Source organism: Ursus maritimus, unplaced genomic scaffold (assembly GCF_017311325.1).
Source record: "Ursus maritimus isolate PB19 unplaced genomic scaffold, ASM1731132v1 scaffold_29, whole genome shotgun sequence".
Taxonomy (NCBI): domain Eukaryota; kingdom Metazoa; phylum Chordata; class Mammalia; order Carnivora; family Ursidae; genus Ursus; species Ursus maritimus.
The window spans coordinates 34,753,154-34,825,242 of record NW_024425452.1 but is presented as its reverse complement, the minus strand read 5'-3'; positions in this window follow the sequence as shown (position 1 = coordinate 34,825,242).

Here is a 72,089-nt window from a genome sequence, read left to right as displayed (position 1 = left end):
GCGAGTAGCTTTTAATGGGAAGGGGTGGGGTTGTATCACAAACTCTCTGTATAAGATGCAGAGAGGAGACGTGGATTTGCTGGGACAAATATAATATGTTGTCACTTTGTCAACTGCTAGGTTCACTGTGCTACTTAAAAATGGCAGACATGGAAAGACCTCTATAGATCTTTTTCCAGAGGTCTCTCTTGGACTATGATTTACATTAGGCCCACAAATAGGTTTTATATTTGACTGCCTTGGTCCTAGTCTTTCTTTCCATTCACCTCTCTTACTGCTTCCCTCAGGGTAGTTGGCTCCAGGCAAAGTAGTCAGCTCCTACCTCACTAAGCCCATGTTGTCCCTTTCACTGCCTGGAGTTCTTCCCTACCCCCTGCTTCCGAGATCAAATCTTCCAACTTTTCCCCTGCTATCCTCCCTTCTGCAGTTTAAAGAGAAAGAGAAAAGCTTCCTCCTCCTTCAAGCTTTTCTTACCTAAGCTACTTTTTGTTTCTCTATATTGCCTATCCTGTTGGTCTTTGTGTACTTGTCCTAAATCCTTACGAGACCGAGTGCTCCCAGCAGTGGGTACCTTGGTACTGTCATCTTCATATGCCCTACATCACCTAACAAGTGCCAGGACATACTAATGTGCAGAGAAGATGTTTTAAAATGAAAGATGAATAAATAGTGGAAGTTAGTGTTTGCCCTCGAGAAACTTATCTTCTAGCTGAGGAGAAAATGCTAAACCACAAGGCAGTATGGACTTAAATCTCTGCTTCATCACCATTACTGTTGTCCTGTGTGATAAAAACTAAGTGTTAATGTCTATGCTTGGGATTTAGAAAGAAGATCTATGAAGGTGGCCTTGATGAGAAAGGCTTCATGGAGGAGTCAGGACACGAACTTGACCTTGCAGGATAGAACATAGCATGTAATAAAAATACTAGCAGCTAACATTTATTGAAAACCTATTTTGTGCCAGGCACTGCATCAAGTTCTGTCTAATTTCATTTAATTCTCATAATATTCCTCTATGGCAACTATTTTTATCCTCTTTTAATTGCTGAGGAAACAGGTTTTAGCCATAGAGTCATTGACTGTCCAAGGTTGGGGCAGAGATGGAATTTGAACCACTATTCCATTTTCAGGAGTAAGGGATGATAAAGAGAAGGACAGCAACAGTTTGCTGAGTGAATAAGTAATCAAACAATAGCTAAAGGGAAGTTGAGGCAGGGGTAGGGCATTCCAGTCAAAAGCGACTTGAGGTTATGAGAAGACCGCCTTTCAAGTTGCAGAAGGTTTACAATGGGAAGATTAGAGAAAGAAGCTTTCTTTCCAAAACTAAAAGAAATAAAATGTGGATTCTTACTCAACCCCACACACTGGGGACTCTCAGCCACTCCTCCTACCCCAAGGCTCAGTTGGCTCTTCCCATGGGTTCGGGAATTTTAGGTGTTCATTTCACTATAGTTAAATTCCCCAAATGGAGAGCCTTATAAGTTCTGAGCCTCACAACTCCTACTACTAATTGCTGACCACTATCATGACCTCACTTTGACAGAGAACTTTCATAAGCATTTCTAATTCAACAAATATTAACAATGAGAATAATGACTACTGAGTTTCAAAAAGTGTATTATGTCATTTTCAAGAGAAAAATTTTTTTTTCATTTTGATTATTGTTCAATTTTATATTTGTCCTTGTGTGTTATGATTTCCCTAGGCTGGGTTCCTGGTCACCCTCCTCATTGCCCAACAGTATGTGTTAATATAAAGTTACGTGTTGGAAAAATAATTTTCACCACAAACCCACCAGGCAATACCATAAGCAAGAAAACATTACTGTTCACATGGCAACGAAGAACCATTCTTCTTTCAAATATATATTTTTGGACTTACCAAATAATCGTTTTTCCTCTTTTATAAATGCCCTAAAAAATAACTAGAATAATGCTCAGGTCTTTCGTGAACACTGAGAATATCCATGCTTCCTAGGACTTTTCCAGTGCCTTTTGGGAAGTAATGGCTGTACACAAGTGCAAGTAAAACCTCAGGTCACAAGCGGTATTTTATTACACGAGGAGAGAAAAGTGTTGTTATTTAATTTTTCCAAGTTTGCCCGATGGCGTCTTGTTACAGGGCCTCTGGTTATTTCTGTCATTGCATTCCACATTTCTGATGGATGACTTACCACATGTCTACTTTGAATGTTTCGGACTTGGAAAAGTAAACTCTACAGTGAGTTACCCACCACCTCCTCATCCATCACTGGGGTAGGCAGTTGTGTTTCACAGTATCATCTCCTTCAGAGTACTGCCAGACTCTGGAATATGGTGTGGAACAAGAGCGGGGGGGAACAGATAACAACGGTTTTGTATAAGGTGTCAGTTGACAATTCACCTTAAATAATCTTGTTACTTTAATATGTCAAACTCTTTAAAAATGTACAAATTTAGAGGAGGAATGTGATGTGATGTGAAGAAGAAAAAGAAGAAGGAGAGGAGGAGGAAGAAGAGGAGGAGAAGGAGAAGAAGAAGGAGGTGAGGAGGAGGAAGAAGAAGAAGATGAGAAGGAAGAAGAAAAAAGAAATACTGGCTTTGACTTGGGTTTAAAAATTGCGATGCTGTACATGATTTGTTTTGGTGTGGACTGATATAGGTTCTTAATTTGGGATCAAGATTAAATAGGGAAAACTCATGAGAGTCAAATATATTCATCCAGGATGTGAAGGAAAGTGGTGAACTAGGGGATGATGATTAAAGAGTAGGAAGAGAAAACAACTTTGGGGACATAGGAAAATATTAGAAAGGAATAACAGATATGCCTTGAATTCTTTATCAGTATTCATGATAAGTAGCATTTTTTGAGAGTCAGGTTTAAATGCTTTGCAGGTAATATTTTATTTAATCCTCACAACTCTTGAATTATTATCTCTCTTTTAAAAATAAGAAGCCCCGGGGAGCTTGGATGACTCCTCTCGACTACCACAGTTAGCAAGTGCCGGGGATAGGCAGTGCCCTTGCACGGTGGAGCGATGGCAGCTCCACCCTCAACTACTGCATGACCCCACCTTCTTCATGCTCCTTGGAAGAGAGTCGACTTTCTTAAAAGAAATGCTCTCCTTAGCTGCTTGGGTAGGATCACTTACACCGCACATGGGTAAACCCCAAAGTCGCTCTTCTGGAGCTGGACCTACTGTCTCAGGTCAGGACAAAGAATGGCTTCTCCATAGTCGGCCGGTCTCCTCTGCTCTTGAAAGTCCCAACGACAGGATGTGATGGTGGTTGCTTGCAATCTCCAGAGCTTTCAAAAGAAATGTATGTGTCACCTTCAAAGGACAGAGGCCACTTGGCATGGGGAAAAGACATAAGAGCTCATGTGATGCAAATTCTTTTCTGTAAAAAACAGTACTTTAGTGATCTTGAAGTCTTAGATTTAAAACTTTTTATATAAAAAAAGGGACAAATTGAGTGTTATTCTCTTTCTGTAGCAGTGCCTCCCCCCTTCCCCTGCTTGAATCATAACAGAGCTGTGTATTTTCCATAGAGTGGGTCAAAAACTATTAAAGACTATTTCCTCTCGAAAGCCTTTTCCTGAGGGGTTTTCGCAGTTCGTGAGTGTGGAAACCATATACATACACTCGCAAACCCGCATTTGACCTTTCTCTGTATTTAATAAAAGTCTCGCTCAGGACAATCTTGTCAAGAAAATTAACATATTAAACTCCCACCCCTCATCTTTCACTTCTCCTCTTATCCATTTCCATTCATATTTTAAAGGTAAGGAAGTGAAGCAATAAGATAAACTCCCAAGAATTTCCCATTGACTTTGAAGTGGGGCAGACCTAAGTTTAAATCTTAGCTCTGCCCCCCCTGGCTCTGAGATCATGGGAAACTTTCTGAACATTAGTTTTCTTACTTGGTACGTGCGTGGGGCTGTTGTGAAGGGTATTTAAGCAAATGCATGGAAAGCCTGCTTGCACGTGCATATGCCCTGCATAGAGAAGGTGCTTAATGAATGATGGTCCGTTCTGAGAGGGAAGTTAGGGGCCAAACTGCATTTAGACCTCAACACCTCCACACATGCAGGCTTGTTTTCCCAAACAAAGTGAAATCTTGGGGGAAATGGGCTAATGACAAGTCTTCAACAGTGCTGCAGCGTGAACATTTCTTTCGTCCTACATCTTTTTCCATCTTGTCCTTGACAAGCACCACCTCCCAAGTGATGAGGAGGTAACACATGATCCACGAAAGAGCAGACTCTCCATTTCTCTCACCACTACATTTCTCTGGAGGAGTTGAGAAAAAGTTGGTGTTTTCAGAAAGGATAATTAATATTGAGACACAGCCACTGCTTCAATCACCTGCATATCAATCAACTTCTGCGAGGCCAGAGTTCAATTAATTGATGACACCCTGGAGACGCCCAAAGCGGTTAACAAGTCTCTAGAACTCCGTGAATAAACAAGCTGCAAGTTCCTATCTCCCATAAATTCTCATTGCGAGGTTCCATCTCCTACTTTATCCTTCTATGCCAAATACCCCTCTGCTAATAATTACTTTGCAAGAAGATAGCACAGAAGCTAAGTTTTGAAAGGTCACAGCATATCAAAGTGAAACATGAGGACATAGTACTTTTTATCTATGACCATTGGCAGATAACATTTTGTTTTAAATCCCATAACACAATCCATTTTTAAGAGAAAGCCTTTCTTGTTGGGGAAGTTGCCGAAAGTAGCACCCTTCTCACCGGCATGCATTTTAGCACGTCAGCAAGTTAGTGTTTATGTCCTCCAATGTGATTTGCTGGAAAGTTGTGCCACAATGAGCCATGGCTCTGTGTGACGGCCTCAGGTGGAGAGAAGTTGTCCAGAGGACAAGAGTGATGCTGGGTAATTAAACAGGGAGGCCATTAGACTACCGTGACTCTGATACCTTGGTAGCCTATGAAAGCAAACTGAAACCTGAGCCAAAGTCAGTGCGCAGAATCCGAGAAAATGAAACTTAAAAACAACCAGTCACAAAGAGCCAACTGGGCTTTCCCAAATAGGACGACCGCTCAAACTATACTGAATCAAATGTGTATGCTTTCCTTCTGGAATCTTCTCTATAAAAATCTTGCCCCAAGCTCCTACAGGAGGAGCACTCCTCACCACTCCTGGTTTAGCGCTGCCCGATTTGAATGGATTGTTTGTTCAAACTCCTCAAAATTGTAACGTATCTCAGTTTATCTTTCAGCAGTTCATTTATGCCACTTGGTAAGGGGATGAAAACTGGGTAAACAAATACTGTTTCTCTGGCCCTTGACTCAGAAGCTGAATCTAAAGCACCTTGGCTGGGACTGCCTTTTCAGCAAACTCTCTGGGAACCTCCAAGGGGTCTAGAGGTTATGCTCTTTTTAGGACAGAAAGGACAAAAATGATAGTCATACCTGATAGAGAAATTGAAGGTGGAAATTATGGAGGAAGACGACGTGTTATCCAGCGCCAAGTTCCGATTTGCTTCTTTCTTTTCCATCGTACAGTTGATCTTTGAACAACACAGAGGTTAGGGGTGCGGACCCTCGTGCAGTCAAAAAATCCACGTGTAAGTTCTAACTCCCGAAAAACATAACTGCTAATAGCCGACTACTGACCGGAAGCCTTACTGATAATGCCAACAGTTGATTAACACTTACTTTGTATGTTATATGCATTATACACTGTATTCTTACAGTAAAGTAAGCTAGAGAAAAGAAAAAGCCATTAAGAAAATCATAAGGAAGAGAAAATTCATTTACAGCACTGTCCTGTATTTTTCAAAAGAAACCTGCCTGGATGTGGCGTCACATGGTTCAAACCCGTTGTTCAAGGGTCAGCTGTACTGACAGGCATCTCTAGGTAGCAGCTTCCATGAGACCTCCCACAGTCACCACATACACTTGACAGGATCATCTCCATTTCTGTCTCTGGGGGAAAACTGGGGAGCTTTCTTGTTCATCCCTCTCCTTTTTCAACCTGCAGCATAGCTTTCAACCTGCTGCTTTTCCAGTCACATAAATATTTTGTTGACTGGCCCATGTGATGTTTGCCTGTCTGACCCTTACCTGTGATGTAAGTCCCTTGAGGTTAGGGTTAAGATCTTTTCTATTCTGGATTCAACCAAGCGCTCAGAGCCATAAATAGGGGCTTACTATCCGTTTGTCTTGCAGCTCTTTTAGGGTTTCTTTCTAGGTAACGTATGTTACTCTCCAACTTGTATTTTAATTCTGTGCCTAGTTTTAGGAGCGAATACTCTCCATAGAGTGATTTGGTCTGTCATCAGTTTTTGGAGGCACACTGTCATATAAACAAAATCAATTTTTCTAATCCCCAATAAAGTAAACTCAAGTACAAAGAAGTTCAATGTACTTCAGCTTACACTGAAAGATATAAATGCTTCTGCGTCCCGTAAGAAACAACACCAGGCGTATTGTAAGCCATTTGGATTTGGCGTCAATCATTTTAGTGTTCGTGTTTCCTTTAGAGGCAGATTCCTGAAAAATAGAACCACAACAAGACACTCTTTATAAATCAAAACCATGAAGTCACAAAACCATGGAGTTGTGAGATCCAGGAAGAGGTCAATGGGGAGCCATATGCTGACTTTAATAACATAACGAGGGCATCTCAGGGTTCCAGCCCACGTTCCTCTCCTGGATGCTCCCTGAAAAGTGCTTTAGTACCAAGGTGAGACCCATTAATTTCATTTGTCATCTTTAGAATATGCATTTTGTGAGTTTAACCAAAAAATTTTTTTCTTCCATTTTTGTTTTATTAGAAATCGTGAAAATGTTTAATATAACCAGACTCATCTCACATAACTACCAGTTAACCTTTTACTAAAACAAGTTTTGAAAGGTCATGCCACTTTTTATTTTTCAGTCAATTTTTTTTTCTCAATAGAACAACTCTTTCACTCCAAAGCCCACTAAACATTGTTAGAAGAAATCATGTATTGACATTGTGATTTCGGGCAAAGACTCATTCACGGATTTGCTTGACAACAGCAGTTTCTAATAAGAGGATATATCATATGGAACACATTTGAATTGTGTGCCCTGAGTGAATGAACCCAAAATATTTTGCTTTGTGAACATACATCAAATGAGAGGGACAAAAAGGTAGTATCTTCCATGATTCTCCCGTCTAGGATGCATGTGAGCTGTTTCCATGTTTTTCAGAGCCTTCTTGTGCTAAGTATTTGTTTTGTTCTAAAGATGTGTTTCTCTTCTATAACCTCTTTTCAGTGCAGTGTGGTAGTTTGTTGCAAAAATGGCATCCAACTCGTTTGAACTTCCTTTTTAAAAAAAATATTTTATTTATTAGACAGAGAGAGAGGGAGAAAAGCAGGGGAGCAGCAGAGTCAGAGGGAGAAGCAGACTCCCCGCTGAGCAGAGAGCCCGATGTGGGGCTCAATCCCATGACCTGAGCCGAAGGCAGACGCTTAACCAACTGAGCCCCCCAGGTGCCCATTTGAACTTCCTTTTGCCTGTACCTTTAGATAGTCTCCTTCACTTGCAAAGCATCTGTGCATTGGGCCTTTTCTGCGGCTCTCTGGGACACTGAGACCATCCTGTAAAGAAAGAAGCTCAGGCTAGCTTCCTGGAGAATGCGAGACCCATGGAGCAGAGATGAGCCATCCCAGTTGAGAAGGTCTAGACCAATGGTCCCCCAGATGTGGTCCCCAGACTACCAGCAAAGGCATCACATGAGAACCTGTTATAAATGCAAGTTCTGTAGCTTTATTCCAGTGCTGTTGAGTTGGAAACGGAATGCGGGTCTCAGTAATCTATGCTTTAATGTGCTGTCTAGTTTATCCTAATACATGCTCAAGTTTGAGAACCATCCTCTAGACCAACGAGCCTGCCAACTGCCAGACACATGAGTGAGGCTATACTAGACCAGGAGTAAGTAAGGAACACAGCCTCACCCATTTGATCACATGTCGTACATGGCTGCTTTTACACTACAACTGTGGACTGAGTAGTCGTGGCAGGGAAAACATGGCTTGCAAAGCCTACAAATTCACATCTAGCCCTTTGTAGAAAAAGTGCCCACCACTGTTCTAGACTGACAAGGTCCAGCTGAGTCACTAGCTAACAACAGGAATCGGCCAAGCTAGTCCGGACCAAGAACACAGCCCAGTTAACCCCCAGAATCGTGAGAAATAATAAGTGTTATTTTAAGCCATGGAAGTTTGGAGTGTTTTTTTTATGCATTAAAATGTGTAAGATACGAGTGAGTACAAAACACATTGCCTATGTGAAAGTCTAGAGCTGACTCTCACCACCTTCCAGAAGATGACTGTCTTGCACTTAGCCTCTAGCCTCCCCACTTAAAATCAAGCTTTCTTTTTCCTTTGACAAGTACAATAAATCTTCATTACATTACATTTATGATCAAACAGTATTTATTTGCTTGTATATTATTGTTATTTATAGCAACATTTCATCATTAATTTGGTATATTTTACTATCTGCAAATATCCTTTGGTATCTTGCACTGGGATGAAATGTATCATTTTTCCCATTAAAATTAATGGAAATATTTTTGTAATTTAATGACTTTTCACTTAGCGGCAGGGTTTGCAGAAATGAATAAAGTCCTTAAAAATATAAACTCTAGAAAGAAATAAAAGATGTTAGTGGTTATGTTTGTGCAATGGGATCATGTACCCTTTTATTTTGTGTATGTTTGTACTTTTCTTTATTTTCCCATTTAAAAAATAATGAATACATATCATTTTAAACCTGGGACCACCCCCTGTCCTAAACAACAGATATTACTCATTTGTATGGCCTTTTTTTCTTAGACTAAGTTGTGTCATGTGTTCCAAAATATTACATATACAATTCTACACGATTAATGCCTCTGGGTTTTACCTTTCCTACTTTATTAGTTATTGAGCATGGGATAAAGCCTAATTTGAGACATAAAATAGACAGTCCCAAGTTAATTTCACCAGAAAGGACTCCCTCTTTGATTTGGCAACTATATATGGAAGTGAATGAGACGCCATCCTAGGGAGAAATTGGAAAAGAAAATGTATTCTTTGGTTGGTAGTGTTCTTCAGCTTCTGTGAAAATGGAAAAGGAAGAAATGGGTTTTAATGAGGATAGGAGAGTCATAGCAAAGTACATTTTGTGGGGGAGGGAGGGACTGGTTCAAGAGCATTGCTGAAGTAGGGGTGAAAACTTGCCTTTTCTGTTATCCTTTCAAACATAGATTAGATCACCGTCCACCTGGTACTGTTTAGATGAAGGGCCCGCCAGAGGCAGAAGAATGGGCAAAATAACCTATTGAAACTTCCGACCTTGCAATTTTGTGAAAGTAAACCAGGAGTATGAGCTTTCACAAGTAAATTTTCTCCATTTGTTCCAACTTAAATGTACTGACTTCTGATTATTCAGGGAAGTGTGTGAGAATCTGGGTCTGGATGGATTCCTCCTCATGGGCGGATTCCTGCGGAGTATTTATTAACAAGACAGCTTCTATGTGCATGCATTACTGGCTAGCCTGCTGATTGCATCAGCCAGCCCGACTCAAATGGAGTCGTGAATCTAATCAGATGGCACCAGCTTATTTCAGAAGTCCGAGGTGGGCCTTGTAAATTCACACAGCAGTGATGTGGTGTATGATGTTTATTTCTGGAAATTACATGAAAACACATTCCCCAAACACTTCCGAAAGGTGTGGAAGTGAAAAAGAAACCTTCAATTTTCAAATAAATTAGGAAAAATAGAAGTAATTTGTTCAGAGACCTTTAAGATAAGGCCAGCCTTCTGCTTTGGTAAGGTTATAAGATTTTTATGAGGCAGAAGATCTCATCAGTTTGCTAGTACTCCAGATGGGGATGCTTGGGCCTGATTCAGAGAGAAATGCCTGGAATGGGTCCAAATTCCAAGCTGGGGAAATAGCGGGAATTGCTTTCTCCTGACTATGTTCAGTGTTTTCAGTATAAATCACTTATCAGCCAGAGGTCCTTGTAACTTATGTACTAAGGTATTTTTGTGTGTGTGGAAAAAAAGGTATCAGGGATCAGGGGAAACAAACTAGTATTTTTCATAAAGCTGTGGTATTCAAAGCTCTTTTGGACACAATTACCAATGATTTTCACCACCCAAGATGAGGTGAACAAGCAAGTCTATTAGAGCTAATGGTCTTGCCCTCAGAGCTGACATGACAGCTGTCACTCACATACAAAATCTCATATTGCTACAATATCCCTTGCGTTATCACTGTGCATGAAAACAAATTCCAAGCTGGAAAGGTTTGGCTTGATTAACAATAATATTTTGGGGCTTCATATTAGTGTGAAATTATCTGGAACAATTCCCCAAACACCCTAGATACCGTCCTTCTCTTTTTGGAACTGATTTTTCTCAAGATTTCTTTTTAGCAACCACTTAGGCTAAGATTACCCAGGGCTCTTTGGGCCAGCAGGGAAAGCCAATCTCTTGGTTTTTCTGATCTACAGACAATGCTGCTTCTCTCTGAAACTATTTCTACTCTTCCTAAGAATTTAGGCCCATTAGTAGAGTGTCTGGCGATGAACTTTACAAATCTCATCAAACATGCTAGAAGGGTGAGTAAATCAGTGCTAGCAGGTATGTGGGAGACTCAGCCAGATGCCTTTTGGAAGCCAGTTGCTGTGGTTATCTGTCTCTAACCGAAGGCAGAATCAGATGTGCTGATTGGCTAAGAAAGAAGGCAGGAAGCGGATGGGCATCTGATCTCAGGCGTGGTGTCTGCGAAGTGCCTCCATGGTGGTGCTGCACTGCTCTGAGGGTCTCAGCTGATCAGTCCTGGCAGGTGTTAATCCACTCAGGCAAAACAAACCCCAATGCCAAACCCCAGAGAGCTGTCCCTTTTGCATTGCATGCTGAAAAGTTTACTGTAGTAGACTTGTAGGAGCACTCTGTTCTGTGAGCTATAAAGAATATTAGGCATTATCTCAGAAGAAAGGAAAAACAGAGGCTCTAAGAAAGTGGAAGTTTATACAAATAATAGGGCTAGTTCTATAAGCAGCTCCAATTCTAGTGCTTTTTGTCTAATATGCATACAGCCTTCATTGTGGGTGCAAAGTAGAAATATGGCCCAGGTAGACATGAGGTCCTTAGCATCGTAGAAATTATTTATTATGTGACTACTGTGTGCAAGGCACTTTATTAACAGCAAGTTGCAAGAAGCAGTCTGAAGTCTCAGGGGAGGGACTAAAGCTTGATGGTTAATAGCAATGGAAGTTTGAAGGGAAGGTGGGATTGGACAAGGCAGGAGAGTCAGTGACCTCGTATATGTGAGGACATGTTACTTTCAAGTAGAGACAGGGTGCTTTGAGCTTGAGTTTTAAAGACACCCACAAAAGCCTTATGGTTTTTGGTCTATGTTTTAGTCTTGACTTTAATTTTAAGAAAAATCCCCTCCGGGGGCGCCTGCGTGGCACAGCGGTTAAGCGTCTGCCTTCGGCTCAGGGCGTGATCCCAGCGTTATGGGATCGAGCCCCACATCAGGCTCCTCTGCTATGAGCCTGCTTCTTCCTCTCCCACTCCCCCTGCTTGTGTTCCCTCTCTCGCTGGCTGTCTCTATCCTGTCGAATAAATAAATAAAATCTTTAAAAAAAAAAAAAAAGAAAGAAAAATCCCCTCCATAGACTATGATGACTGAGAGAGTGACTATTGATCCATTTACTTTGTAATTCTTTGGGTATGCCAATTCACATTCAGGTGGCTTTAGAATAGGAAAATAGAACAAAGGAGCCATATAGGAGTCAAATCACATAAAATCTGTCATTAGAATATTCAAGTTTATTGGCTTGTGCAGTTAATTTCCTCTGCCTTTAATAACTTAATGATTCTTTAGATGCAGTGTGTTTTCTATTTTTATTCCCAGTGACGTACTATAATATACTGAACTATAAATCTCATCTAGACTCAGTCAAGGGTGGTTCTAGATGAATGAAAATGGCTGTTTTATATAAAGAGGAACCATTTACAATACTCCTCTCTGCCAGGGCTGCCATCTACAGCTGAGCAGTCTGCACACTGGACAACTGCACAGGCATCTCTGGAGAGGCACAATACTGCAACCCCATATGCCATTCATAAGTTTGAAGTGGCTCTATTGACTCCTAATTAGCAAACACATCATGATAAACTATAGACTGGTCTTCCCAGACTATCCCCTGATTCTTCTCTGCTTTAACCTATATGTGTTATACAGAATGACTGGGACAGGACAAAGTGATATCCTGTACAGATGTCTGAGTTAGGGTTTGACCAGGGAAGTAAGACAACTCCAAACGATATGGAATAGCGGATTTATTACAAAGATTAGATCTCACACAATGACGACAGCTGGTGAAGAACTCTGTGGAAGATAATGCTGCTGTATCTCGTGTGGGCCTGAAGTCACTGCAGACCAGCAGGACCAGCTGTTGGAATAAAAAGCTAGATATGAAATGAAGGAGAGGGAAGACAAACTGGAACCTATGGGGACAAACTAGAAGCTCCCTAGGCATACTGGAGCCTGCATCTGTCTCTCACTATGTCCAACCTCTGTGCCTGGGAGGCTTGAGGAAGCAGCCAGTGCTTCTGCCATGAGCTGCATTTTTGGCAGGCCAAGGACTTGGGGAAACTGGAGGAGGGGATCCAGCAGGAAGAGCTGCGTGCCTGGCTGCTGCTTCATGATGACAACGTGAGCCAGCCCACAGGTGACTGGGTGGCAACAGGTGTGTGCTATCATACCTGCTGCTCTCTACCCACCTTCAGGCTGTAACACCTGCTTCACTGTTGTCTTCTGAATCTCATGCAAAATTTCTCTTATGGCTCTTCTTAACCAGGAGCCATATAGGAGAGGAATTTTGAGAAACACATTTCCAGCTCAGCTAAGTTGACCCATTACAAAACCACAACAGATCTGGAAATTCTTGTAAAGAGACAGTGAGTCACTTTATATTTTTTGGTAGAGAAGTTAAGACTAGGTGATACATATATAAATGTATAAACTTGCTGTTCTCACTAAATGAGTCAGTCACAATGAAAGAAAAACTGATTTGAGTAGACACGGTTAATGGTATATATTCTTTTTTTAAAAAGTGCCATTCCATTCACCTCCAAATGGAGCTAGAGCTTCTATTCCTTCCATTCATAATTCTGTCTTAAAATCAAATCATGAAAGAGAGCTAAGCAATTCATCTTGACTACTCCTTTGTCACCTGCACTGGTGACAATCCATTCATTTATTGAGCAAACGCGTATTGCTCTACCATTGTTCCACATTCCAAGACGATCAAAATACAGTCCCATTGCCCCTGGCGTGTGAGTTAGTCAGTACAATACTTTCTGAGATCTGCTCAGGCTAAAATGCAGCACCAACTGTAACAGAAGTGTCTGGGAGAGCTGCTCTGGACAGATGCATCTGAACTTAAATCAAGCATTGATCAAGAAACAGTATGTTTATTTTGAGAGGACCCTGAAAGGCAAGTCGGTGAGGCTATAATGTGTGTGAACTTGAAATTCCCACTAATTTCAACCTCCTCTAACTGACTTCAGAATTACACCCGAAAAGAGAGAAACATTCATCAACTCCACTGGAAAAAGCAAAGAAAATAAAGAACATTTGTGCTTTCCTTATAGGCACTAACCAGTACAAAGGAAGGGAGGTTGATATTTACCCTTTAGGAAGTCAGAATTGATGTTTTGCGTCAGACCATTCCTATAAGTGATAATCAGAAAAATTGCATAATGGTTGTAATAAAAATATAATACAGGTCAGGCCAGCTAACTCTCTTAAGCCAAGCCTCACATGGTATTATTACCTAATTCGGGGGCCATCTCAGATCTAGAATCTGGCCCCTGGCTTGCAATTTAAAGGTCTAGATTTTGTTATTTCTGTGGTAGTGATCAGGCTCCAAGGAATTGATTTCGGTTCCAAAGACATAGAAGACTGATTCATAAACCAATTATTAAGTTATAAATCTAAAGGTTTCTTAATGATCTTCAAATGAGAGTAAATGGAGTTGGGTTTCTTTAGAAATATTTGTGTCAAGATGGATGAATTACACTTCTTTACTGTAAAAGTATTTGTTTTTATCTAAAAAGTTTGACGGGCCATTTGGAAACAGAGTCCCCCCTCCTCCCATCTCCCAATCTCCCTCCTCAATTGGGAATCACAGAGGAGATATGTGTTGCGTGTGGGCCTGTTGATTCTGTCCAAGGATGGTAGTAGGGTTCTATTCTGCTTACAGACTCAAGTACATGACAATAAATTGTATATGAAGGCATTTTTATTGGATGGTTCAGAAGGTGGAGAAAGTAGTGGGAGTTTGAAGACAGTGGACAAATTTTTAAATAGGCATTATGAAGGAGAGTGAGCTGACCAGGAATAGTGATGGGAGGATGGCTGAGATGGGCCAGTGGTCATGAACCTGTCCATCTTCCTTAAGAACTACTTCATCTGCCCATAGTTGTCCTGAGAAGGCAGGTGGTTGGACTCATCCAGGGTTGGGCTCTGCCAGGCAAACAGATAGAAGGGGAGGAAGGCTGGGTGAGTGCCCTGCTCCCCATCCCACCAGATAAACTTTATCTGCCCAGTTCTGAAGAGTTAATTATCATCATCTCAACAAACACTGAATGTCAAAATGAGGCATCTTTTTTTCCTTTAACCTCTGGACAAATTTTAAGTGCCTTTTCCTAAAGTACAAATGAATGGAAACTAAGAGCAAAGATTTCTTGCTGAACTTTAAGATTATTTGTTTCCAAGACACTGGATTTTGGAGAAAAATGTTTATATGCAATGCTGTGTAGTAGTTCTAGCCATTTTGTGACTAATGCTTTTTAAAAATGAAGATTTTATATCCATGTAAAAATTTACAAAAATTTACAAATCATTTCAGTGATGAAGTCCAGATTAAGAACTCATTAGACACTTTAATGATATCAATTAGTATTTTTGCCCTCTAATATTATTGCCCTTTGAATAGCATGCTTATTTTATTTTGGGGAATAGCTCCTCTCCCCTTTTGGGTCCTCTTGGTGGAGAAGTAAAACAAGGTACTTTGTCCTCTAACCAAGATGAAGTCACATGGTCCAAGCTAAACCAATCAGATTTTTTCTCTCTGGATGCTCAATTATTAACCAATTTACAAAGATGACAAAGGAAGAGGTTGGTAGATGAAATGGCTGGAAAGCATTCATTTCTGACAATCAGTAAAGTACCCCTATGAGATGGTTACGTAGTTCCCTTTGACTCAATGCCACACCATCTGTATTAGCTCTAGTTCCTATCCTATTTCTGAGTCTTATCGTCTGGCCTTTCAAAACTCTTTTGTGGGGCGCCTGGGTGGTTCAGTCAGTTCAACATCTGCCTGCGGCTCAGGTCCTGATCTCAAGATCCCCACCCCTGTGGTCAGGCTCCCCGCTCAGCAGGGAGTCTTTCTCCCTCTCTCAGCCCCTTGCCCCATTCCTCCACCCCCCTCATGCTCACTCTCCCTCCCTTTCTCGCTCTCTCAAAAAAATAAATAAAATCTTAAAAAAAAAAAACCTTTTGTGAACTGCCCACTGTCTCTCCAGCAAACTCTACTTTTTATGTTAGTCAAATTTGTTTATTATTGCTTACCAATTAAAAAAACAATAAGAGAATCCAGCTTAGTTCAAAATTCTGTCCCTCAGCAATGTAACTTTGACGGGGGACAGGACTATGATGATCAATTTTCACTAGAGGAATGATTTCTGATTTAGTTGGTACATGTAACAAGAGACTCTTAATCATAGGAAGCAAACTGAGGGTTGATTCTACAGATACTAAAGGGTCATTAGAAGTTTGAAATGAAGTATGACTGTTTCATGAATGAGCAACATGTCCTGGGTTACCAGAATAGCAAGACTCTTGGGAAGACAAAAAGAGACTAGAAAAGTAAGTAAACAAGATCCTAAGCACATTCATATTTATAAAATATTATTATCATATTCATTCAATCTTAGTAATTAACCTGTCAGGTATAGGTCCTACAGGACAGACTCAAAGTTAGTCTACCTTACATTAAAAAATATAATCTTTTTTAGATTATCTTTATCTTTCCCAAATTACAAAATCAAACATTTGGTGGGTTACCCACTAAGCTCTATGCCCAGTTTCCTATAAATAAACCACAGACCTGATTCTCCCAATCTGTATCACTATGAAGAACAAGTAGCCATTTGATCTTTTAAGTTTCAGGAATGATCCAGTTAAATATGTGTCTTTTATCAGAAACCCCCTTGATCTTTTTCCTTTTATAAGCATATGGGACATAAATAATAAAAAGTAGTTCAAAAGGCCCTACTTTTCGGCTCTTCTGTTTCTAGATTTGGTTAAAAATCATCTTACATGTGCACTTCCTCTTTGCAATTTCCAAGTCTGTTCATTACCTTGCAAAGATTTTTGTGTTGGTTACTTTTTGAGGATGTGGAGGATAGTAGCTTAATCTCATCAGGAAATTTCATCTCACCAAAAGATGGGTAACTTCTGAGAAATCCAGTCTATGATGTTATTTTCTTATATGTTTTTAGCATGGAAAGTAGCATCTTCTAATCTGTCCCTAATATGTAATGAATGTTTCAATGATGCTTTTGTTGAGGATGAGAGAGAAGAGAAAGTTTGAAATAAATGCCTATTATATAATTCCTGAAATAAGAGAATTAGCTTTAATTAGTAAGAATTGCAAATCAGAAGCAATCCTCCCTGTCTTTATTTGACAAACAATGATTGAATGCCTGCCCTGTACCAAGCTGTCCCTTTAGCAGAGGAACTCAACAAGAAGTATATAGACAATTAAAATGCAATATGGGAAGTTGTACTAGGGGCAGACGGATGCTGTGGGCTCTCAGAGAAGGGACAGGACTCGGGTGCCCGTAGTAGGACATGAAAGATTCAATCAAGTAGTGGCCTTCTGAGTCCAACTAAGGGAAAACGAAGGGAGCACATATTAGATAGGAAGCTACAAGGATGAGGCTTATGGAGAACTCCCACAGACGGAGCAGAGGATGGGCACTGAAGGCAGAGAAGCAGTGAAAGCAGATACATGGCAGTTCTCCAGCTGTACTATGCAGGAGAATCTGGGAAATTTCATCAGAAAGGCAGCTTTTTTGGTCCCCCGTCCAAATATTCTGATACAATACATCTGGATCAATGTCAGAAAAGCTGCATTTTCTTAATTTAATAATTTTTTTAAAAAAAGATTTATTTATTTCAGAGAGAGAGTGGGGAAGAAGCAGAGGGAGAGGGAGAGAGAATCTCAAGCAGACTCCCCACTGAGCGCACAGCCCAACGTGGGGCCTATCTTGAGACCCTGAGATCATGACCTGAGCCAAAATGAAGAGTCTGATGGTCAGCCAACGGAGCCACCCGGGCGCCCCCAGAAAAGCTGCATTTTTAAGAAATATCCCAAATGATTCTCATTCAGGTGATGGCTGCTGGCTTCACTTCGTGTTGTCGGAAGTTCTCTGTCACAGCACAGTCTCCTCGCACTCACCACCCTGCTCTCCCCCGCGACCCTATTGAAGCATCTTCCCTAGCGTGGAAATGAACTGGCATTTCATACATTTCTTCTAAAATGATGCTGTCATTAAAAAAGAAGTCTTCCGACCTCGGGAAGACGTGACGTGTTGCTGGCTGAGGCCGCTCTGCCTGTCTGGAGAGCAGGCTGCACCCACCGGTCTCCGCGGAGCCCCGATGGGCGCAGCCCCCCAGGCAACGTGGTGCCGTCAGCAGGACAGCAAGCGTGACCTTCGTTCCGCACAGTCCCTTTCTTGGCTCGCACGTCCTCTTCCTCAAGTGCCTTCTGCGGCCCCTCCGGAGCATGTGAGAATCTCCCTGTAAGCAGAGTAGGCTGGGGTCCTGGCTTGGATCGCAAACGGGACTAATGGAAGGCGCTGTGTGAAGCACTAGCTCCCCACAGCAGGGCTAGACCCTAAAGTATGATTTATAGTAATGTCACTCCCTTCGGTAGTTGACAGACCTCTTCCCCGAACAGCGAGTTAAACAAGTCTTGTTAACGCGGGCAATTTTAGCACTTCCTTCCTCGCGTGCTCATAGTCACTTCTCTCAGGCTTCTTGGTAAGGCATAAGCAGAAGATCCTGACGGACTGCAGTCTTGCTGCAGGCTTTCCCAGGACTGCCCCCAGTTACTCTGGTTGAGTAGACTTGGTGAAGCCTAAGATTCAAACACATTTTAAAACATACTGCTTTTAAAATGTGTTTTGAATGAATCAGATCTGTATTCCAAGAGGCCTTATTTAAAAAAAATTATGAGCCATTATAAACACACACACACACACACACACACACACACACACACGTATGAGAATTATATAATAAACCCTTTTAGCTCCATTACCCAAATTCAAGAGTATCAAGATTTTTCCACTTCTATTTCTTTTGATTGTTTTTGTTTTTTTGCTGAAGAATTTTATAACAAATTCCACATCCAGTGTTGTTTCATCCCTTCCTTATGATGAGCCTATCTCTTTAAAAAGGGGCATTTTCCTATCTAACTACGGTGTCATTATCACCATTAATAACAACCATTCATCAATACCATCTAGTACCTGGTCCATAATTAAATCTCATGAAATGTCTTAAAATGCCTTTTTCCAATTGCTTCGTTTAAATCAGGATTGTAATGAGATCCACTAATTAACAGCTTCATTTTAGAAAACGATTCTAGAACTGGATTTATGAAAGTGGCCAATCGAATCATAAGGTTTTATTTCTCTGAAACACGCAGAGACTGCATTGATTCTGTTTTGTTACCCACTTCTCTTTCTTCCACAAATTTTGGGATCAAGAAAGGCAATTTATTTTTCTCATGCCATCTTGCATTTCATGTCGGTGAGGCTTAATTTTAAAGACAGGATTAATACAAAGTTAAATTAAGCCCCCTTCACAGGGACCTTCTGATCCTCACTTGCAGTTTTTATGATGAAAATGGAGGGAGCCAGGCTGGAATTGGCTGTGGGCTTCACATCCTGTGAGGAAGCTTAGCAGCGATTCCCCATGCCTTCTCCTTGGACTACATTTCTGCAAGGTAGGGCAATTCCTCATGTTCTCTTTGTTAGTCTACGCTCTAGAAAACCCAGGACTACCATCCAATTCAGACATTTCTAGTTAAGGCCAGTGTCAGAGTGATACCGAACAAAGATTTGGGGGTCTGTTACCCCTGATTCAAATAGTAACTCTGTCCTTACCAACTAGACTAGCAAATTACTCAATGTCTTTGGACTTCAATGTCCCCATCTGTAAAATGGGTATAAGGATGAGAGGTTAATTCATGAGAATCACATGACATAATGCATGACCCACCTTGATGATCACAGATACTTCGATGCTACTTCCTTCCTCTTTCCCCCTCCCTCATAAACTGCTAAAGAAATAGGAAGTCTTTGACAACATCTTACAAAATGTGTTTTGTGGGCCGTAACCTACTTTGCAGTACTTTCTTGGAAGCATTTCTCTTCACTAGTTTCTTCCCCTGGTAAAGTTACCCTAACTTGGCAAAACTGACATGTAAATGGGACGGCTGTTCCTGGTTTGAGGAGATAATAAATGTAGACGTGTGGATGGTTTAGAGACAATTTACATGCTGGTTTAGCAGACAAGCCTCCAGAGGCCTCTTTGTATCCACACTGGCCAACTGCAGCTTAATCTGACAAGGATAATGTGCAGAATGTAAATATTACCATTTGTTCCATGTCATCTCAGATCAGACACTAATTTGCAAATGTAATTTATCATGTCTAAAGAAAACCAAAATGACAGCTCTTACCAGTATTTGGTATTTTTGTGTTAACAATAGTTCATTTATGATTGTTATTGTTTCAGGCAGAAAATATGTCTCAATATGTTCTGCTGACAATGTGGGCTTTTACATCACAAACCTCTTCCAGCCTTTTCCATCCTCTCTCTTGTTGCATGCGATTACCCAGGCCGGTCTTTTGATTGTGTGCTCCTCTTCACCACACTTTTCACGCAGCTGAAGGAAATATTCTGAGAATATTCCAAGTTCCGGGATCTATTTTGGAAGTCGACGGGATGGCTGATATGAAGACTGAGAGCGACATTTGATCTAAAGTGCATTTTGTCTGTTTTCATGAAGGACCTCCATCACAAAGGAGATAACGAAAGCAGCAGGATTATTGGAAAAACTGCCCAAAGCCATGTAACAGATGAATTTGGACTGGCCAACTTGTGACTCTTGACCTCAAGGACTTTCCACCCAGTACGTTGACCAAGAAGCCACAATATCCAAATTGTATAGTTCTTATGGACCACGGAATACTAAATCCGTCCCCAAAGCAAAGCCATCTCTCGGTACAAAAGAAGAGGGTTCGCTGTGATTTTTATACTGCAGGAGTTCCCATTAGTTGACAATTCGTTCTTCCTTCTTCTCCCTCTTCCGGAATTGTCTAGGGCGGGCAGAAGATTCTGTTCTGGCAAGCTGACGACCCCTTTTCTCTTTCCACAGCAGTTCGTTGCCCAGCAAGCCGTAGAAAGATCACTGTGCCCTTGTGTGGCTGCTGGTGAGCTAGTTGGATGCCAGGAAAGAGGGGGGGCGTCGAATGGCCCCTGACTCTGGCGCGCTGCATGTCGGGGAGGAGGCCTGCCAATTCCTGTAAAACATTCATGACATTTCAGAGGAACTGCGGGACCTTTCTGCCTCACTTCTCACATGGAAAAACAGGGAGATTCAAGTATCCCCAGATGGGAGGAATAGGTTTTTGTTTATCTTGCACTGAAAACAGTGTTCCATCGTAGAATTTACACCAGGTCCCGTGCTTCTCCCGATGGCGAATGGCACCGGAGATAAGAATAGAAAATGTCGGGGAGGGGCCCGGGGCCTACAGATAACACTTCTGTCATCTCGATTGGAAAAGCTTGTACAGCTGCTTTGATTCAGTACAGCTAAATTTCTAAGATTTCCTTGACCTTTACTTAAACTGCTTCTCAGACAGACTATTTTTGTTATCCCCTCATGAGCTAGAAGGAGCTTATAAATTAATCACAGTGTGAATAAATCATTAAAAAGTGCAAGATAACTGATGAGGAGTTCTGAGCTGAGAATTATCACCTGGTTGATGGCAGCCATGTAGACATCGTTCAAGGAGCCAGAAGTTGGATCTCTGTATGTTCTGCGTTCGTTCTTTAACTGCTGCGGGCTGTGGTTGCTGTAGGCGTGCATTTGGAAGACTCACTAGTATTAACACAACTCGAGTGCAGCTTTTGGGAGTCCTGCATGAAAAGGCTTAGCTTTGGAGTGGGCTGAATTTTTCTCCTGAACGTCAGTGTTCACGGGGGCTTTCCTTAGGGCCTTGCAGTAGTTTTCGAAATGAGGTAGACATCATCAGCACTGCCACCACCAGTGAACAAACACAAAAACCTCCACATAACTCCGTGGGGCAAAGGACTCAGGAGCTGTGGTCAGATGCAGATTACGACGAAATAGAGAAAGATTACAACTTTACATTTCTGCCAGACGTAACCGAAATTCAGTCTCTATTGGCCTTAGATGGGTAGCTTAGTGTAATAGATATAATCTGAAGTCCACTCAAGAGTATTTGGGATTTGTGCAGTTGATTATGTATTCAACTTCACTTTATTGTTAAAAGAAGTATGTTACATGGTCTTCCTGATTTGCGGTTAAAAATAAAACAAAGCTCAATCCTCCCTACTATGAATTTTCCTTTAAAACAAACTATGTTCTGTTCCAGTCATCCAACATTTTGCAGATTCCAATTATTTTACATTTTAGACTCTGCTTCCATAGCTTCTTAATTCCCACAACTCAATATTGAGCATCTGTGCCTCAGTTTCTTTATCTGTAAAATAGAGATAAAAATATTATCTACCTGATACGATTTAGTTTTAACTGAGTTAAAATTTGTATAGCACTTAGAATAATGTCCACAGCATGGTAAGCACTATGTAAGTAATTTTTAGTGTTATTTATTCTTTACCCAGCACTGTTGCCAGGGTGGGGGATGGGCTGCACATATTAAAAATCATGTCATCAGTACTTTTCTCTGAGATCCAGCTGGGGAGGGATACCAACAAATGTGGCATAAGTGAGGCTCAAGACCTGGAACCAGGTGGTTATTATAAGACGAGGGGCAACACATGGGAGCGGGGAGTTCTTCTGAGTTGGTTTACTTAGGAAAGGCCCCTTGGAGGAAAGATAGAAGCCTATCTGAGGAACAGGCCGGGTTGAAAGGGCAGCATGGGTGACGCTGCAGACCTGGTAGCATAGGATCAAAGACTTTTGTCGAGGCTGAAAGTGGCATTTTTAGGGTCAGAGTGCAGCCCTCACTGAGTGCAGAGTGCATCGGGGGTGGGAGTGTGGGTCAGGCTGGGAAGTTATGGGAGAGGAGATTCTTTGGTTAGGCATGTTGTGAGACTTTGCATGCCAGATTGAGGAACTTGGATTTGAGCCTAAAGGCAGTGAAGAGCTATTTGAGAATTTTGAACAAGACAGTAACCGGATAATAGCAGTCCTTAAAGAAAGCTGTTGTGTGGAATGAGACCCTAGAGGAAAGTGCAAAGATGGCCCATAAGTCAGGGCACAAAGGGGTCAGGGTTTAGATTTTAGAAATAATGTTTTGGTATTAATAATGACCTATTTTTAGGGCTCCTGGCTGGCTTGGTAGGTAGAGCATATGACTCTATTTTCTTAAAAGATTTTATTTGTTTATTTATTTATTTGAGAGGGAGAGAGCGCACACATGCATGAGAGCGTGAGTGGGGGGAGGGGCAGTGGGAGAAGGACAGAGAATCTTAAGCAGATTCCTCGATGACACAGAGCCTGAAGCGGGGCTCAGTCTCACGACCCTGAGATCATGACCTCAGCTGAAATCGAGAGTCAGATGCTTAACTGACTGAGCCACCCAGGTGCCCCAGTAGAGCATGTGACTCTTGGTCTTCAGGTCATGAGTTCAAGCCCCATGGTGGATGTAGAGCTTACTCAAAAAAAAGGATATAAAAAAAAAAATAAAACTAATAACCTATTTCCTAAAAATTGCTTAGGCAGATGTCTCTGAGGCCACCCTGTAAGTTAGATAAATTACCACTCACGGGGCACCTGGGTGGCTCAGTCGTTAAGCATCTGCCTTCGGCTCAGGATGTGATCCCGGTGTTCTGGGATCGAGCCCCACATCAGGCTCCTCCGCTGGGAGCCTGCTTCTTCCTCTCCCACTCCCCCTGCTGTGTTCCCTCTCTCGCTGGCTGTGTCTCTCTCTAATAAATAAATAAAAATCTTAAAAAAAAATTACCACTCACATCTTAAAGGTGAAGAACTTCAGGTAGAGAGGGTTCAAATGGCAAAGTCATCTTTAGACTTGTTCATTAAATATTTATTAAGTACCTGCCATGTTCCAGGTTATATGTTATGGCCAGTGATGAAACAGAATCAAGAATGTTTATAAACTCCAAGAAAAATTATGATATGAATGTAGACAATGGGTATTGGGGAAATGCTTATAGAAAGAGTGAATAAAAGAATGAATGGATATACCACATTATTTACAATGCTTTGGAGCAATACCATACCAAAAATACCAAGCATGCTTTGAGGCTTCTATTTCAATAAGTAAGCACACTCTATTCTAGCCAGTTCAAGCCAGCATAGGTCAAGTATATTTGAATAGCAACTTGGAGAGTATATTAGCTTTCTATTGCTTTTTTAACAAATTACCACAAACTTTGTGGCTTAAAAGAACACACGTCTTATCTCACAGTTTTATAGACCAGAAGTCTGATACAGATCTCATGGGGCTAAAACTAGGTGTTACCAGGACTGTATTCCTGTCTGGAGGCTCCAGGGAAGAATCTGTTTCCTTGCTCATTCAGGTCGTTGGCAGAATTGAATTCCTGTGATTGTAGGACTGAAGATCTGTAACCTGCAGGTCAGCTGAGGGCCATGCCCAGTTTCTAGAGGCCGGGCATTCCTTGGCTTGTAGCCCCTTTCCTTCTTCTTCAAAGCCAATGATGGCGGGTTGAGTCCTTCTCACACTTTGAATCTACCTGCCTCTTCTCACATTGCGTCTCATTGACTGACCATCTGGCGGATGAATTTTTCCAAATTTAAGGATTCGTGTGATTACATTAGGCCCACCCAGAGAGTTCAAAATAGTCTTCTTATTTTAAGGTCGTCTGATGAGTAACCTTAATCGCATCCACTAAGTCCTTTTTGACTATCACTTAACATATTCACAGGTTTGGGGGATTAGGGTTGGAACGTATTTGGGGGGCCATTATTCTTCCTTCTACAGAGTAGAATGAAACAACATTGAATAGTTAAGATTAGAAGTTAGGTACTTCCTTCATTAAGGATTGCTGAAGGAACTTTTCTTAACCTCATCACCTTATCCCATCTATATACTATATTATATTTGAGGGAGAAAAAAGGCAGAAGCACATATTGCAAAAAATACTACTTCTTAAATATTGAGGCTTTATGGGCCAGGCAGAATGCCCCTTGTGGGTAAGATTTTCAGGTTCAAGTGATACATTTGTTCATCTCAGATAATACTTCTGCTAAATTCATGGACTTCTACTGGCTACTGTGGGAATATTCAAAAAAAGCCTTTCCTCTCAAGTTGACAATGTGCTAGCTGTGATTCATTGGGCAAATAAATTACTGCAGTATAAAGAAGCCCCTCCTACTATGTGCTACCATAATGGAAGTACAAAGTACTGTGGAAAATAGAGGATGGAGAAATTACCTTTCACCTGAGAAATGAGGGATTAATTCATGGCATTTGGGCATTGAGGAGTAGGTAAGATTTCAACAGCAGAGAAGGAAAGAGGGTTTTTGTTGGCGTAAATTTGGCTAAGTAAAGTTCAGAGCTGGGAGTCTATTGTGTCTCTTTAAGTACCTGGAATTCTTTCAGACTGGAAAAAGGATAGGTAATAAGGTTTACTGGTATAAAAATAAAGTGTTGTACAGGTTGGGAAAAAGTACCACAGAGGGTCACCTTGGTCAGAAAAGAGACTTTGGACTTTTTCCCATAGAGAATGGGGAGGCACCAAATGCATCTGAGCAGAGGAGGGACAAGATGGACGGCAGGCATCAGGGAGACGACTGTGCCCCTAACAAGTACAGAGGAGAGGGTAAGAGCCTGGTGGTGGAGGGAGCTGCCAGAAAGCACTTCGAATAGGACAGGAGGGAGTCAACGAATAACTCCCTAGCTAGAGCGGAGACAGTATGAATCTATAGAAAGACAAAATGAGAGGGACGTGGAGGACCTAGAAGAAAAAGCAATGTGGCAGCAATTAGAGGTGAACCATAGTGAGGGAAAGGTTAAGTCAAGGAGAGTTCTAAGGTTTTAGAGCCTGCACAGGAGGCCCTAGGAGAATAGAAGTGCTATGAACAGAAAGAGGGAAGTCAAGAGGGGAAGGCGGTTAGGTGGAGAGGCAAATATGGTTAGATTGGTTTTGACCCGTTAAGCCTGAGAAGCTGGAAGGAAATTCAAGTGGAGGTGCTCAGTGTAAGGTAAAGTCCCAGCAGAGATGGGATGAGGGTCCAGGAGAAGAATGTCTGTAGTGAGGGGGCGAGAACAAGCTGATGATCAGAGAAGCTAGGGAGATTCACTGTGAGCACAATGGCATGGATGTGTTTCAGAAACAAATCTTATCTAAGATGCTAGGAAGGCACCAAAGAGAAAATCAGACATTGTGGACTAATATCTACCTCCATTCAATATTTATAACTCCCCTTGTTGCCCACAGGCACCTTTGGAAAGGAGAGAGTCAAGGTGTAAGACCAATTTAAAAGCCATTCTTTTGTTGTTGCTATTGGGAATCATTCTAAGACTAGAACGTGACTAACAAGAGGGGAAAAGCCCATATGGAATACTGACAATGTCGCAGCAAATTGTTTAAAGCCTATTTAGGTGAGATAGGAGATTTTAACTTCTTAATTTTATTTACCTTTCATAAAATCATTTGAAACATCCAAAAAGGATGAGGGCATGTTTTGTTCTAGACTAGGAATTTCAGCAGTAGGAATCCTATGCATGTGAATCTCCAATGTATACCCTATTGTGAAATAACTCGAATTGTCCATAACGTTTCTCGTAAGTGTAAATTGCCCAGCCCTTAATTGTAACTGACAAGGCTATAGATTTGCCCACAGCATCGCAGCTGAGAGGACAGGAAGAACATTTTCGTAATTACTAGCAGACCAGAGGGACCGCCGGAGCGAGCAGGCTTCAGGAGATTCACTGGCATTGGGCAGCAGAGTGCTCTCCTGGAATTAGTGAGTGCGAAAGGAATGTGCTGGGAGCCCCCATCTACCGTTTATCTGGGAGGGCCCCACAGATAGGGAGCTTGACAGTGAAATTCTAACCCTGAAAACTAATGAGATGCCAGCATTTCCCTGCCTCGCTAGGACTGCCGGGGTATCTCGTCTTACTTCATAGGGGAGTGACTGGTATTTGAGCACTGATAACAGCAATCTTGGTGTTGGGGCTGAGTCAGGGAGGACATTCCAGAAAAGCAAATGGCTGAGAAAATAGCCCGTCTGCATGAGGATAGAGGTTCAGGACCTCGTGCCAGCTGCCATCAAGCAGGCAAGGGAACAAGACACCAAGTGGGGACAGCAGGAACCTTTTCTGGGGAAGAGCAAATGCTCATAATCTTACATTAAATAGGGTTGGTGAAGAGAAGAAGGGAATATGTTTGGTCTCTGGCCTACCATCACACGATACTTTACTGAGGAATTTTTCATGTTACTAGTGGGCGCTGGAACAGAGAGCCTGGGCTACAGAAATCCTGTCTGAAAAGAGTTCCCTCTTGAAAATCAGATCTGTATTCAGTAATCCCAACAGGATAACCAAAAGGGAAAATGATATATTACCCTAAGCTTTCTCTGAACACTATTTGTATCCTTTGTTGACTTTGACCATGTGGCTGTGTTTCTCTAGTGTCTAAAAAAAGATTCTCTAGAGAAAACTCCACACTGACCAATCCTTAATTAGACCAAAATAATGAAATTAAAAAGCTGCTTACATATTCCCCTTGGGTTAGATCGAACCGAAATCTGTGTGGAAGGGAACAACCAAGACAGGTTGTACTAAAAAACAGCCAGCACAATATTTGGCGAACGTGTTTCTAAGTTCCAGCTTCATTGGTCGCCTTTGGAAGAATTTTAAAGAAGTTGTACACTTGCTAGACCAGCATCAAGGGATGCAGTGACACTGTGTACAGTAAGACTAGAGGTCGGGTAAGACACGGCGCATGCGCTCGGAAGGTTTCGAATCAAGCAGGTGCGATCAGAGCCCAGGCTCTGAGAGATGGCTCAGAGCCTGAACAGATTTTTAACTTTGTGTCATCATAAATAGCTTCATGGTGGAAAATCAGCTTTAGCAGCGTAACATACGCCAGGGTTCCACCTTTATTATCTTTCTGAGGAATACTAGCACTTCTCCTCTGATGACAACACACTCACTGTTCTTAGACAAAATGTATAACCAGTTTGGTATCCCCGGAGGCTGCACATCCCCTGTTTTCAAAGGTCCCCTTCCCCCACCATGGGCTGGCTATGTTCTTTTTTTCCTTTTTTTAAAGATTTATTTATTTATTTGAGAGAGAGAGAGAAGGGGGAGGGAGAGAAGGAGTAGGACAGAAAAACTCAAGCAGACTCTGCACTGAGCATGGAGCCCTGACACGGGGCTCAATCTCACCACCCCAAGATCAGATCTGAGCCCAAACCAAGAGTCGGACACTTAACCGACTGAGCCACCCAGGAGCCCTTGGCTTGCTGTGTTCCAGTTCTAGTGACTCGGACATTTAGTCATAACTGTTTTCCTTAATCACTTTCCAGAGTTTCTCACCTTCTTTTGCTTTTGGCTGAAGGTGTCTGAATTTCACTGGCAGAGGGCTTGGCAAATGTCAAACACCCATGCGTTACATAAGCAGGAGATGGGTTTATGGTGCTTCATTCTCCAAACTATCTCACAGAGGCAGAAGGTGCTATTTTTTAATATGCCAGACCACTTAAGTTTAGAGGCAATGTGGTTTTCCTGGAAGATATATAATAAAGACAAGGATGTGGAGGCAAATTCCTTCTTTATAGCCAAGCAGTTCCCTTTTTATTACACCTGTCAATTTTCTCATGTCAGTCTTATTCAAATCCGTAGTTTGTGCTGAATTTCCTGGAGTCCGCACCCATTTCTCAGAGAGGCTCGGTAAACATTTCTTTGTTTGCTGTGAAGCTCAAACCCAAGTCCAGACATGGATTATTCACTAATCAGGCTTAGCGCCTTGTTAGTTCTTTATTTCTCACCATGTCACTGTATACCCACCAACAGAGACATTTCATAGGCAATTACTCCCTTTCTAGAACTAGATTTGATTAGGAATGCTTGTACTCAAGGAGACACTGAAGATGAAGCTTTGGTTTCCCAGATAAAGGAACGGATGTTAGAGATGCCTTGGTCTATACTTGCAATATTTCCTACATCAAATGTATTTATAATGTTTTCTTCTCAAAAATATGCCAAACAGGTATTGAATGTATTTGCCTCCTTTACTAAAGTAAACGATAATTTTATTTAAGTGAGAAAAAAGGATAGGAAAATTCCAATTGTTAAGAGAGGAAAACATGTTTTGATTATGGGTTGGCGGACTGCTGAATTAATTTTAAAATAACTATAATAATAATTTCTATTGTATATTAAGCATTTGCCCTCTGCAGAGTATCATGCTAAGGACTTTGTGTGAATGTCATCCCTGGATTGTATGTGTTTTATGTCATTTAATTCTTACAATGATCACGAAATAGGTAGCATTATATCTTTCATTCTACGTATGAGGACACTGGAATTTGAGAGAAGACGTGACCAAGTAAACAGTAGAGCTGCCTTTGAACCGAGAGAGAGCCTGCCCTCTCACACCCTAGTTTGGCTGCTTTAGAAGCAGATTAAAAGGAGTTTAAAAAAGGAGTTTAGAAACTTACTCCTGGGTAAGGAATCTTATTATTAAAGACATTGTCAGACCATTTCTTTCCTTTGCAACAGGGAAGGTGTTTGAGAAATAAGCAGTTCTTTTTATCCCACACTTGGATGCTTTTCTTATAGTTTCAAAAAGTGTAATTTCCTGTTTCTCTGAGCTGGAGAAGGGAATGGTAGTTGGCAGGTTGACAGCTGGATGACTAGGGGAATAATCAGTGGGATGTGGTGGCTGCTAGGCTTCAGGTGACCCCGGCATAGCTGTGATTATAGCAGAGAATCCCCTGGTAAACTTCCTGCTCCATGTGCCATGAAGGCAACCTCTCTGTCTCCTTCCCCACTAGGTCCACTATTTGGCCTGGAAGCATAGCTGAAGCTCCTTCCAGAAGTGCAGAACCGGAGTAGCACATTCTCTTTGATTCTAGCTCCCATAGGAGGGTCTCGCTTTGTTTGAAATACATGCATTTCTGAAAAATTGACTATAATTTAGTCTTATTGATTCACATTTGAAAGGTAGTGTGGTGATGCATTGTTTCCATCTGTCTTCTTAACATTTTGAATAATAAAATGGAAAGGAACTTAATATTCATAGATATTAAGATGTTTAAATTAATTCAAGACATTAACGTCAAGGAATGCTATGGTGGTTGCTTTTATGTGAACATTTGTGAGGTGAATAACCTCTAACTTTTTTAAAGCTCATTGTTCGCGTAGCACGTTTTCTTAAAACAGAATGCATCTCTATTAGACCACCAGGCAATCTATTAACTAATAAATATTCATATACCAACTGTAAAGTTGGACACTTATTCATTCTTCCCAGTGCTCAGTTTCTTCATTGTAAAGAAGTCGCCAGATTGTTGAGAGGATTCAATATACAGTCATGTGGTCAGTACTGGCCAATGATTGGGGCTTGATAAGGTATGGTTCTTAATAGCAATCAGCTTGAAATCCAGAAAGTTCTGCCTGAGAGTATACAGTTCTTTGATTTTGGTTTCAATTCCAGCACTTACTTACTATCTCTGTGATCCCCGCTACCTCATCTCGAAAACAGGAGTGATAATTTGCTTGTCTAAAATTTAAAGGACTGGACCAGTTCATATGTTTGTTCTAAATCTCCAATTAACATACAAAAAAAGATTTAATTCAGTCAAATAGTTTGATTTAAAAACTAGTAATTACCAGTTGCTTGACTACATCCAGTACTTGTTTTGTAATTGGCTTATATTGGGCTGTAGTTGTCAACACAGTTACAGAGAAGTGGGATAGGCTGGTTTCACACATACTCGTACACATGGATAATCCTCTTCTGTTTTTTGTCAGTGGTATTTTTCCTAAGGCCCTCGTTCCTTTCTAATTCATCATATTTCTTTCTCTCTTACCTTTTTGGTTTTCTTTTTCACCAAGAAGACTAACTTAAAAAATGAGTTCAGCATCTCAGCGGATTTTGGAGTTGTGATTAATTCTGTGCCCTTGCTCATTTGTTAGAAGCCCGAGTTTCTCTCTCTTCATCCTTTCCCTCCTGATAGATTTGCCCTCCTAATACTCTTTAACCCTTTGGGCTTACCTTATCTCCCTTGGCTCTTTGCTTCTCTTATCTCTATCCTGTTACCCTTAACTGATGTAATTTGTTTTCCTTGGGTTTCCTCCTCTTCTGTAAAGACATGAACACTCACTCTGAATATTTCTCACCTCTTGCATTAGTCTTTGTCACACTTTTCATGAAAGTTCATAACCGAGTCCCGGCTTTTCTCATAGTTCTGGATTTTCATTCCTCTTTGCAGGGTGTCATACTCAACAAAACAGACTCCAGTGAATGTGTTTTAGATGCTTTTTCTCATTTTCTGATATGAAATTAGTCTTGATAGAAGATTTTGCCTGAGCAGTTCATCTCTGCTCTGAGCACTATTCTCCCCCCGTGGCTTGGCCTGCACCGTATTGAGCTGGCTAGAATTGGGATCCATTGTGTGTGTAGTTTCTGGTCTACCTTTCAGTCTGGTTTTCGGGAGGTCACTGCGTCTCTGTGGACTTCAGTAAAGTACCAGATTGGATATGCCGCTATTTTCCAGATCCATACACCTAAACATCCTTGAAGACAACAGTTGGATTCTAAAAGAGGTCTGAATTTTATTTATAAGACTGCGTAGGTAATCTTGTTTCCTTGTTTTGGGTTAAATTATTTCAAGTCATTGTGGAGTGGAGATCCTGGGTCAGAAGCTCAGACTATATATATTTGTACGTGTCTTAGATTAACAACAGGGACAAATATAGGTAATTATATTTAACATATCCAGTTAAGTTGAAACATTTTTTCTAAACCCATCGTCCATGGCTGAGATGAGGGGGAGGAGATAAATGGAATCTTGGCTGCAGGAGCATTTGGGAACTGCTGGGATAGATGGTCCCAGAGGTCTCTGCTGGTTCTTTGGTTTCATGAGTACATGGCTCATTTGGGGCAGGCTGGAATTTATCTGCAGAGGAAGCTGTCAACTCTCAGGATCTTGACTCTGTAGTTGAGTGGTGGGATGGAAGGCAGGAGGTTTTGCTCTAAGAAAGGGTCAATTGTCATCCTCTCCTTTCACAACAGGCTTGACCTCACATAGGCTAGTACAATCCTTGGGAATTTATTTAATGCTCTGGAGTTAAATGTGAAGCAAATGTTGGTTCAAGCACATTTTTGACCTTGTCTTTTCTTTCGGTTTTCAAGCTACCAGGAAAACAACCCAGGGAGAAAGTTTTCTCTCTGTAGGTTCTGTTGATTGGGGTGACAAGAATTTGATAAGTTACAAGGTAACCACATGAGTTACAAGCCTGGAATTCAGTGCCATGTGGTTTCTCAGGAAATCTCAAAATTGTTGGGTAAAAACCTTTGACTCATCCACGGAACAAGGTGTCATAGGCCTTACAAAACTGTCTGTATGAATGTTCTCATCTTGGAGCCAGAAAAAAAGACGGAGCAAAGATATTCCCCACTTTTTCAATTGTTAAGAAACTGGAATAAATGATCAGATAACAATTAACTGGTGGCCTGTTTATAACATATATTGTAACATAAAGTCAAGATTCTAAATAATAATTATATGATATAGGAAGTCATTGTATTAACATGAAAATGACAGAATGTTCTATGACATAATTTCCAAACATATCCCTGGTAATTAAAGAAAGTATATGTCAATGGTATAATGAATAGAAACAGAAGTTAAAGGTAAAAAGGAAGGTATTCATTTAAACACCTATTGCCATGACATAGAGGTTAGGAGTAAGGAAGGTTAGGAGTAAGGAAGGCCCTGTAGAGCGAGTGGCTGGGTACAAATCCCAGCTTCATGACTTATTCATTGTATGACTTTGGACAAGTTACTAATTATGCTGTGCCTTTTTTCTCATATGGTAAAATGGGGACTATATTATCAATAATGCCCACTTCATCGATTTGTTAGATTAAAATATATATACATATAAAACACTTAGAATAGTACCTGGCACAGAGTACACACTCAAGAAATATAGCTTGCTAAGTCTATGTGCATTTTTGAACAGAGAAATTACAGATCAACTGATGAAATAAAACGTTTCGGGGAATAATTTTTAAAAATTAACTATTTCTGAGGGCAACACCAGCCTCCCCCAGGCAGTCATATTTGAAAATCATTGGTTGAACAACCAATATTTTGTTAGGTTAGCTAACACGTTTGAGATTTTAATATTGAACCAAATTTGTGTGGAATAATTTAGCTCTTCCCTGCAACAGCGACATATGAAAACCAACATATGATAGACATTATGAAATACCAGTAATCAGAGTAAAACTAAAACTTAATGCTGTGAACCAAAAACACACCAACCTAAGAATGTATATAGATATCCAGGTTTTCATGTGCAGATATACTTTCCCTACAATGATTTTGTAGGCTGTGACTATAACTGTGTTTTGGTGGTTGTTTGTTTTTTTTTTGTTTTTTTTTTAAGTTTTCTTTATTTGAGTGATCTCTACACCCATTGTGGGACTCAAACCCACGACCCTGAGATCAAGAGTCACATGCTCTTCCAACTGAGCCTGGCAGGTGCCTGGAATATAACTGTTTATTCTGAGGCACGCTGTGATTATAATCATCTTCCTAGTTAATTATATAAATGGACTTACTGGTTACTATGGCATAGTGCCTAGAGTTACAATTTGCCCTGCATGTTTCTATGGCTGTTTTGGACCCCTAAAAACAGTGTGCCTCGAATCATAATGCTCTCCATTTAAGGTTTATATCTGACAGGTAATAGTCATCCATTCCTTCATTCAATGTAGGAACACTAGCTATGTATCAGGCACGTGGGCATATGGTAACATATTAGTAAAGAGGAAAGACATTCCGTGTCCTTATGGGTCTTACAGTTAAAGGGGAAGACAGACATATCAAAATTTTATAAGCAATCAGATGATTATAATGCAGATATATGCTATGATGGAAAAGTCCAGGTGTTATGAGGTTTATATTCATAGAGGTGGGGAAAGGCTTCACTGAAGAAGTGACTAAGTTGAGCCCTAAGGGAGAATAAGAAGTTCGTGAGGTGAAGGTTGAAGAGCAGGGGCAGGGCAGAGGAGAGAAAAGCATTTGAGGAACAGGAACAGCATGCATGAAGGTGCTGAAGTGAGAAGGGACCACAAACCCATTATGGCTGTCATGTAGCCAGTTGGGAGAGTACTCAAAGCGGGGCCTTGAGGGCTATGTTAAGCATTATAAATGATTCTAGGGGCTCCTGGGTTGGCTCAGTCAGTTAAGTATCCAACTCTTGATTTTGACTCAGGTCATGATCTCAGGGTGGTGAGATCAAGCCCCCTGTTGGGCTGGACACGGAGCCTGCTTAAGTTTTTCTCTCTCCCTCTCCTTCTCTCCTTCCTCCTCCCCACCTCACCCTCTCTCACTCTCCTTCTCTCTCTCTCTCTCAAAAAAAGGATGTTATATATAAAAAAAGAATTTTAAATGGTTCTAGAAGCAATGTCAGCTATGATGAGTTCTAAGTGGAGCTGGTCATTATCAGGTTAATGATTTCTAGAGGTTGCCTTGGCTGTTGAAGACAGATCAGTGGCCGCAGTAAGAAATAAAGTAGGAAGAAAAGTAAAGAGGCTATTTCTATAGACCAAGAACAAGACTTTGGGGACTGATTGGATATAAATAGAAAGGGAGGTGTCAGATTGACCCAGCTTTCTTCACAAGAGTCTGAGGTGGTGGTGTTGCCATTTACTGAGATGGGGAACGTTGGTGCAGAAGAAGGCTTGGGGGGGAGGGTTCCAGGTACACGTGCTGGCAAGAAGTCCACGTGCAGCTGCAGGGTGGACAGCCGAGTGTGGGTCTAGATCTCCATAGAGGTTGGTGAGTGGCCAGAGAGTATAAGGTCTGCAATATCTGCTGGGATTCGTTACTTAGAAAGTACTAAAGGCCCTGACCAGAGAAGTTTTACTGGAAACAGTGGTTTGACAAAATTGACAAGGTATGGTAATTGAAATTAATTATGACTTTATTATTTGCAAAAAGATTCAGGACGAGACACAGTTTTTAAAGAGTAAGAAAGGAAAACTAAATTCTCCTTTCTATAGTTGTCCATTTTCAAAGACGGGGGACAATGCTCATATTTCTTATCTCTTTTTTGTAACACATTTTCATTCCCACCAATTTATTTTGCAGGTAATTCTAAACTTTAAAGGTGAGGCCTACAATGACTTAAACTGCAGTCTAATGTTTTATTCCCTGTTACGTTGCTATATAATTGCTGCCTTGCTGCTTATGTGGAAGTTATACCTTCCAGATTTGAGGGCCAGGTTATTGGCTTCCGTCTATTTACTGGGGTTTCAAACTCAAATACAGGGCCAGGCATGTACCTAAGTGGTTTAAGTAAGCACAGTCAGGGAAGTCGTGGGAACTGTGATGCTAGCTAGCACTTGCATGCCCATCTAAAGGGTCAACCAATTCTCAGCCTTGGCCGTTTGCTGACACCATGCTGGGGCGTGGGCCTCCCTCATATTGCCAGATCTCTCCATTTTAAAAGGAGCCAGATACTTGCATTTTCGCATGACCTCTCCTGATTTTTAAGATAGTTACAACTAAATACATTTTTTTAAACCCTCAAAGCCAGGAAAAAGAAACAAAAAGAGAAAAAACCTGGTCTGCTGGAGTGATTTGGCTTATGGACGGTCAGTTGGCTCACCCTCTTTTAGTTATTTTCATACAGCATCTCATTTATTGCTCCAAAGAGAGGGTACTCATCAGTACAGTCGTCTCACACTCGGCCAGTGGGTAACATTCAGCGCTCCATCTCTTAAAATGTTCGAAGTTTTTGATAACCGTGTAAAACAAACCTCATCACATTCCTCCGTAATCAGGAATTTTTACTCTGTTGAAAACACCTCGGTGATGATGAAACCTATATGCCCTTACTGTCCATCACTCTTGGGACTGACTATCAGAATGAGGCCCACCTGACTGCTCCAGCTCAGCAGCCCGGCCTCCCAGAGTCCCTGGTCCCGGGAGCAGGAGCGAATTTCTGCACACCATCAGCCCCCACCCAGGGCCGCAGAGTGTTGAGGCACTTTCTTCCAAAAGCCCATAAAACAAATAGTGTATTTTTTTCATAATGTTTTCAGACTAAAAAAGAAATTGCACGGCCCAACTCTTGCTTTAGGCCAATTTGGAAAAATTGCTTTCACCTTTTCCCCTCCTGTCCTCCTCTCCGCACCCCCCCCAAACATGTTCTGGTTTTGGTTCCCTTCACGTTAGGAAAGTGGCGATAAAACTGTGTATCTTACAACCCACCAGCACTTGACTGGTACTCCAGAGGGTCACGGAGTAAATAGGTGTTTGATTAAATGGGTGTCTGAAAACCTTGGAAGCCTTTGAAAGATAGTGTCAGAGGGCTGGCCTTGGGCTTCCAGGGAAGCTGTTGGAACAGGCAGTGTCCTTTCTCCTTTCATCAACTTGCGTGAATGGCTCGATAGCACTTCTCCAAGTTCGTTTAGGGCAACGGTTAGAGTGAGGTTTTGAACAAAATCAAGGCTGTTTTTCCTCCTTTTCTGAAGGTGATGTCTTTAGAACTTGCTAATTAGAGAGCAGAGCAACAAAGGGTTGTCTGAGTCATTGTCTCCAAAGCTAGTAAAACTAAACTCTGAAGAAAAAATATTTTTTTGGAAATGCTCACAACTTAGTCACTCTGTTAAAACACAATTGACATAACCTCTTTTCCTTTCAGGCCTCTCCTGAAACAACAGTTAAAGACATGAGTCAAGCTGAAGGCTCATTCTCCCTGGTTTGTTGGGCATAATGGGGTAATTGCCCAGACTGTCATTAAACAGTTTCCATTTTGATGATTGATTCTAAAAGTCTCAAGGTGGCTCCAGAACTTCTTTGGGCAAGTCTTTGAATCATCCATCCACCCAAAGCACAATTTCGCCAACAACAGTGATTTATTTTTAAAAAGGGAAGCGATGATTTTCCTATTGAACAAAAATCTCAGCTTGGAATAAAAAGATCTGGGCTGGAAATGTGGCCCTACTCCTTATTAGCTGTGTATCCTTGGGCTCCTTATCTAACCTTTATGAGTCTGTTTTCTTACTTATGTAATTACTCATCTAATTCCTAACTGACAAGATTGCTGTGAGAATTAAATGAGGTAATCATTGTGAAAGTACCTAGTCCAGAGCTTGGCCCAGATCAGGTGTTCAATCAATGCATATTCATTGATTCATTCATTTATATGCCAAACAAAAGATATTTCTGAGGGTACATTGGCACTCTTTGATCCTAATGAGTAACTTCAGCTACAAAAAGAAAAAAAAGATGATTCTTTGTACTTCTATTTGTTCCACTTGAATAGATTTCCATCAGCATTGTAGGGAGTGTCCTTCCCCAAGAGTCATCCTCCTTTCCTCAATGCTCCATGTTCTGCCTTCCATTTGCTCTAAGTGTTTATTTTGGTTTTTTCCATCTTAAAACTACTGATAAATGTCAAATTAGTTTTTGTATTTGCTGGAGATGTATTCTCTTTGAGCATATACTCTCATTTTTAGGGAAGTCATTGCATCAGCAAGCCTTTTGGAGGGTCTTCCCACTCCCCTGACCAAGCCTGTCTTGGGAATGAATTGTGCCATCGTCCCTGGAACCTGGCAGGGTGGGCAGCCGTCCAAGCTATACTCAGAGAGGCTGGTTTACTTTCTCTGAGGGATTTTCAGGGATGCTGGGGACAAATTCTTCTTCTAGAGTGTACTCAAATGTTTCGTTTTCCTGAATGGCACAAATTGTTTCTTTCATAAGTTAGATGATTGTTCTAAACCTATCTTTGTTGCTGAGTGTTCAAGTTAACCCCTGTTGTTTTGATCACATTTAGTTGAATTTAAACACATAGGATTCCTAGATTCACTTTTCTACTGATATTTTCTATCTCAATCTGTTCTTGTTTGATACTTTGTGTTTAATGCTCTAGTTGATGGAAAGTCACCCATCTGTGGCCCAGTTTTCTTCTCTGTTCCCGTGCCCCTGTCTAAGTGGAGACATAGGCCAGGGCGCTTCAGTTACCATCTCAGGTGGTGACAGTACAGGGTACACTTTGCTGCTTCTTGTCGTCACTCTGCAGGGGTCATTGTGCTTGTGTTGAACTCAGAAATCAGATTTCAAGGTGACAGTCATGAGCTTTAGACTTGCTTATGAGCTTTTTGTTTGTTTTTTGATCTTCAAAATCTCCTCTTAATTTTATTTTCATTATTTTCAAAATTCCTGGAGCCATTCACCCATTGATCTCAATTCTATATAACTTTTGACTATGGAAAAAGATCTGGAAAATGAATACAGAACAGTGACTTTTAAAAGTTAGGTATATTTTTAAAAGTAGAGGAAAAGAAGAAATATTTCTGCTTATTTCATGATTCATTTCCATCCAGGGATTCTCTGATGTATGATGACATGTTAAGGACACATCACAGATAAGTCCAAGCACCATTCACGGAAGAAGAGAATGAGTTGGACTACACCTTTCTCTCTCTACACTGTAAAAGAACCTACCTATAATTTCTGCAGTAGTTGGGGGATATTTTTCTTTATCTTTATTTTTGGAACGTGGCAGAAGAAATAAAGTACTAAAAAACACTTTACTATCAATAACTATCTAACCTTGAAGAGTCAGTGCAGAGCCGGGAGGAGATGGTGAAGCAGACCATACAGGTTTTCGCGAGGGTGAAGCCCACCGCCCGGAAGCAGCCACAAGGGATTTATTCCATAGATGACGATGAAAACTTAACCCCTAGCCTGGAAATTATCTTATCTCGTGATTTGGCAGATGGATTTGTGAATAATAAGCGAGAAAGCTACAAATTTAAATTTCAAAAGATTTTTGATCAGGGTGCAAACCAAGAGACCATTTTTGAAAACATTGCCAAACCTGTTGCTGAGAGGACCATATACTCAACTCATGCTAATTAAATTGTGCTGTTCATATAATTGTAGCCGTAAAAGGCTTTCAGAACACTAAAAAATTTGTTATAAAAGCTTGAACAGTTGAAATAAAAAGAAAACCCCAGTGGCTGAATTCTTTATTTGCTTGTTAAGAATATTTATCTCCGGAGAAGGAGTTAAGATGGCGGAGGAGTGGGGGACCCGTTTTTCAGCTGGTCCCCTGAGTAGAGCTGGATAGGTACCAGACCAGCCTGAACATCCACGGAATCAGCCTGAGACGCAGGAAGACACATCTGGATCTCTACAAATGAACATCTCCAGCGCTGAGTATTGAGGTACGAAGCGGGGAGCCCTGAAACCGCGCACAGATATAGGAAGATAAACGGAAGGGGGAGGGAGCCGCCGCGTTCGGGCACCAGGAAGCGGTAGCCACCTGCACAGGGGAGCGGGCGGGCTTGTGAACCGGCACCCCCGAGAAAGCAGACTGAGACCGTGAGTGAGCCGGGAGCGCGCGCCACCAGGCATCTCACGGAACTCTGGACCCGGTGCGCTCACTGGAACCAGACGGAGACCGGGAGCTCCGGGAGCGCGCGGGGGCGGCTGGCGGCTGGCGGTGTTAGAAACACAAAGGACAGAGACGCACCGGCCCTGGAAGTGAGGGCTGGGACGCCGGGTGTGGGGCGCACATCCCGGGACGCTGCAGGGTTGAGCAGCACCAACAGTAACAGAGTTAAAGTGGCCAGAACATCAGTGGAGAACGGTCCGCAATCCCTCTGTTCTGAGACAGAGGCTGAGATTTGGCCACTGCTGCTCTGACTCTCAGAAGAGGCACAGCAAACCGCCAGGGAAAGCTGCCAGAGAACAAAAGCCTGGAAATACCGGCTCACAGTGTGCCCGTCCCCATCCCCCTCACAGGGGACACGGAGACTCTACCCAAACAGGGTTGCCTGAGTATCGGCGCGGCAGGCCCCTCCCCAGAAGGCAGGCTGAAAAATCAAGAAGCCCACATCCCTAAGATCTGTATAAAACAAGGGGCACGGCCTGGGTCCTGGTCAATAATTTGGGCTCTGGACAACCCCGCAACCTCTCCTCATCAGAATGACGAGAAGGAGAAATCCCCCCCAGCAAAGAAAAGACAATGAGTCTGTGGCCTCTGCCACAGAACTAATGGATATGGATGTAAGCAAATTATCAGAAATGGAATTCAGAGTAACAATGGTCAAGATGATGTGTAGACTTGAAAAAAGTATTAACGAAAATGTTAATGAGAATATAGAATCTCTAAGGGCGGAAATGAGAGCGAATCTGGCAGAAATTAAAAATTCTATGAGCCAAATGCAGTGAAAACTAGAGGCTCTGATGGCCAGGGTGAATAAGGCAGAAGAACATATCAGCAAATTGGAAGATGGGTTAGTAGAAGAGAAAGCTAAAATAGAATCTGGACTCAAAAAAATCCACGCTCAGGAATGTAGGTTATGGGAGATTACTGACTTAATGAAACGTTCCAATGTCAGAATCATCAGCATCCCCGACGGAGTGGAGAAAAACAGAGGTCTAGAAGATATTTGAATAAATTGTAGCTGGAAACTTCCCTAATCTAGCAAGGGAAACAAACATTCGTGTCCAAGAGTCAGAGAGGACCCCTCCCAAGCTCAACCTTGACAAACCTACACCACATCACGTCATAGTGCAATTCGCAAATATTAGATCTAAGGATACAGTATTGCAAGCGGCCAGGGCAAAGAAATTTCTCACATACCAAGGCAAAGGTATCAGAATTACGTCAGACCTGTCTACACAGACCTAGAATGAGAGAAAGGGTTGGGGGGGGCATTTTTAAAGCTCCTTCAGAGAAGAACATGCAGCCAAGGATCCTTTATCCAGCAAGGCTGTCATTCAGAATTGATGGAGAAATAAAGACCTTCCAGAATCACCAGTCGTTAACCAATTTCGTAACCACGAAACCAGCCCTACAGGAGATATTAAGGGGGGTTCTATGACGGTAAAAAGGCCCAAAGAGTGATACAGAACAGAAAGTAACAATCTATAGAAACAAAGACTTTACTGGCAACATGGCATCATTAAAATCCTATCTCTCAATAATCAGTCTCAATGTAAATGGCCTAAATGCTCCCATAATTCCACAGGGTTGCAGGTTGGATAAAAAGACATGACCCATCCATTTGCTGTCTACAAGAGACTCATTTTGAACCTAAAGATACATTCAGGCTGACAGTAAAGGGATGGAGTACCATCTTTCATGCCAGTGGACCTCAAAAGAAAGCTGGGGTAGCAATTCTCATATCAGACAGACTGGATTTTAAACTAAAGACTATAGTTAGAGACACAGAAGGGCACTATATTATTCTTAAAGGATGTATCCAACAAGTGGATATGACAATTATAAATATATATGCCCCCAACAGGGGAGGAGCAAGATACACATGCCAACTCTTAACCAGAATAAAGAGACATATAGATAAAAAAACACTAATAGTAGGGGACCTCAACACTCCACTATCAGCAATAGATAGATCACCTAAGCAAGGGATCAGCAAAGAAACAAGAGCTTTGAATGCCATACTCGACGAGTTGGACCTCATAGATATATATAGAACACTAGACCCCAGAACCAAAGAATACTCATTCTATTCTAATGCCCATGGAACATTCTCAAGAATAGACCATGTTCTGGGTCACAAAACAGGTCTCAACCGAGACCAAAAGACTGAAATTATTCCCTGCATATTCTCAGGCCACAACGCTCTGGAATTGGAACTCAACCACAAGGAAAAATTTGGAAGAAACTCAAACACTTGGAGACTAAGAACCATCCTGCTCAGGAATGATTCGATAAACCAGGAAATCAAAAATCAAATTAAACAATTTATGGAGACCAACAAGAATGAAAACACAACGGTCCAAAACCTATGGGATACAGCAAAGGCAGTCCTAAGGGGGAAATACATAGCCATCCAAGCCTCACTCAAAAGAATAGAAAAATCTAAAATACAGTTTTTATATTCTCACCTCAAGAAGCTGGATCAGCAACAGAGGGACAGGGCTAATCCACGCATGAGGAAGCAGTTGACCAAGATTAGAGCAGAAATCAATGAATTAGAAACCAGGAGTACAGTAGAGCAGATCAACAGAACTAGAAGCTGGTTCTTTGAGAGAATCAATAAAATTGACAGACCAATGGCAAGACTTATCCAAAAGAATAGAGAAAGGACCCAAATTAATAAAATTACGAATGAAAAAGGAGAGGTCACGACCAACACCAATGAAATTGGAAGGATTATTAGAAACTTTTATCAACAGCTTTATGCCAATAAATTAAGCAATCTGGAAGAGATGGAGGCCTTCCTGGAAACCTGTAAACTACCAAGACTGAAACAGGAAGAAATTGATTTTTTAAACAGGCCAATTAATTATGAAAAGATTGAGTCAGTGATAAACAACCTTCCAAAAAGCAAAACTCCAGGCCTGGATGGTTTTCCTGGGGAATTCTACCAAACATTTAAAGAAGAAATAATACCTATTCTCCTAAAGCTATTTCAAAAAAGAGAAACAGAAGGAAAGCTACCAAACTCATTCTATGAGGCCAATATAACCTTGATCCCCAAACCAGGCAAAGACCCCATCAAAAGGAGAATTACAGACCGATTTCCCTAATGAATATGGACGCCAAAATCCTCAACACAACAGTACATTAAAAGGATTATCCATCATGACCAAGTGGGTTTCATCCCTGGGATGCAAGGGTGGTTCAACATTCACAAATCTATCAGTGTCTTAGATTTTATCCAGAAAGAAAAATTCAAAATCATATGATTCTCTCAATAGATGCAGAAAAAGCATTTGACAAAATACAGCATCCTTTCCTGATTAAAACCCTTCAGAGTGTTGGGATAAAGGGTACATTCCTCAATCTCATAAAAGCCATCTATGAAAAGCCTACAGCAAATATCATTCTCAATGGGGAAAGCTGGAAGCCTTTCCCTTAAGATCAGGAACATGACAAGGATGCCCACTCTCGCCACTATTATTCAACATAGTACTAGAAGTCCTTGCAACAGCAATCAGACAACAAAAAGGGATCAAAGGTATTCAAATCGGCAAAGAAGAAGTCAAAATGTCTCTCTTCGCAGATGACATGATACTCTATATGGAAAACCCTAAAGAATCCACTCCCAAACTATTAGAAGTTATAGAGCAATTCAGTAATGTGGCGGGATACAAAATCAATGCTCAGGAATCAGTTGCATTTCTATACACGAATAATGAGACTGAAGAAAGAGAAATTAGGGAATCCATCCCATTTACAATAGCACCAAGAACCATACGTTACCTTGGAATTAACTTAACCAGAGACGTAAAGGACCTATATTCTAGAAACTATAAATCACTCTTGAAAGACATTGAGGAAGACTCAAAAAGATGGAAAAATAGTCCATGCTCATGGATCGGAAGAATTAACATAGTTAAAATGTTCATGCTACCCAGAGCAATCTACACTTTCAATGCTATCCCGATCAAAATACTGATGACATTTTTCAAAGAACTGGAAGAAATAGTCCTTAAATTTGTATGGAACCAGAAAAGGCCCCGAATCGCCAAGGAACTGTTGAAAAGGAAAAACAAAGCTGGGGGCATTACAATGCCTGATTTCGAGCTGTACTACAAAGCTGTGATCACAAAGACAGCATGGTACTGGCACAAAAACAGACACATGGAACAATGGAACAGAATAGAGAACCCAGAAATGGACCCTCGGCTCTTTGGGCAGCTAATCTTTGATAAAGCAGGAAAAAAACATCTGGTGGAAAAAAGACAGTCTCTTCAATAAATGGTGCTGGGATAATTGAACAGCTACATGCAAAAGAATGAAACTTGACCACTCTCTCACACCATACACAAAGATAAACTCCAAATGGATGAAAGAACTTGATGTGAGACAAGAATCCATCAAAATCCTAGAGGAGAACATAGGCAGCAACCTCTACGACATCAGCCGAAGCAACCTTTTTCATGACACATCTCCAAAGGCAAGAGAAACAAAAGATAAAATGAACTTGTGGGACTTCATCAAGATAAAAGCTTCTGCACAGCCAAGGAAACAGTCAAAAAATCTAAGAGGCAGCCCACGGAATGGGAGAATATATTTGCAAATGATGCTACATATAAAAGACTGGTATCTAAGATCTACAAAGAACTTCTCAAACTCAATACACGAGAAAAAATAAATCATAAAATGGGCAGAAGATATGAACAGACACTTTTCCAATGATGACATACAAATGGTTAACAGACACATGAAAAAATGTTCAAAATCATTAGCCATCAGGGAAATTCAAATCAAAACCACACTGAGATACCACCTTATGCCAGTTAGAACGGCAAAAATTGACAAGGCAAGAAACAATTGCTGGAGAGGATGTGGAGAAAGGAGATCCCTCCTACATTGTTGGTGGGAATGCAAGTTGGTACAGCCACTCTGGAAAACAGTGTGGAGGTCCCTTAAAAAGTTAAAAATTGAGCTACCTTATGCCCCAGCCATTGCACTACTGGGTGTTTACCCCAAAGATACAGACGTAGTGAAGAGAAGGGCCATATGCACCCCAATGTTCATAGCAGCAATGTCCACAATAGCTAAATCGTGGAAGGAGCCGAGATGCCCCTCAACAGATGACTGGATTAAGAAGTTGTGGTCCATATATACAATGGAATATTACTCAGCTATCAGAAGGAACGAGTTCTCAACATTTGCTGCAACATGGACGGCAGTGGAGGAGATAATGCTAAGTGAAATAAGTCAAGCAGAGAAAGACAATTATCATATGATTTCTCTCATCTATGGAACATGAGAACTAGGAAGATCAGTAGGGGAAGAAAGGGATAAAGAAAGGGGGTGTAATCAGAAGGGGGAATGAAGCATGAGAGACTATGGACTCTGGGAAACAAACTGAGGGCTTCAGAGGGGAGGGGGTGGGGGAATGGAATAGGCTGGTGACGGGTAGTAAGGAGGGCACGTATTGCGTGGTGCACTGGGTGTTGTACGCAACTAATGCATCATTGAACTTTACATCAGAAACCAGGGATGTACTGTATGGTGACTAACATAATATAAGAAAAAAACATTAAAAAAAAAACTAACCTTTTGGTATCCACAGAAGTGTATGAACATTTCATGAGAACCAATTATGTACAAGGCACTGAACTGTGGAGAACCCAAAGATAAGGAGAGTCCTGTCTTCAAGAAACTTCTGGTGTTTGGGGCAGATGTAACTATCTAAATAATATATAGAACTCCCTTCCAAGGCAGTGGGTAACATACAGCATCTGAATTCTATGAAGGTTGCCGTGGGAGGGATATAAGAGGGCTGCCCCTGGCCAGAGAGGTTATTATAGACTTCGGTGGGAAGGAAGAGGGTGAGGAGAGACCTAAGGATGGGTAAGAGTCTGGTGGACAGAGATAAATAGATATTCCAGATAAAGTAATAGAATTGTCTGGGTAGAAATGAATAACTGAATGAGGAACGAAATAATTTTCAATAGCTAAGAAAATGGATTTTATGTAAATGCTGTGAGAGAGTTTAGTGTTGCTGCTGTAATATAAATTTTAAAATTTCCGTGGGATTTATACTTAACCATGATGAAAAGAGTTCATACTAGAAAATGCACAGATACACACAAATGTCAGATGATCAATCCAGGCTTCAACTGCTTGTGGTCTTTAGACAAGAAGAAATGTTCAAAATCAATGTAAAGACCTCTGAAATTCAGCCAAATTCCTCTGCAGATCCTTGCTATCTCTAGGTTCTGGGGTTGAAGGAATTTTTGATTCTGGATATTTTAATCACAAGATAATTTTGCTCATATCCTTGGCCACTACTGGGTAAAAGTTGACAAATCCTGAGGGAGAGATATCTGGTGAGAGAAGATCTGTGTCATTCGCTGACAGTTTTCTTTTAAATCGAGAATACTCCTCTGCCAAGGTAGCCAGGCAACAATTCCATGGAATAATGCTGCTGGTGCCTACAGATTGGTTGGCATTGCAAGGGCTAACATTCATTGGACTCATCACAGCCATTCTTTGAAGGCTGCCCATGTGCCAGGCACTGTGCTAGCCCTTTGCATGCACCGTCGTGTTTGCTGTTCCTGGTGATGCTAGGAAGCTATGGCCATGTTCATTTTACATATTAAAAAACAAAGGATGAGTGAGGTTAAGAAAACTGCTCAGGGTCTGAACAGATTCACACTCAGATTGAAACCCCACAAAGCCTGTGTTCTTTTCATTTGAGATTGTGACAATGCTGAATAGCTCATTAATTCAGAGAGATTCACACCTGCTGAAGTAAGGTCTTATTGTTAAACAAACAAACAGAGCTACCAATAAATAAATAAAAAGCACAACCATTTCATTTCCTTTATGTGGTGTTCCCTAAAATTCTTTCATCAGGACTCTCTTTCTTTGAGTGAGGTATGGAGAGTTCTTGGCCCTGCTAACAAAAACATCCTTGGTGTCTAATTGCTGAGGCTGGGACCTCAGTACCATGTTAAATAACAGTGGTGAGAGTGGACATCCCTGTCTTGTTCCTGACATTGGGGGGAAGCTGTCTGCTTTTCTTCATTGACATGGTATTCTCTGTGGGTCTCTCATATATGACCTTTATGATGTTGAGGTATGTTCCCTGTATCCCTACTGTGTTGAGAGTTTTCATCATGAATGGACGCTGTACTTTGTCAACTGTTTTTTCTGCATCTGTTGAGAGGATCATATGGTTCTTATCCTTTCTTTTATTAATGTGATGTATTGCATTGATTGGTTTGCGAATATTGAACCACTGTCGCAACCCAAGAATAAATCCCCCTTGATTGTGTGAGTGATTCTTTTAATGTACTGTTGGATCTGATTTGCTAGGTTTTTGTTGAGAATTTTTGCAACCATGTTCATCAGAGATACTGGTTTGTAATTCTCCTTGTTAGTGGGACCTTTGGTTTTGGAATCAAGGTAATGCTGGCCTCGTAGAATGAGTTTGGAAGTTTTCCTTCCATTTCTATGTTTTTGCCACAGTTTGAGAAGAATAGGTACTAACTCGTCTTTAAATGTTTGGTTGAATTCCCCCTGGGAAGCCATCTGGCCTAGACTTTTGTTTGTTGTGAGATTTTTGACTACCATATATATATATATAGTACATACACACACATATATATAGTGTGTGTGTACTATATATATAGCACACAATGGAGTATTATTCAACCAGAAAAAAGAATGAAATCTTGCCATTTGCAGCAATATGGATGAACTAGAGAGCATTATGCTAAGTGAAATAAGTCAGTCAAAGAAAGACAAATGCCATATGATTTCACTTGTGTGGAATTTAAGAAACAAAACAAATGAACACGGGGGTAAGGGGGAAGAGAGGCAAACCATAAAATACTCTTAAGTATAGGGAACAAACAGAGGGTTGCCGGACGGGAGGTGGGCAGGGAGTGGGTAAATGGGTGTTGGGTATTAAGGAGGGCATTTGCTGGCTGTAATGAGCACTGGGTGTTGCAGATAAGTGATGAGTCACTTAATTCTACACCTGAAACTAATATTACACTGCATGTTACCTAACTAGAATTTAAATAAAATCTTGAAGTTACAAAAAAAAAAAGATTTAAAAAATGTACTTGGGAAATGCTGTCACAAGGCAAGATGTGAGACCGTGCCTTAGGGGAAGAGTTAGCTCTCATTCTCTGCTGGTGTTTGCAAGTAACACCTGAGAAAACTAAGCACACCTACCCCCAGAGTTCTGCCAAATTCCCTGGGCAGGTTAGCAGATAGGTTGTTTTATTTGCAAACATTTTAATTCGAGGAGATTTATTTTCTAAACGCTTTCATTAACTATCCCAAAACTCTAAGATAAGGGAGAAGAAAAAGGAAGAGGGAGAAGGGGAGGAAGAGGAAGATGAGGAGGACGAGAAGCAGGAGGAAGAAAGCAAAGTCAGATTGGTCGGGGTCATCTGAGGATTTTTGAAATGCCTCGGTTTTGTTGATACATATTTTCCATGCAATTCTTTTTCCAGTTATAATGTCTCAGTTGTTAAGAAAGAAATTTGCAATAAAATGTGAATTTTCCTCTGACATTTCTCAACCCAAAACTTGTCTCCAAGGGTGTAAAGCCTAGTGTCTTACTTACATCATCATCAATCATGTCACATGCTGTTTATTAAATGATCTCATTAAATTTAAGCATAAGATGTTAAGTGTGATTCGTCAAACTGATGAATCCTAGTTTTCAGCTCAACACACTGATGATAGTATATAGGAGGTAAATAAGTAAATAAAAACAATGCTGAATCCTAAGGTTTTACTTGGGCTGGAGCCTTGAACTTTTCTACAGTAACAATTCTTCTCTTCAGATTATGCAAGGTTATCTATAGCTGTTGATGTTCCCTTACATTTTAAATAGTAAAGTCATGTTTATGTCATTGATGTATGCAAATACCATTTCTAAGTATTGGCTGCAGATGCAACCCATTTGACGCATTTGTGGGGAAAAGTAAACATTGTGTGTGTCGTTCTGCATTTCCCAGGAAGACAGCATGATGCCCAGAAAATGCCCTGCATTCGTTTCTGTATTTGAACTTGTCATTACAGAAGTCACGTTGCCACATGAAGTGCTTAAACACTTCCCACTTTAACCAAATATTGAAATTAAACGTGTCTGCATTCAGAGTTTTCTAAATTAATAACAATACTCATGTTTTAAAAAGCAGTAACTAAGGAAAGACTGGTAAGTCATTATTAAATCAAATAGAAAACTACCCAACTAGCTGAGAGAATTAGAGAAAAAGTGCTGCCTCTTCTAAACTGTATGGAAATAGCACTTGAATATCCAAAGAGCAGAATTGACGTATTCTACACTAAATATATTTTTCTAAAAAAAAATAATTGAGAACAGCAAGATATACTTCCACACCAATAATAGATTGTTTCACACTTACATGTGCATTTAACAGGTACGTTGGCTCTTGGGCCAAGATCAGGCAACTGTGGGTTACAAGCAAAGCATGTGTTGGGTGAACAAACTAAAACCACCGAAAGGTATTTCCATGGACTTGAAAAATATTTTTGAGGGAAACATTAAAAAATATAGCTCATCTGGACGAGATCCTTTTGATTTTCAGTTTCTTTTTTTTCCAAGTCATGGAAGAAATTCTTTGATGGAACATACCAGGTTTGTACAGTCTAATGAAAAAGCCACATATACTTTTCTTTCTTTCTTTGTTTTTTTTTTTTTAATTTTAAGGCAAAACTCCTGGTTATGTTGTTCAAAGAAGACAAGAGCCTTGCAATTAGGTTCATTAATGTAAGTTAGGGTCTGGTTTCCTTTACTCATGGCTTCTAGAGGAAGATCGAACCCTATCCTCATCTAGTAAAAATATCAGTTTATAATGAAAACATAACTCTTTGATGTATTTCCTTGTAGGATTTGCTTTCAGAAACTTTTGATGCTTTGCTCTATCTCCTCCTATTAGTGCTTTTATCTAACCCCAAAAAGTCACCCTCCAAAGCAGACACTCTGAAGTCCCACTGGGCTCCCATCAGTCCAGTAGAGAGGGCTGACATGACATATTAGTCTTAAATCCAAAACATATGTTTGGAAAATGCCTGGTTTCCTGGCAATAATTAAGAATGCTACTTAGCAGATTGGCAGCCACATAAAACAATCGTTAGTAAATCCTATATTTATTATGTTCCCATTTTATGGAAATGAAACCCATGTTACAAATATGTATAGGAAACTGGACCCAAAATGATCACAGGTAGAATCAATTATGATGAAGATGAAAAGAACATCGATAGTTTTTTCTAATTCACTTTGCTTATCCCAAAAAGGTCTCTTCCACAATGAGCCACATCAAAACATTTAAAATTTTCTTCCTATTAACTTTTAAAACCATCTTGGATAAATTCCCTCATCAGTGCTCATTTGTCAGTGTGGCTCACTGAAGAGTTCTGGTGTACAGTGGAGATAAGATCTTGTGGTTGAGGGAGACTTTTCGTTGTAAATGTTGGGGAAAAAATTCCAGACACATAAAAAGCCACTTTAAGTCTTTTATGAATACATGCTTATGTTATATTGTATTTATTATATTATATTATATTATATATGTTATACACACATGCACATACATATTTAGGGACACTTTGCACTAAGAACACACATGTCTAGCTACGTTTTTTATTAAAGTACTGAAGTAATTCTGAACCAGATGGAAAACATCCACTGCTCCAAGCTTCCCACATGTAACTCTTGTGTTTTCCCTTGGGACCCATTGGACCTCCTTATGATCTGGCAAGTAAAGAGTTAATGGCTCAGGACTCTGCTCCATTGTCCTTTCTGTTCAGTGGGGACCTGTGTTGTACTGGTTGTCACATATATTGAAAATCACTTCTGCACGCGAGAATTGCCTCATGTGCGTGACCTATTCACACACAAAGTAAGGAGACCCTCTCATCTGAACAGCAACACAGTCTTTGTGATGTGGAAACCACATGGTCAAGAAGGCTATGAAATCAGCCAAGCAACAGCAAGTGGGCAAACACACCCACATTATTTCGTTATTAGTGAATACCCTACAAAATGCCTTGACATTTCTCCCCTAAAGATACAGATAAACGTAGACTGTATCAAAAAGAAGCAGATAGGTTCCTGCTCAGCAGCTATTGGAAAAGTGACGAGGACCTTGAGGTGTATGTGGACCCCAGAATATAGCTGGCACACTTTCCCATGGAGCATCTTTCGTCTATAAAAGTGAAAAAGCAAAAGTTTCCATTCTCTATTTGACTGCTTCCATGTGAAATAAGCCAGTCCATCTAAGCAATAACATTTACTTTGTTTTTTAAGTTGCTGACTCTATGAAAGAAAATTCTCTTTGTTACAAAGTTCAAATTCCAAATAAAGCTGAGATGGGGAATTCGAAAGAGTCTCTAGAGAAAATGTTTTAAAATTAGAATCATCTTAGAAATATGTTAGGGACTAAATAGGACATGGATTTTTTTCCTTTAATCTTTAACTTTTTGTATTTTTATCTTCCCATTCGGTAATATTTTCAATTTAACTTTAGAGCACTTTTAGCCATTTAAATAGTAGTTTGTACATTGGTAAACAGTACTAGTTTTACCCTTTCATTCTACATGTATTTATTGATTCTGCTTAGAGGTTTTACTTGACTTTGGTAGGATAGCCTTCCAACTCTAGACGTAAGTGCACTTTAATAAGAAATCAGTAATTAAATTTAACAACCATATATCGTGCTCAGTATTTTGTCACATCATAAGTATTAATTCGATTGAATTAAAGTGGTTTGCCATTTACTAGTGGTTTCTAAGCAACCCTTTGTGAGTTCTTTTTTTTTTTTTTTTAAGATTTTATTTATTTATTTGTTAGAGAGAGAGAGTGAGCATGAGTTGGGGGAGGGGCAGACAGACAAGTAGCCTCCCGACTAAGCTTGGTTCCCGGTAGGGAGCGTGTTCCCAGGATCCTGAGATCATGACCTGAGCCAAAATCAAGAGTTGGTCACTCAACTGATTGAGCCGTCCAGGAGTTCCACCCCTTTGTGAATTTTAAGCATGATTTGGAGGCTCCAGAGGAAGCTCATTGATAATTGTGTTGATTGCAGTGAATGACGGTGGTGGTATAATCTAGTGGTTAAACACAGAAACTCTGAAGTTAAAAGACAAACGAGTAAAACAAGTTAGGTGTACTCCTGACTTTGCTGCTTACTTTGCTGCTATGACCATGAGCAAACTATTTTAACATTTCTATACCTCAGTTTCCTTAGCTGTAAAATGGGGGATTAAAGGATTAAATAGAATGATACATGTGTCTGACACAAATAATTAGTGGTACATTGTTATCAGAAACAGTGAATACAGATCTTCAGAGTTAAGATAGCAAGTTTCTTACCAGATCAGATAGAAACTGAGTCTCATATCCAGAATACAGTCTCAACACTGCAAAGTTTTCATCAGCTCAGAAGAAATATCAATTTTGACTCTCTCTTTTAATCACCACCTCTTCACCCTGTTGGTGAGGGAGGGACTTCTGCCCTGGGCTTATGGGGATGGCCAAACACACAGCTCCTGACACTGGACAGATGAGATCAACAGCAGTTTGTTAGTCACATAGACTCAGACCCCGGGGCAAGAGGACATCACATGTCACGAAGGGTCGCTTGAGGGATGCACTCAGGAACAGAGTGATAAAGCAAGGGCTGCAGAAGTTTCAAGAGGGTGAAGGGTCTGGTTTCCACAGGAGATGATTGACTTGTTTGAATAATCCCTCAAACTGGCAGAAAATTGAAGCCCACTCCTCAGAAATAAGCAGTCACTCTTCCTGGTCCTCTTGATAAGGAGGGTCATATAGCTAGGTAACCTCATTCACAGGAACAGAGCACAGAGGGGCATTTGTGATTGGCCTGAGGATTGCACCAGAGACCAGGGCAACACATAATTTTGGGCTTTAATATAGGGCTTATATTACATGTCTTCTCCATGATGTCTTTATTTGAAAGAAAAAAAAAAAGCCTGAAAGATACTCAATTTAATTGACTAAGTGCTGCTAGGTACAGGAATTTTACGATCTGCTGAGATCATTCCTCTAGGTATTGCTAAATCTCACTTGTGGGATGGAAAATATCATCCATGGCTACATCAACATGTTTCAGAGTGAAATGGACACTTGGCCACTCTCCAGGTATATTGGGAGAGGGTGAGATAGTTGAGTCGGAGAATCCAGGTCCACAGATATGCAAATACTCTACTTCTGTGCTGATTAATTCGGATGACCCATCTACCAGGGTAATTATATGATGACATGACCAATATTGATATCACTTTGTGGTTTAGAGGCCAGGCTGCCAAATAATACTGCTCTCCTTTATCTACCCAAGATTCTACTTCATGTGGCTGCCCAAACAGCTATTACTAGATGGCAGAAGAACGAACAGCTAATTGTTTCCCCCATTTTGGTATCTCATTGCTCTAAAATGTGCTTTCCCATAGGGAATAGGCTCTGCTTCAGTGAGTCAGAGGTTAGGTGTCCTCATTATGCTATTATTTAGGGAGACGTCCAAGAATAACCATACTTTTCCTTGTGACCAGCACACCATCAAAGTCACTCTTTTATCAAATATTTCCATTTTCAAAGGATGAAGTGTTTTGAATGGCCAAGATGTCATTAGATATTCATTTTTCTTGTGTCAGTATTGTTTCTCTTGGGTATATGACTATGGGGACATTTTGATTTTTGTCCCAGAACTCTTGAAAACACAGTGTTTAAATCTTAAGTACAGAAATTAAATTCTCCAACCCTCAGGAGTGGCCTTGAAGCTTCTGTCAAGGGATGAACCCAGAGCAGCTTGTGGGGTCTGGGCAAGTGTTCACAGTCAGCACCTCATAATTCAAAAGCCTAGAGGTTATTCCCTTTCTGTTTTTTTTATTTTTTTAATTTTTTTATTCCTCATGAGATAGGGCTTCGGTGTTTTACATTTTCATTAGTATCTCCATCACAGATTTTGTAGGAGACATGAAAGAAGAAAGAATTTCAAACCATTAATTTCACTATCTTGACAATGCTGGTAAACTTTAAAAAGAGAAAACTTAAAATAAATAATGACATTGGATTATTATGGAACTCAATTACACATTCTTACCCTCCCCATATCATATACATCTGGTAGAACTGGATTTATGAAATGGTGTCATTTACAGAATGACATGTGGCATATAGGAAGAGGAAAGAGTATACACAGCAATTTAGTCAATTGGCTTATATCAAGTGATACTAAAACAAGTCAGAAATTAAGTTTTAGCATCTACTATATACACAACATCAAAACATAGGTGACCAGCTCCGTAGTATATACGTATGTATCATTTCACTTAACCTCAAAAATTTTAGAGTTATCTGACTAGCTATACAACCTAATTAATTTGTTTGCATTGCAATTATAATCCAAACGACAGTCTGTAAGATACTATGAATTAATGAATAAACAACCCAAAGAGCATGTCTTAAGAACTTAAATATTCAGAGCTAAACAAATATTGTTTTTCAACCCATAAATGCAGTAAGATTTTAGATAAATATTCAAGACAGGCCTCAACAAAAAATATTTTTAAATTCTAGAATTTAGACACTGTAATGTATTCCTTGCTTCAATCATGAACTAACCAGAAGAAAAAAAATTGGAGTATTTACAGCAGAGGGATTTAATGTAGAGCTTGATTACATAGATGATGGAAAATCTTGTCACTTAAACAGGGGATCGTGAGGTAATCAAATTTTAGCAATTGCAAGAAGTCATTACCATTCATAGGCTAAAGACATTTCAGAAGGAAGGAAGGGGTATTAATGATGTTGATAGCAAGGGTCAGGAGCCGGCATCATAGCCATTGTAGAGTTGCCACCAGATGCTGAAAAGAAGAGAAGATTCTGAATTATTCCTTCTGCTGTCCAATCTGTGGCTGTGCTTCTCATTGGCCAAATCCCTTTAGAAACCAGTTTATATGATGCTAAGAACATGGCTTGCAAGGACCGGTAGTGCAACTCCCCTGCTCCTTCTTCTGTCACCTCCCAATCCTGCAGTCTAGAGCAGAGCAGGAGAAGCATAGCAAATGGCTCTGATGGTATAAGAGCCTATGACTGTCACTGGCACAATCTCCATATTTTTCTATAGATTCTAAGCAATCAAGAATGCTTTCATCAACATGTAAAAGTGCCTAATTATGAGCTTCTTGTCATGAAAAGTATACGGAGCCAGCTGTTCAAATCCTTCTAGAAATATTTGGGAAATATTTTGCAAACTCTGTTATCTTAAAGAAGATATTGTGACCAAGTCATGTCATAGGCTGGGGACTTGGTGCAAGTCTATACATTATAATAATGTTATGTCATGCTAGTGGTTAGGAAAGGAGGATCTTATATGAATGTTTTGTGAAGCCTTTGGTTTTATAGAGCTCAACTACTTTAATAAAAATAATAAGTGTAATGGTTTTTCTTTATTAAACATGTATGTGTGTTATAACCATGACCCAGTGCTTCTGAGATGTAGGAAATTCAGTGTTGTTTCTCTGTAACACTTAACAGTTGTACTTTACAGATGATCTGTTTTTCATCTTTCTACTTATTGAGAGTTTAGTTTATTGAGATCCTTTAAAGTCCTTTTTATTGGACCTCAACTCCTAGAAACATTTATTTAGGTTCAGCATTTGATGTCCTTTTACTCAGCTTCTTCTCTTAACTGCAGAAAGATATTGCTGTGATGTGGGAAGTCCAAGCAGGTAATTTAAAATAAAAACTTGTTTGGAACTCCTGACATATTTAGGACTACAGGATAGGCAAATGTGCTACTCTCCAGTAATCTTTCCACCACTCAGGACGTACCAGACTGCCACACACACAGAGAAATGCTCTACCATGAGAGAGAGTAAGCAGATGCCACAAACAGAAGAATCACAACTCCAAAGATTGTTTGGTTAATATTAAACGGTAGATAAAATCAGGATTCATAAATATCTCTGTTTTAAAAGTTTTATTCAACTTTAATATACATTCAGGCCTTTGGGTTGAGCTGAATGGAGTTCCCATGGTTTTACTCATAGATACTTTACAGTAACACTTTATCTAGACTCCCAGTCTCCCAGTCAAAGCTCTTATTTATAGCTGAGTGAAATTTAAAGATAATTACAAATTATTTGAGGGCAGAAGCATTCTAGGTTTTTTATAAGTTTTCCATTTCTTTAACAGTTATTTGCACATATCTGTTTTTTGCAATTTGCTTTTATCAGCTCTTTCAAAGATTTAAATTAGTTTTTAGAAAATAAACAGCTTTCTCTTCACATCCATGTTTCATTAATTTATTGATGTTTAATTTACTTACATACATGGTAAAATATTAGGCATAACAGTTTTAGCAATGAGCACAATAGACTCATGGTGAGCATACAAATTAATTGGTGGGAAGGAACACGCATTAGCAAACTAGAGATTAGATAGCATTGGCCATAAATTTTCGTAAGCTCTGTGGTTTGAGTAAGTATGGCTTAAAAAAGCAATGGAGACACAGTTAAGCTAGTGAGTTCCCTAAAAAGGCTTAATGAAGGTTAACAAAGAAATAAAGCTTCTATATAGACATAAAATAAGGCAAGAATGAATACTATGAAAAATAGTATTTCTAAAGTATAAGCTTTAGTATTTAAAATCAAAACTCACTGTAGTTCAAGGCATTGGGAATTAGTGTATCCGAGGTAGTAAAGATTAGACACAACTAAAGAGAGAATTGGTAAATTGAGAAATAGACATGAGAAATTATTCAGAATGTAGGCAAAGTAAAAGAGACAGAAAATATGAAAGAGAAGATAAAAGATTTAAGGATAGAATAGAAAGGTCCAACATACACCTATTAAGGTTTCTGAAAGGAGAAAGTTATAAAAATTAGGAGAGAGAATATTTGAATGAATGAAAGAATGGAGGTTTGCAAAATTGAGAGAAGATATGAGTCTTCAACTCGATGTGTTATATGAGTCTTGAGTCATAAATACAAATGAATTTGCATCTATAATAATAAATAATAAATTTAATGCATATGAAACACAAAGAGAAAAATCTTAAAAGCTGCTAGCGATAAAACTTAATTACCTACAAGGGAATATACCCAGACTGAGATCTGCCTTCTCATGAGCACAATAGATGCTAGAGTCCAGTGGAATAAAATCTTAATAATGTGGAGGAAATATAAGAGTCAGCCCAGAATTCTATACCCTGGTAAACCATTATTTAGGCAAAGGATGACAAAGGTAACTTTAGACAGATTAAAAGGACTATTTATAGGACCTTGCTAAGATAATTAGTAAAATACATACTTTTCTAAGAAGATAATTTTTAAGCCCCCTCCCCTACTTCCCTAAAACATGTGGAAGGGGAGAAGCAACAATAAGCAACAAACCTGGAAAGTATATGGGTAAATTTAAGTAAGCATTGAGTATTACTAATAAGAAGAGTAACCAAAATAATGACTGGGATTCAGTGGGCAGAATAATGTCACCCCCCTCTTCAGAATGCCCTAAACCCAGGAACCTATAAATATATTTTCTTACAGGGACTTTGCTGGTATAATTAAAGTTAAGGTCCTTGAGATGAGGAGATTGTCCTGGATTATTAGGTGGGCCTGACCTAATAATATAAGTCATTAAAAGCTGAGGTCTTTTCTAAGGTGCCGTGAGAGAAAGATGCATCAGTGGTAGGAGAGTCACAGAGAGATGCAGTGTGAGAAGGACATAACCTGCCATACCTGCTTTGATGACACAGGAAGGAAGACAGGAGCCAAGGAATGTGGTGGCCTCTAGAAGCTGGAAAAGATAAAGAAACAGATTCTCTCCTAGAGCCTCCAGAAAGGAATTAAGCCCTGCTAACACCTTTACTTTAGGCTAGTGAGACTTGTGTTGCACTTCTGATTTCTAGAACTGGACGATAATAAAATTGCATTGTTGGAAGCTGCTAAGTTTGTGATAATTGGTTATAGAAGCAATAGAAAATGAATACAGGGATAAAAAGGTAGAACTAAAGACAACAACAACAAGAAACAGAGGAAGGGAATAGAAGAATTCAATTATTCTAAATCCCTTGTAATATTTGTGAAGATTATCAAGATATTAAATAATGTTAGATTTTTTTGGGTGAAGTGGGCAAGTTAAAAATTTAAATAAATATCTGATTAGATACTCAGATTGGTCCTCCCATTGGGGGAAAACCTAAAACTTCTATATGAAATAATTAAATTTTGTTTTCTTAAAAGCATCAAAAAGCTGAAAATATAATCAAGACTCATGAGGCCAAAAATCAAATCCTAGAGATAAGGGGAGTCTTGAGCAGCTTTTGCTTTGAGATGATCCCTCAAACCTTAATGACTTCCACTTTTATTTTCATTAGTATCTACGATGGGGTTTAAAAGACATAGCCTAGGGGCGCCTGGGTGGCACAGCGGTTGAGCGTCTGCCTTCGGCTCAGGGCGTGATCCCGGCGTTCCAGGATCGAGTCCCACGTCGGGCTCCTCTGCTGGGAGCCTGCTTCTTCCTCTCCCACTCCCCCTGCTTGTGTTCCCTCTCTCGCTGGCTGTCTCTCTATGTCAAATAAATAAATAAAATCTAAAAAAAAAAAAAAAAGACATAGCCCAGACCTTCTCAAGGTGGAAGCCTACTAGGAGATCCTCGGCCTTTAAGGCTTGGACTTTAAAAGGCTCTCTTCAGGGTGAAATGGTGAATACAAAATAAATCTTTCTACCCTGCCACATTCAGGGAAATTTGCTTTATTCCTGTATAAAGCAAGGGGGGAAATAAAACTTGCCTGGGATTTGTACTAATAATTTGCTCCTCACATGAATTTTCAGCCCGTATTCGTATCACTTTGGTGATTAAAACAAACAAACTTCAAGCTGCAAATGTAAAGTGGTCCCACACATTCAAGCAATAGTGACTGATGGAACCACGTAGAAGGAAAACTCCATCTGGTCCCACACATTCAAGCAATAGTGACTGATGGAACCACGTAGAAGGAAAACTCCATCTGGTCCCACACATTCAAGCAATAGTGACTGATGGAACCACGTAGAAGGAAAACTCCGTCTTACCTGCGAGACTGAATCTGAGTCCTAGATTTCAAAGATTGCCACAAACAATTCTGTAAAGAAAATGAGTAGCTCCTGGTCAAAAATAACTAAGCAGACAGTTAGGTGGGGCATCATGGGTACACACAGGAGAAGAGACAGGCAATAGAAAGAGAGCTGTAAAGACTTTAGACATTGGTATTTTCAGCCACGAATTATAAAATAACAAACCTTGAGATGACGGAATAAGAAACTACCAAAAATAACCAGGCAGCTTTGAATAAATTATAGCAGAGTGAGGCCTGAAGAGCAACCGGAGGGCTTTCACTCCGAGGGGTCTGTAGCGAAGACATGGAGAGTAGTGCACGTTCACTGGCTTGCCTCAGAGCTTTGTCAACTGCTATAAATCACAATATAATCCACAGGGAACTCGGTTATCTTGATGTTCCATAGAACTTCACACTGGTCACCAATATCAGTGACATCGTGGTAATTGGATATTCCCAGCAAGAGGAACCATAAAGCATTTCATAACATATCTAACAAAGGATGTGCAAGACCTTTATTGAGAAAATAATAAAACATTATTGTAAGACTTAAAGAAATAAAGAGCAGTATACCAGGAAGAATCTATGTTACAAATACATCAACCTTTCCACATTTTATCAATAAATTAATGTAATTCCTATCAAAATTCCAGAAGGGATTTTTGTACAACCAAAAGGTTTACCTTAAAAGTTATATGGAAGAATAAAGGACACAGAATATCCAATAAAAACTGAGAAGAAATGAGTCAGGAATTACACTACCAGGAAATAATTGAAACAGTGTGGTATTGGTATACAGGAAGCCAAGTAGGCCAATGGGCTGAGAGAGAACCAAGAAACAGGCCCCTCCATTTATAGAAACTCGTTTTGTGACAGATCTGGCATTACAAAGGAGTAAGAAAAGATGGACTTTTTAATAAATGTTATAGGGACAACTGGCCATTGATGAAGGAAAATGTTAATTGGATCTTAAATCCACAGCATATAGAGAAATTAATCTAGATGGATAAAAGGCATGTATGTAAAAAGCAAAACTTGAACATCTTTAGAGAAACAACACGTGAGAGTATCTTTATGAATAGGAAGAAATTACTTAATTACTTAAAAAGAAATTACTTAAATGAGGCACAAAAATTAGAAGCAAGAAGAGATTGATTTAAATGACCACATTAAAATAAAAATTCTGTATCATAAAAAATACAATAAATGGAAAGGTATGTAATAGATTGGGAAAATATAAGAACATAAAGGCAAAATGTTAATGTCAAGAATATATAAAAATTCTTGCTAATCAACTTTTTAAATAATAACCAAACAACCCAATGGAAATTGGGCAAGTATATATTTCAGGACAATTCACATACACAAAAATACAAATGGTCAATAATATAAGGATAGATAGTCCACTTCAGAAGGAATCAGGAAAATGCTAAATATAAAATAAGGCGTCACTTCATACTTATCAGACCGGCAAAAATGTAGAAGTCTGAGAACAAATGGTGAGGGGATGGAGAAACAGAAACCCTGTGGGATGTGTATATTGGCATAACCGTGGAGAATAATTTGTTGACGGCAATAAGGAATATGGTGTACACACTCTTCAGCCCAGCCATCTCTCCAAGGTATATAACCGAGACAGCTCCCCTCCTGCGGAAGGAGACACGTTCACGCCATCCAAGACGTGCACGCGCACGTAGGACTGTTCTTACGGACTTTTGAGGAATGCTAACAGATGGGCACCCTCTTCCTCATCACGATCGTCATCCTAAATCTGCACTTTATGTGCAGAAGTTCCCATAGCGCTGGATGCGGTAAGTGAGACAAACATAATCTTCATCTAGGAGGACGTGAAAATTGGCAAGTGCACACATGCACGCGTGCACGCACACGTACACGCACAACCCATAAAAGCACTTGACAATCTCATAAAGTATTTATGGAACGAACTCCTAATTATCAGTGGTGACGGAATACAGACCTGGTGCCATCCTGGAGAGGGCGATTATTATAAGACCCAGACCTTATTTTAGCCAATAATTTCAACCTTCTTTCCTGTCAATTTTTGTGAACCTTTTATTTATTGAAAACTCTATTGAGGTTATTACCCTAGTCTGAGGGGAAAGACCGGAAAAACTAACAAAGAGCTGAAGAATGTGAGGCCATCATTTTCTTTGTCTAAGTACTTAGCCACTTTAGGGTGACGGGGTAAGGAGGGAGCTATCGTTTGCACTGTGTGGTCAGTTCCCAATTCTCTAGTGGAAAAAAAAAAATACTCCAAGTCTCATTTACTTTGCAGTGTCCATCAGGTTTCTCTTTCTGCAGATCTTCTGAGTGAAGAATTGAGCTTTTTAGTAATAATATTATTGAATTGGGAAGGAAGGTGGACGTGATGAACGATGATTATGAGGTCATGTTTATTAGCTATCAACCTTCAAAACAGATCGTTCTTTCCAAGTGCTCTGCAGAGGGGTTTGTAGTCTCGATAACATTGGATCAGAAAAGTTCCCCCAAAGCTCCAAACTCAAACGTTGGGCATGTTTGTGCTGACGTGTAATGGATCCGTGAACTGTAGCTGTGTAAATACCCATAACCACCAGTGGCATGATTCAGAGATTCAGTCACTAATGCTCTTCAGCACGCAACTTCAGGACTCCAGAGAACTTCCATTAAGCCCCAAATTCTCCCATCACTAGATTGGCTGATTGCTACAATTGGAACTATTAAAGGTTCATTTTTATGGTGCAAGAGTTCCTTCACTGCCACAATGTAAAAACTCTCCAGGAAGCAAATGCATTAAGCATCAGTCATTTAAATCATAATGAGAATGAGAATGCAGGGCCACCTCTACCTTCAGTTTACAAATGATCAGTTTGAAGGTCTTTAAAACTCAGCTATCATATGTATTCAATAATTTCATTATTTGAAAGCGATCTGGGAGAAAATTCTTGTTAGGTTTTTATTTTGCATATCCAGACCTCAAATAATATTTACATGTTTGAATCTAGCTTCCATACTGCAAATATTAAGTAAGAAATGAAGTGTATATTTATGTGCTTAGCCCCAGGTTTTTATGCACATATGTTCATCTGTTTATAGCAATTGAAGATCATAACAATTACAGTTAGTAGAGAAACGTGACTTTTTTGCCTTTTAGTAAAAATTTGATTAGGTAAAATATGTGACAGTCATTCCAGATAGTCTTATTTTCCCAATTACCTTAAGATTAATCCCTTAAATTCTGAAAAGGTAACAGATTTAAAAATAAAAATAAAAATCATAAAACCTGAATTAATGTTAGCATTAAATTTGGGTTTTTTAAGCCTTTATTGCCTGTCAAATTGAAATATCTTATAGGAAATGGAATACCTTAAAATCTATTCAGTTTTCAAAACAGAAAATAATATGGGAGAAAACCAATCATGTATAATATCCTCATTTAAAACAATCATGGTTAGGGGCACCTGGGTGGCTCAGTCGGTTGAGTGGCTGCCTTTGGTTCGAGTCATGACCTAGGATGCTGGGATCAAGCCCCACATCCTCATCCTGTCAGGCTCTCTGCTCAGTGGGGAGTCTGCTTCTCCCTCTCCCTCTCCTCCTCCCCACCACACAGGCATGCTCTCTCTCTCTCACTCTCTTTGTCTCAAATAAATAAAATCTTAAAAAAATAAAACAGTGATAGTTAGAATTTTGCAGTACTAGTCTCTCCCAGTCTTGTCTCATGGACATATGTGGTTTTAACATAGTCGTAATCAAAATGTAAATAAAAACTTTACACTGATTTTTCACTGAACCTTATAAGAACAACTTGCCATGTTTTATATGAGCCTTATATCTGTAATTTTAATTAACACTGAAATATTACAGTGATTTACTTAATTTTCCTATGGTTGAATATGTAATATTTAAATGCCAATTTTTGATTTGTAAATGGTGCTGTTGTTAATCTTCACGAACGTTGCATTTTAAAAAATCTAAGATAGGTTCCGAGAAATAAAATTCTGAGTCAGAGAATGTGAGCATTTTTAAAAACTCTTAATACACGCTGTCAACTTGCTTTGCAGAAATTTATTTTTACCAATTTACACAGGTGCAGTATTGCACTGGAATTACCATTATCTTAACAGAGTTCACTAAATATAGTTTAATCTTTTTCTGGTCACTATTATGAATATCAGTGATACGTGTAGACATAAAGAGTTAAAAGGTCATGAATATCTGAAGAAAGTCTGGAACTTGATAAAAGACTTGGTGATGAAAAGCAGTTTATCTTTTCTTTTCTTCCTTTCCTTTCCTTTTCATGAGGAGTAGGAGTACCTTTTCTTTTTCTTATTAAGGTGGAGTGAAGTCTGGCAGATGAATGACTTCTGGTCAATCTATTAAAGACATGTCTTGCTACAAAACTAATAAGTCAAAGCTGAAGCAAACTCCCTTTAGATTTTACTTTCATCTTCTGGAAAATCAAATTACGTCCTTCCTTGTTGCTATCGATGTATTTTGATTTGTGGGTATCATTAAAAATATAATCTATGTTTACTAAGCAACTCTGTTGGCTGTCAGGCAGCTCTCTGACAGCTTGCACCCAGAATTTGATCCTTCGTTTGGTGATGGAGCCAGACCCTAACTATATTCCTCAGTATGGTGCCATCATTGTGTTATAACAGAACTTTTGTAATATGTTTCTGGTCTTTGGTAAGGCTAACACATGTCCTTAGGGGCTTCTGATCACTAATTGAGACTTTTCCTCCTGATCTTGAGAGTTTCTTTCGTCCTTTGAACATTGGATTTCTTTATCTCTACTTTCTTCCCTTTACTGAAGAAAAGCTTGCTATCCCATTTTTTTCTAATCCACAGGCAGCAGCCACCTACACCACTGTCTTCAAATCCCAGTTCCATCACTTACTAATGGCATAACCTTATACAAGTTACTTAACTTCAGGCTTCGATTTCCCAATGTATAAAATAGAAATAATATTCCTTATCACACAGGGTTGTTCGTGAGTACAGAAGGTGTGAGTCTAATTCTCTAGGCTAATGAATGCAAGAAATCTAACTTTATGTGCTTTAATGTGCATTGATTTTTGCCTCCGATTTTTGCATGGATTGGGGTGAATTTTAACCCTCTTATCATTGGACCCATTCACATTAGAACTGGGACAGATTGCTAAGTTGCTTGGAAAATGGGGAAGGCAGTATGGACCAGTAGTCTTCAGAGTTGTATGAGTATCACAGACACCTTCTATTTCTAAGCCAACAGTGGTGCTGGAACACACTAGCATTCCACTCTTATGCCCACTTTAGGATGCGGTCATCTTTGACAAGGCCAGGGACCCAGTTTCTGTGGTCATCCTAGAATCACTTCAGAGCCATTCCTGTGTTTCAGGTGCTTTTTCCTGGAGAAGAGCCCTTGGTCTTTCTTGCTTGGGAATCACAGACCTCTCCCTCCTGCCCAAACTGGTGTGTGTGTGTGTGTGTGTGTGTGTGTGTGTGTGTGTGTGGTGTTCAATTGCTGTTTTGTTTGGAGAGAAGACTTTCACTGAATCTTTTTTTGAAACCATAGCTAAAAGAATACTAAGAAAAATGTTTAGCTTTAAAAAAAAAATCTAGAGTCTTGCTGGCTGCCTCTCTTTGCTCTTCCCTGAAGAAATAATACACAGAACTTGCTAACTTTATGAATGAGTGAAAGGAGACAGGGCAAACACAAAGAAAAAAAAATCCAATTATCAATAATCTCAGAATATTATCTAGCCAAAAGGGGGTTTAATGAGATTCCTCCTCCTCCCCTGCCTTCTCTCTGTATTTTCTATTTTTTTGCTTCTTCTTCTTCTGCTTGTTACAGCAAAAAATGGTAGTGGGAGGGGCAGAGTGGTCTTTTATAACCCTCACAAGCCAATCATAATTCAACTTTTCTTATGAGTAGTGAACTGACCAATCACAGTGTGTCTAGATTTTGGCTCCTTTCTGCTCTCACTTACTAGTTACTGAAAATTCAGGACTGTTTCATAAGAAATATTTGCTCATTTTTCTGGCTACTTCTGGTCCTGGAATTGTTTTAGCAGCCTGAAGGTCCCGGGAATCTAGACACTGGGAAACTGAGGTATTCTGTGTTAAACCTCTCCATGTTTTCTCAGGATGAATTGACCAAAAGGTTCAATGTAGTACACCACTTTTACTCTGTGGGCACTTAACAAATACTTGTTGACTAATTGGCAACAATTCCTGGTCTACTTGTGGGAAAATGGGGAGGTAAAATAAATTAGTCAGGCCACCATGCTTCCTCAGTCACCCGAGGGAAGAGTTATTAGTGGCTACACACAGTAACTGAAAATAGACATCTGGTCAGGAAAACCTGAAGAAAGAGGGACTATTGGGGCCACTTTCAGTAAACACTTACACAAGATATTTCAGTAATATGTGAAGGGAGTGTCTGAGGTAAGTTTTCTTTGGAAATCATTAGAAAAAGCCCTTATTACCAACAGAGAGGTCATTGAAATGGTTATTACTAGTTTAAAATATGATGTCAGAGAGCTTTCTCTTTTCCAGCTAGCTCTTTCTGCTCTAACAAATGGGAGGCTGCTCCATGCAGTAGCCAATCTTGTTTTAAGGAGTTCAAAGCAATATTCAGGGAATAATAGTCAATGCTCATTTGTTTGTTTGACAACATTAATGCTGTTATACTTGAGTACAAATTAAACTATAGCTAAATATAAGCTTACGACGAACTTCTCTTTGAGTCTAGACTTTCCATTATTTTGGAAGAATAGGTGAACATATGTTCCTTTATATGCGTGCATATTTATGGCCTCTGGATAGAAAGCCTTTTTCTAAGATGAGGATCTTGCCCTGATGCCTTTAGCCAACATTTGGGGTTCCAGCCAAAAATCTCAGGAAAGTTGACAGCCTGGTTTATCCCTGTAGGGTATTAGTCACCCTATAAAACTTTAGAAGTATTTATATCGGCTACACAAAAACACCTCTTCTATCTGAGGGAAAGTCAACCCTTTTCACTTAACTTAAAAAAAACCCCCAAAGTCAAGCTATAATGATATAAACCACCATGTATGAAAGATCACCTTTAAAATCACCTATAAATGCTAGACCTCCTGATTTCCATACGCATGTGTAGTTCATGAACAACGTGCACTTTTTTTCAGTTTATTTTAGCTTGTACAACAACCAGAAGAGCTGTTCTGGGGTCACCAGCTGCCTTCTGCTCCCTCCAGCTGATCACTAGTGCTGAACAAATGAGGAGGGACAGGAAGAATGGGAGGGACGTCACTTGGAGGAGGAGAGAGCAGTGTGACTAAAATCTCCATGTTTCTACAGTTCAAGGAAATGTTTTATGCCAATGCATGTTTTATGTCAATCAAACATGTAAAAGTTACCGTGGCTGCGTAAGGCCATAAAGATGCACTTTTAAACTCTTAAAAATAAGGTACCATAATTACATCTTATAGAACTGTGTGTCCCATGAGTCTCTTTGCTATTTTTAAGATACCCATGGTGAATGAGGTAAAGCAAGGGGGAGGGAATGGGGAGAGAAACCCTTTGAGTTCTGTGTGCAGAAAAATGCAAAAGCTGTCCAGATTTGCATGTCGGATCTCTCTCTCTCTTTCTCTCTGATTTATTAACTTTAATAACTGTGGGATCTCTCTCCACTTTGGTTTTGAGAACTGAAGTCATTACAGTTCAAGAATACTTTTTCTCCTGAAGTAATCTCTGGTGGTGTCAGTCATCTGGGAAAGTGAAACAGCTTTATTTCTTTTTCTTTCTTTCTTTTAACCCTTAACTAACATCCTAGACATTTCTGCTTGGAAATTGAACGCTTGCGCATTCACCACAATGGTGCCTCCTCGGCAGTGATACAGTTAGATGTGAGGGGCGCCTGGGTGGCTCAGTTCGTTGAGCATCTGCCTTCGGCTCAGGTCATGATCTCCAGGTCCTGGGATCGATCCCCGTCTCGGGCTTCCTGCTCAATGGGAAGTCTGCCTCTCTCTCTCCCCTTCTGCCTCTCCCCATTGCTCTTTCTCTCTCTCTCAAATAAATAAGTAAAATCTTAAAAAAAAAAAAAGCTTAGACACAGAAATGTTTGTAGTTGAAGTTACTAGTGTTACTGAATAGGTCTAAGGGTCTCATTTTGGAGAAAGAGATCCAGGAGCAGTGGAGCTGAGCAGAGACACTGTGAAAGTGATGGGATCAGGCAGTTCTTCAGCCTCTGTTGCTTAAGGAGCCAGCCGGTCTGGAGGTGGGGCAGTGTCCTCTTTCTGAGCCAGAGAGATCCAATGCCTGCCTCTCTCCATGTTGTGCTTCTTGACTCTGCACATGTTAAGTTTGTCCAAAGCTTTGCTGGGCAAGAACGATGGCCTAGACTCAGGAATTTATGAATTATGAAGAAAGTATTGGCTTTGCCCATAACTAGTGATGTCTACCAGACACTTTCCCCTATTAGTTTCGTTTTATCTTCTATAAAACAGCTAAATTAGACTTGATGATTATAAAACAACTTTGAACAAATCTTCAGGTTCCAGCTGAAGACAAGTGTGTGGGAAGGCCAACTGGTGGCTGGAGATGCAATGCTCTATGTGATTCCAAATTTATGTATTTCAGTGGAGCAGAATTCTCATTCTGAGCATTAGCAAATAGGCTTAATCAACACAGTTACCTGTCCCATCAGAGAGTGTGTGCGTATGGGACAACACTGGTTTGATGGTACTGTCATCACGAAAGGCCTTGGAAGTTATGATTCATCTAAGTCATGAGAAATTTCTACAAGTCAATTGGATCTCACTTGTATAAACAGAAAGAAAATGAAACAGTAAGAACATAAAAGTCCACTTAAATTTAAGAATTAATAAAGTCTTCTCTGAGTTCACGAGGGATGAAGACAACAAAGGGTATAAGAACAACTTAAGGAGTTAAGTTATGAAGTCTCTGCCATAAACCCATCAGTGTCTCCATCGGGAATCTAGTGGCGTTTCTGGTCATTCTACAACCTCAAATGGATGAGAGCGATAAAATTTACTCGGTAAAACCTAATTATTTTCTTAGTAAGTTGGAATCTTTTAAGTAAAGGATGATTTGTAATCAAGTATAAAAATGTTTAAAAGAATCAAATATACAGTATTAACATTTCAATGTTTAAAATATGTGCATCTGTTTAATCATTTATATACTTGCAATAGGTAAGAGAATTTTACCTGTCAAACAGGTCAGTTTTTAAAATTTTCCATTTACAATGAATAATTGAGTAACTGCTTTAGACCTGTGATTTTAAGTTGAAATCTTAACTAAGTTTTTATACAGTATTATTTAAGAGAAAGTAATTCTCATCATTTCTAGAAATTTAAATCATTAAATATATGAGTTATATCAGTACTTGGGGAAGTTTTGCTAAGTCAGATAATTGAATTCCCCTCCCAAAAAGGAAGCCAAATATATTAAATGTACATAATGCATTTAATATATTTAAAGAAATTTTATTACCGATTTTATAAATTATTTAAAGTCTCTTAAAAGTGGCTGCTGAACATTTACTGGACTTATAAATAAAATAATAAGATTTCAAGCTAAACTTAAAAACTTAAGGAAAACCTAGATTTTGGTCTTATAACTTCAATAATGCAGATAATAAGTTTAAAGCTAAAGAAAGCCTCATAAAAGTTTTTTTGAAGTGCGCAAAACACATCCTGAAGAAAACTTCACGTTTAACTGTTAATATAGCTTAAACTGATTTAAGTCTAATGCTGAGTGTTTAACCTTGACTCAGAGAAATACATATTTTGTGAGTCTATTCCATGCAAGTTATATCTCTACTTTAAAGCTCAACCCCCCTCTTTCTTCCCCAAAGGCAGAATAGGCTGCATTGCTGCCATCGATATTAGCCAGGTAGCTTCTATTGAAAAGCATATCCCTCTTGAGTCTCTATAGTTTAAACAAACAAACAAAAAATTCCTCTTTTGCTGATATTTAGTGAGTGATTCTCTGGGACTGGAGGCGTGGGGAGTCCCCAAGCCATAACTCAGGAAGCCAAGTGGTTTAGCCTTATGACTGAGTTGTCTGGTTCATGCATGTCCAAGATCAAGGTGAAGAAGGGAACCTAAGAAATTGTGCAGAGGCTATGAAAGCAGAACCTGGAAGGACAGACACCACTCCCTCCCTCTCCATTGGCCAGAGATAGTCACATGGTAGGAAATGAGCCTCTTTATCCAGGAGGAAAAAGAAGTGGTTTGATGTATACATAGCGTTGGCTCTGCCATACTTCACAGGTTAATTTGCTCCTCCCAAACAAATCCATGATGTAAATGTATCATTTCCATAGAAAATATTGATTGTGATTTGGGCGGAAGGAAATATTTCCCCAACAATGTATATAAATGAACAAAAGAACTGGCAGTGAATTTTACCCCCTTACCCTGAGACTGTCAAGCTTTTAGGTGTTGGTTCTGTTAACACAGCAAAAAGTGCAGGGGAGACTTGGCAGTTTTGTGATTAACGGAGGCATTCTTGAAAGGATCCCAGGCCACACTGGGTCGTTTGGGATTTGGGTCCCCCTGAAATGTCCTCTTTAGTTGTCTGTATACCCTAAATTTAAAAAATCATTGTTATGTTATCTCTTCATCTTATGTCCAGTAAGTCCAGGCTTAATCATAGAATAGAGAATGTAAAGACTTTTCCCAAATGCCAGTGTATGTCTTGGAACTATTTTTCAAGTAAATCACTTAGAACTGATCCAACTATTTCACTTCAATAGAAACTACTCCTTTGGAAACAAATAAAACAGAAAAGAGGAAATAATTTTATTATGTATACAAAATTATTCATTTATTATTTCTTTCAATGATAGTATCTATATCATAAATGATTGGTTCTTTTAAGCCAAAGAAAATTTTGCTTGACTTTTCCATATTCTTAATAATAAGCATGTATTAAACACTTACTATATGCCATATTATTAAGCATGTATTTTGGGTCATGCATTTTCATGATTTCTGAACCAAATTAATGGTCTGGATAAATCAAACCCAATTCTACTTTTTGTCTGACTTACATCTTTCTATGTATAATTATATCTTGATTTATTCACTCATTATAAAAGCATTTTCTGTGTGATTACTGCGTATCAAATCCTGTGAAAGACAATGTGAGAAAGTAGTCCCTATTCTTGAGAGGCTTCATTTCAGAAACCCTAGAACCAAGTGCTTGGAACTAAAATGCCCCAGTTATAGTCCCAAATTATCTGTTATTCTAGAATGTCAGTTGGCACAACAGAGTAAAAATACTCGATTTCTAGTCCCAATTGCAGATACTTTAGGCACATTAACTTGGGAACTTGGTCTTAAACAATTTAATTCACTAAATTATGTCTAGGAACATTCAAAATAGGCAGCAGAACAAAACTTAAACATCTTCAACAGGAAAAGAAGTTTCTACATTTGTCATAAGAATTTCTACATTGCCAGAATCCATTTGTAATCAAAAGCTCTTGCCAACTATCAAGAATCCATTCACTTGGGCTATTTCACTCACGTAAGAACTATTTCAAAGTGTATTCTTTCCAGCATCATTTTAACAGTGAGACTCATTCTGCATTTATGGTTATATCCTGGCAAAAGCAAAAATGCTGTAGAATAAGTGTCCTCTGAAAGAACAATTATAAAGAATTATAAAAATTATGCACTGGCTATTAGTCACCCCAATTTGTTGATCAGTACATTTTTGCCCAGGTTAATGATTTTGCTACAAACCTAATGATATCAGGCTGGTGATATCACATTAAGATAGCACAGTAATTAAAGTGTTGGTTTATCTCTTTGTGCTCCAAACACACAGCAATGATAGACAAACTTTGAAAAAGAAAATAATAAATGAATAGTCAAGCTCAAAAATGAGACCAGTATCACGGGGGCCAGAAACAGAACAATGCCCAAACATAGAGCAGATGAACCATATGTTTACTGGGTTCTAAGTCCAGAAGGAAGCAAGGAGTAACAACCAGGAGTCCAGCCAGTGTTGACTGAAAGGGACCAAAACTGCTCTAAGGAAGAGGAGAACAGATCTATTTTGCATCTTTGAAATCCTTGATGATGTAATAATTTCTCAAATTTCTTGAAGAATGTTGTGTTGTGTTGATTTGATTCAGTATTTTTTATTATTTTGATGGGGAGGAGCAACTTTAGGGGCTTCTAGTTGACCCTTTCTCCCAAAGTAGCCATTTCTGTGGAGGTCTAGGAATTAATATGGGCACTCTCCACATACCTGGGTATGTCTCATCCAGTTAGGCATTCGAACACTGAGAAAATCCTTGGGGTGGGGTTCAGGATCCTCTGGATAGACTTAGATCAACAATCCATTTGTTACTTCACTTCTGTGACTGCTGCACCATCAAGTGATTTCAGGCCCCAAAGAATTAGCAGCAGTTCAGAGCCAGTATCCAATATTTATTGAAAGCCTGAAAATGTCTATTATTCCAATGCAAGTCACCCTGGTAAGTAGTCACAACTCATTTTGTGAATGGAGAGGAGGAAGATTCACGATATCAACTTCTGGAGATGTAGCTGTCCTTCTGCAGGCAGACTGCCTTCCCTTTCATTCAAAAGTTTCTGGGTCTGTGAATTGGCTCAGGTCTGAGACTTGATTGAGATCATGGCTTTCTATTGTGGTGATACAGACTGTTCACCAGACTTACAGTCTTTGTCACTTATTAATATTAAGTAATATTTGCATAGGCTGTCTCAATCATAGAGAAACCATAACCAATTAACCACTACCAAAGCTTTGTATGAAACAAACTATTCTGTTTGCTACTTCCACCCTGCTTCCCATTATAGTAACCATGCACACCATGTTTCTGGTGGTTAATTGCTGCTGACCTCATTGAAGAAAAGATCCAATTATCCCCCAAAGAATTCAAGGGAACTTTTCCAATGTCAGCATCTGACACTATCATCCACAGCTTGCCGAGAAAGGTCATTATAGAACCTATCAAAGATGCCAACTCTCCTTTTTCTAGTGTTATCTTTCAAAGTCCAGGTGGAAGAAATGTCTGCTGAACCCACTAGAGAACAGAGTTAGGGATGGGTGACCAGGTTGCCCTTAATAAATCTTTAGCATTCCTGCCTACCTATGCTTATGGTTTTTTTTTTCTACAGGTTATCAAGGAAGTTGTGGGATTTCACCCTTTATTTCTTTAACATGGGCCATGATTGATTCTAGGTTTCAATGAACAAACCAAGAAATCTGTTAGAGACTAGTTCTGAAAGCAGTGAAAGGTGGTGGGGGATCTTCAGGACAGTCAGCTTTCCCCTAAAAGAAAATTACTCCAGTGGGTGTCATTACTATTCTTTGAACAAGAGGAGGCTAATGACCTCAGACAGGAGAGAAAAAGCGCTCCTAGTGAGGAGGAATGGTGGTGGGATTTGGTGATTCAAGTTACACAGTTTCACTAATATCTACCCAAATGTCCTAAAACCAATCCTCAGAGTTCCTTTATATGGGGATCAATGCCCCAACTTTAAGAGGCATACCAAGATTGTAAATTAATCAGGTTGTATTGGTCACCAGAGTATATATGGCCTCAGTTATTAGAAATCTCAGCCATGGAGCTGTAAGAAATAGGGATTCTTTCACAGCAATTATAGAAGCTGTCTAGTTTTCTTACCTGTGCTTTAAGTTGTAAATTTAAATAATTAAACTTTTAAAATATTTTGTTTTCTATGGTACGGTCAAAAATAGGCAGTCTATTCCACAGTTCTACGTTTTATTTCATCCATAATATCCTATTAAAATGCTAAATGGCTTTTCAAATTCTTAACTTTAATAACTTAACCCTGACAATTACTGATGAAAGGTTTTTAATGTAATAGTTTTATAATATACACACAATAAGTACACAAATCATGAAGGACCATCTTGGCAAACTTTTACAAAATGAACACACCTTTGTTATTGACACCCTGGTTAAGAAACAGGACATTAT